We start from the raw sequence: 71,382 nt of genomic DNA on the forward strand, positions 1-71,382 counted from the left end.
TCTCTTCTTACTCATCTCCATGGTTCCTCATTGTCAGGATTAACCTCGTCCTGAAGGTCTCGGTGCTCATTGCTTGGATAGCTTGTCCCACTTGGCATTCATGGGGTTTGAACTGAAGGCCTGGGCACTGTCCCTGAGTACTTCTGCTCAAGGCTAGCACTCTCCACTTGAACCACGGTGCCACTTCCAGCATTTGGCTGGTTAGAGATAAGTCTCTTGAGCCATGCAAAGAGTTTGGCTCTTTGCTGGTTAGTTGGGAGATGGAGTTTTAGAGGGATTTTCTTCTGCCCAGGCTGGCTTCAAACTGCAATCCAAGGAGTCTTTGCTACAAAAAGCCCTTTTTGTTTCCAATTAAACCAACAGGAGAACAATAGGAGTAGAGTTTACCAGTAACTTGTTGAGAATTGACCAACAAATACTTGCCAGAGTTCTGCTGTAACACTTACACTTTAGCTTTTTCATTTGCATTTGAAAAACTGAAGCCAGGAGGTATTTGAAGAAATCTGGAGCCTAGGTGCCACCCACTGCTTCAGGTTTCCAAATTTCTTACCTAGAAATGCATTCTTGATTTCTAAAGCCTTTTACTAATCTCAGCTTTTTTACTAATCTCGCCTCAGCCTTTATTTGCATCCAAAAAACTCTGAAGCTCAGGGGGCACATTGCCTCCTGGCTGCTGGTTTTAAAAGAGCCATTTATTTTTCTTCAGTCCCAGTTACTGCATGAAGACCTTTGAACTCAAATGACAATTTTTACAATTTCTGCAATGACAAAACTCAGTAGATGTTAGGGGTCTTCAATCAACAACTGATTAGTACTTTAGAATTCCTTGGGCTATTTAACCCTTGGCATTGTGCCAAGAATTGTGGCACCTTTTTGATATATATCAAAATGCATCTAACTGCAAAATAGCATTAAAAAAAAAAAAAACATGCAAAGGCCACCAGGTAGGTGCTCACAAGAGTCATCACACTATAGAATAGATGGACATAAAGAATAACACTGGTTTACATCATTGTACTTATACCACATGCTGCATATTTGAACCTTTTGGAGTTTTTGTTGTTTTGCTTTGTTTTTTGCCAGTCCTGGGCCTTGAACTCAGGGCCTGAGCGCCGTCCCTGGCTTCTTTTTGCTCAAGGCTAGCACTCTGCCACTTGAGCCACAGCGCCACTTCTGGCCGTTTTCTATATATGTGGTAATGGGGAATCGAACCCAGGGCTTCATGTATATGAGGCAAGCACTCTTGCCACTAGGCCACATTCCCAGCCCCCTTTTGGAGTTTTTCTTAGACACATTTGCAGACACATGATCAGTTTGGGTTTAAAACCTGGGATTTTTCTTTTGGCTTGGAGTCTGGTGATTGGAGTCAGGATTACCTCCAGGCTGTTCACTGTGATTCCACCCACAGGCCTCAAGGATCAGTTTAACACAAGTCTTAAAGTAAGTTAAAATAGTAGTCAAAAGCAAGTAATTTTGAAAGCATGATGCCAGTTTTTGTTTTGTTTTGTGTTTTTACATATTTTACTGACAGACACACAGACAGACACTTGTGCACAAGCTTTGGGGCATGCTTAGAATTTTTTTTTAATTGGCCATTTAAGTTTTCTGGAATTCCAGTGGCAAAATGACATTATTTTGCCCATATTTTAGAACCACGTGGTCAGTTAGAAAACAAACAAAAATTTTCCAGCAAACAAAAATTTTCACAGACTATATATATGGCAAGGAAACAGAGAAGCCACATTTTGAGAAAGCAATTCAGCTCCAATGGGGAGGATGCTATGACCAGAGAAGCTCCAGGAAACAGAGACAGGAGACAGGACAGGAACAAAACACAGACACGTGGCATGGCATAATGGCGGAGGCGGAGCTGGTTAGAACCTTAGCAGGCTTACAGCAAGACACCTTCACCTTAGAGCATTTGAATTGCAAGGCGGCAGTTACAGAGTTCAGGGCGGGTGCAGGGTTACCAGGAGCTTGAGTCTCCACACCCCTGTCCTGCCTTGAGGAATTTGGCATGCTCATTACCTGCGGGGGTGGGAGGGGGACACTCCACCTCCAAGAGTTTTTGGAACCTTGATGGAACCAAGATCACACTTGCTAAAACCAATTCTATTTTCCACCACATGGTCAATGCTAGAGAAAATTTAGGATTTAGCCAACAACAAGCAGAATTTAACCGAATATCCAAGCTTAACAAACATCAATAACAAGAACAGAAAACCTTTCTTTGTGTCTTTCAAAGCAGATGTTAATTGTTTGCCAAATGTAAACCAATGCTTATTGGTACCTTTGGAAGCTAGTACCAGCCCATCCTATATCACAGGAAGGCAGGCAGAGTTTGGAGAAAGAGGCAGAGAGAGAGAGAAAGAAAGAGAGCGTTCCACCTGCCCGAGCACTCATAGAAGTTATGTAAGTCCTGTAAAATATCAGAGGTCCTATGTCCCATAAAGGGGCCAATGGAATTCCACATTTGTAAGATTGGGCTCAAACTTGAGCAGCTTTCCTGACACATTTTAGACTGGCCCCCACTTGATGAGTGACCAGGGGAGCTGAACTAGAGATAACCTACCAGCATACCAGTGGGGCTCTGTTCAGTTGACTCCAAGTCAACTGTGAGGGAATAGACAGCAATGGAGCCAATTGCTGATTCCCTTGAATTACCTAGCCTGCTGACGTAAGGTCTCTGGGAGTGGAGCTCAGAACTTGGCGCCAAGACCATATTGCCCAAATTGTTATACAAATTCAATGCAATCCCCATCAAGATCCCAGCTACATTCTTCACTGAAATAGAGAAAGCAACCCATAAATTCATATGGAACAGCAAAAAACCTAGAATACCCAAAGCAAATCTAGGCAAAAAAAGCAGTGCAGGAGGTATCACAATACCAGACTTCAAGCTCTACTACAAGGCCATCATAACAAAAACAGCATGGTATTGGTACAAAAACAGATCGGAAGACCAATGGATTAGAATTGAAGATCCAGAAATAAAACCACACTCTTACAGCCAGCTGATATTCGACAAAGGAGCTAAAGACATACAATGGAATAAACATAGCCTCTTCAACTACTGGTGCTGGGAAAACTGGGCAGCCATATGCAGAAAACTCAAAGTAGACCCAAGCCTATCACCATGCACCAAGATCAACTCAAAATGGTTCAAGGACCTCAACATCAGACCTGAATCCTTGAAACTACTAAAGGACAGAGTAGGAAAGATACTAGAACTTATAGGCACAGGAAGGAACTTCCTGAATATAGTCCCAGGGGCACAACAAATAGGGGAAAGACTTGACAAATGGGACTACTACAAATTAAAAAGTTTCTGCACAGCTAAGGACATAGCCACCAAAGTAGAAAGAGAGCCAACGATATGGGAAAGGATATTTACCAGCACAGCAACAGACAAAGGCCTGATATCTGTCATCTACAGAGAACTCAAAAAACTAAGCCCCTCCAAGCCCAATAAACCTATTAGGAAATGGACAAAGGAGCTAAAGAGAGACTTCACAAGAGAAGATATAAAAATGGCAAAGAAACACATGAGGAAATGCTCAACATCCCTGGTAGTAAAGGAAATGCAAATAAAAACAACCCTGAGATACCACCTCACCCCAGTTAGAATGGCCTATACTTTGAACTCAGGAAACAACAAATGCTGGAGGGGCTGTGGGGAAAGAGGAACCCTTCTCCATTGTTGGTGGGAGTGCAAATTAGTACAACCACTTTGGAGAACAGTATGGAGGTTTCTCAAAAAGCTCAATATAGACCTACCCTATGACCCAGCCATACCACTCCTAGGCATCTATCCTAAACAGCAAACCCCAAGATATCAAAAAGACATTTGTACTTCCATGTTTATCGCGGCACAATTCACAATAGCCAAAATATGGAAACTACCCAGATGCCTCTCCTCAGACGAGTGGATCCAAAAACTATGGTACTTATACACAATGGAATACTACATAGCAATTAGGAATGGTGAAATATTGTTATTCGCAGGGAAATGGTCAGAACTCGAACAAATAATGTTGAGCGAGACAAGCCTAGAACACAGAAAACAAAGGGGCATGATCTCCCTGACATATGACTGCTTTTTTTTTTTTTTTTTTTTTTTGCCAGTCCTGGGGCTTGGACTCAGGGCCTGAGCACTGTCCCTGGCTTCCTTTTGCTCAAGGCTAGCACTCTGCCACTTGAACCACAGCGCCACTTCTGCCCATTTTCTGTATATGTGGTGCTGGGGAATCGAACCCAGGGCTTCAGGTATACGAGGCAAGCGCTCTTGCCACTAGGCCATATCCCCAGCCCCTGATATATGACTGTTAACAAAGGGAGATGGAGAGACAGTAGAGACCAAGTCTGTGAAACCAAAAACTGCTTGTCAAATAGGATTCCCCACAGGATTGGGCCAGCGACCCAACAGTATGTAACTAAAACCAAACAATTACTCAACATATAAAGGTCAAAAATTGACCTCTCAGGGGAATACAATAACTCAAAAGCTAGGTATGTACGTTCAAATAAGACTACTGTCGACATATTGTCTAATATCGACATTACATTTAAAGCCCTAGGCGAACTTTCTTGGGCGTGGCCACGTGGCTACTGTATATGTTCTCGATACATTGTATATTGTATATATGTCTACCTGACCTAGAGAAGGGAAAGAAAAACAGGGCGTAAGATATCACAAGAAATGTACACACTGCCCTACTATGTAACTGTACCCTTTTTGCACAACACCTTGTCAAAAAATTTGTGTTCAATTAATAAATAAATTTAATTTAAAAAACCCTAAAAAAAAAAAAAAAAGAAAAAGAACTTGGCGCCAAGAGTTTTTCCTCTGTGTGGCTCTGAATTCTCAGCCCTGTGATCCTATGGAACTTTGTGTGGCTCTGAAACCTCGGCCCTGTGACCCTACGGAAAATCAGATCAGAGCCCCGGGTTAAATTCACTCACTCTGGTTGGAGGTTCAAATCTGTCGTTGTGGTGGATGGAAGTAGAGTGCTCGGTCAGGAGAAGTTACCTCAGTGGTCCTCTGGTTGGACAGAACAGGTCCCAGGGGCAGCTTGGACCCCCCCAGGAATAGGGGGGCAAATCCACTGAGGAACGTATCCGGGGTTTCAGCACCAATGAAAGGATATGTCCCAGCCATCCCAGGGGACCATGTGGAAATAATCATAGACAGGAGAAGAAGGTTCATAAGGAGGTTTATTAGTGGGGCCATAGCTCCCATGGGAAAGGGAGCTACATGGCATCTGCACCCAATCCAGGTGGCAGCTTCTCTCTCTGGGGGTAAGTAGGGGAAGTAGGTAGGTCTTAATAGTGAGTAGGAGTGGCTCATTAGGTATGGGTGGATCTGGGAGCTAATGGGAGGAGCTGAGGATGTGAGGTTAGGGAGATGCTAACAGTTGTAACAGGCATGCATTCTCTTTCCTACTGTTTTGGATGTTGAAAAATCCAGTGTCAAGGGGTCAGTAGGTTTTTCTCTCTTTTCTTTTTTAATTTATTTACTTTTTTGTGCCAGTACTAGGGCTTGAACTCAGGGCATGAGTACTGTCCCTTACCTTTTTCACTCAAGGCTAGCACTCGATCATTTGACTCACAACTCCTCTTATTGCTTCACTGCTGGTTAATTGGAGATTAGAGTCTCATGGATTTTCCTGCCTGGCTTTGATCCTCAGATCTCAGCCTCCTGAGTAGCTAGGAATATAGGCATAAGCCACTGGTACCTGACAGTTTCCTTCCTTCCTTCCTTCCTTCCTTCCTTCCTTCCTTCCTTCCTTCCTTCCTTCCTTCCTTCCTTCCTGCCTGCCTGCCTGCCTGCCTGTCTTGCATTCATTTATTCTTTCATGCCTATATTGGGGCTTGAACTCAGGGTCAGTTTTCCTGGAGCATTTCTGCTTAAGGCTGGGTCCTCTATGAATTGAGCGACACCTCCACATCTGGCTTTTTGGTTTGTTAGTTGGAGAGAAGTCTCCTGGACTTTCCTGCTTATAGCTTCAAACTGCAATTCTCAAACCTGAGTCTCCTGAGTAGCTAGGATTACAAGTATGAGCTATCAACACCTGGCCTGGTTCACTTTCTTTTAAGACTGACTTCTCAACTTGGCTTTCAGAGGTCATTTTCCCATGCTTATGAAGCATTTTCTCTGTGTGAACTTCTGTGTGAAGTTCTTCTGTGTGAACTTCTAACAGCACTGCTCCTATTAGCTAATCACCTCACCCTTGTGGCCTTATTTAACCTTTATTACTTTGTTAAAGTAATTTATTACTTTATTATTATTATTATTTTTTGGCCAGTCCTGGGCCTTGGACTCAGGGCCTGAGCACTGTCCCTGGCTTCCTTGGCTTCCTTTTGCTCAAGGCTAGCACTCTGCCACTTGAGCCACAGCGCCACTTCTGGCTGTTTTCTGTATATGTGGTGCTGGGGAATCGAACCCAGGGCCTCATGAATACAAGGCAAGCTCTCTTGCCACTAGGCCATATCCCCAGCCCACTTTATTACTTAAAGACTTTATCCAGGGGCTGGGAATGTGGCTTAGTGGTAGAGTGCTTGCTTAGCACGCATGAGGCCCTGGTTTCAATTCCTCAGTACCATATAAACAGAAAAAGCTGAACGTGACACTGTGGCTCAAATGGTAGAGTGCTAACTTTGAGCAAAGAGAAGCCAGGGACAGTGCTCAGGCCCTGAGTTCAAGCCCCAGGGCTAGAAAAAACCCAAACCAAAACAAGAACAAAAAAATCCTTATCCACAAATATAGTCATATTGGGGGTTGTTTTCAACACAACAGAGGACAATTCAGTCCATAACAGGCAAGTGTAAGAAAAACTTCAATGACTAGTACACAGCCTGCCTGTGTGAATGCAATGAAGAGCACATGTCTAAATTCTATGGCCTAAATTGAAGTGCCAGACTTTGAAGTCAGGCCCCACTTTACCACGCGAACCCTACTTTACCACGGGAACCTGAGATAAGCAGGCCCTGTGAGCAAACCCAGGACAAGCTTATTAGGGCCCAGTCGGTCAAGAACTCTAGCCACTGGGAATGCTTAACTCTAACTGCCCCCAGAATGCCTCAAGCCCTGAGCCAATCAGATTTGTACCTGTGTCCTAATCTTGCTTGCTTGAACACCTGATTGTTGTAACTTTGTTTTTGCCTTTATAAGCTCTGTGTAATCGCAGCTCGTGGCTTCCTCCTAACCTCCGCTGTGTCAGTGGGTAGGACAAGGCCCAAGTTGCAGCTCGCTTGAATAAAGCCTTGCCTTGCTTTTGCATTTCAGAATGTCTGAGTCTTGGTGGCCTTCTTGGTGGTCGTCTTGCGACTTGGCATAACAAAATGTCCCAATTTTCATTCTATCTTTTCATTTTGCTCTCCCTCTCCTTTTCTCTTTCTTCCCATTCTAAGGCTTAAACTTGGGCCCTGAACTCTTGCTTGGTTTTTTTTTTTTTATCCTCTCAAAATTGATACTTTATCTCTTCACACCTCTACTTCCAGCTTTTTTTTTTCCAGTTTTGGGGCTTGGGACTTAGGGCCTGGGCACTGTCCCTGGCTTGGCTTTGCTCAAGGTTAACACCCTGCCTCTTGAGCCACAGCACCACTTCTGGCTTTTTTTCTGTGTATGTGATGCTGAAGAATCAAACCCAGGGCTTCATGCATGCTAGGCAAGCACCCTACCACTAAGCCACATTTCCAGCCCTACTTCCAGCTTTCTGTTGGTTAATTAAACTGAACAGTCTCATGAACTTCCCTGCCAAGGCTGGCTTTGAACCACAATAATCAGTTCTCAGCCTCCTGAGGAGCTCGGATTATAGGTGTAAGCCACCAGCACTCTTTTTTTCACCTTTCCATAAATTGGTAGTTTACTAATCTAAAAACAAGACAGTCCTTCTTTTTCATCCATTTCCTGAGTAAAGACTATTTCTAGTAACATTCAGGATGAGCTAGTCACAATGGGGGATGAGATGGATAGGATGGAAAGAATGTGGGATTAATTTATGTTAATTACACTGGGCTTTTATACTTTCCTGGGTTCTTTCACTCACCTTTGGAGAATATAGTCATCCTGTATCTCCAAGAGCCAAGTCTGAAATGAGAGATCGTAGGACATTTCTTCCTAGAACTCCAGTATCTTGTTCTAGCCACTGAATGAATCACAGATGAGAGACATAAAAGTGAAACAAAAGGGGGGCTGGGAATATAGCCTAGTGGCAAGAGTGCTTGCCTCATATACATGAAGCCTTCAGCACCACATATATAGAAAATGGCCAGAAGTGGTGCTGTGGCTCAAGTGGCACAGTGCTAGCCTTGAACAAAAAGAAGCCAGGGACAGTGCTCAGGCCCTGAGTTCAAGGCCCAGGACTGGCAAAAAAAAAGGTGAGACAAACAGGAAAGTGATTCTTTAACAGATAAAGACAACTTACACTAAAGCATTGTGTGTGTGTGTGTGTGTGTGTGTGTGTGTGTGTGTGTGTGTGTGTGCCAATACTGGGCCTTGAACTTAAGGCCAAGGAGCCGTTGCTTAGCTTTTTCACTCAAAGCTGGCACTCTACCCTTGAGCTTCTGGGTTTTAATTTTTATTTTAATCTTTATGTATGTATATGTGTTGGTACTAGGGTTTGAACTCAGGGCCTGGGCTTTTCCCCTTAGCTTTTTTGCTTAAGGCTTGAGTTCTACCACTTGAGCTATAGCTTCGCTTCTGGCATTTTGCTGGCTAATTTGAGATAAGAGTCTCAAGGACTTTCTTTTTTGCTAGTCCTGGGGCTTGAACTCAGGGACTGGGCACTGTCCCTGGGCTTATTTTGCTCAAGGCTAGCACTCTACCACTTGAGGCACAGTGCTACTTCTGGATTTTTCTGTGTGTGCGGTGCTGAAGAACCAAACGCAGAGCTTCATACACGCTAGGCAAGCACTCTACCACTAGGTCACATTACTACATTCTCTGCCATTTTTTTTTTTCCTGATGCTTATCCTGGGGTTTGAACTCAAGGCCTTGTACTAGTAGACAAATACTTTTACCATTTGAGCCCTGTCTCCAGTCCTTATTGATTTATTTGGGGGATGGATTCGTGAGGTTTTCCCTGGGCTGGCCTTGGACTGCATCCACCCAATCTCTGCCTGTAAGTTACTAGCATTGTAGTCATGAATCACCACTCTGCCTTCCCCCACCCAAATGGTTACTGAATTGTTGGGAACCAGCAACTGCAAAAGCAAAGCTAGAGATTAAAAAACAAAACAAAACACACACACACACAAAACAGCAAAAAGGCTGTTAGGTATCTCTGTTGATCTAGAAGTAGTATGAAGGGTTGTTGAGATAATATGTACACTGTGAACTGAGAAACTGGAACTCTGGACTCAAGTGTTGAAAACAGATCAAAGTCATCATTTTTGGCTTGTGTATATTTATGTTAGGCAGAGTCCATTAAAATGAGCTGATTGTTTGAATGTCCTTAGATAAAATAATGTTGTAATCTTGTCTTGTGTAAACTGGATTAGATTTGTTAGTTTTTTTTAACTCTTTAAATATTTTAGTTTTCTGAATTAAAGTTTAATTTCTGGGCCTTCTTCTTGTCCTACCACTTGAGCCATGCCCCAGACTTATTTTGTGTTTTTATCTGGGCAGGCCTATGATCTTCATACCTACAACCTCCAGAGTAACTTGAACCACATCTGTGACCCTACGTACTGGTTTGTTTACTTTTTATTTATATATTTGTATTTTGGTACTGGTCCTGGGGCTTAAACTCAGGAGCTGGCTGCTCTCTTATCTCTTTGCTCAAGGTTAGTGCCATGGCTTCATTTTCTTTTTCTTTTTCTTTTTGTGGTTAATTGGAGATAAGAGTCTCCTGGACTTTGTTGACTGGTCTGGCTTCAAACCACAACCCTCAGACCTCAGCCTCCTGAGTAACTAGAATTACAGGTGTCCACTGGCATCAGCTTGGGTCTAATCCTTTACATCATAATTTTTTGCTTTACAGCTATTATTTCACTCTTTTCTCCACAATATAACAGTCTGATCCATAACTGATGTTCAGGAAACATTTGCTAAATGAAATCAAGCAAGAAGGCTGGAGAATTGGCTCTACCCAAAATGGTGAGTAAAGTGCTATGCAGTGTTGAGTTTAATACAAGGAACAGGTAGAGGATTGGAAAAGCTAAACAACGACCCCTGGGATGATATAGGAATAGATTTGTAAGTGGTGTGGGAATAGAAAGAGCTAAATTTCTTCAAAGATGTTACATTGTATAATTCTAGAAAAAAAGTGCGTAATTCTGTTTCAGTAACTTTTGCCTTGGCAGGACTCTTTCTCCAATTATCAGAATTCCTTGTGTTCAGTACTGTGCACCTAGCCAACCTGTCCCCATCCTGTCTATATCTAGGTCCCTAAGAATTCTTTTACCTCCCCATCTGGATCCCCAAACCCTGCAGTCTCCAAGTCATCACTATTGCCAGTGCTTCCTTTGTCCAGAACTAGCAACACAGATACTGGCTCAATTCATTTTTTTAAAAAAACGAACTATATATTTTTTGGCTAGTCATGAGGCTTGAACTCTGGGCCTGGGCCCTGTCCCTGAGCTCTTCAGCTCAAGGCTAGCACTGTACCTGAACCACAGCCCACAGCGCCACTTCTGGTTTTCTGGTGGTTAATTGGAGATAAGTCTCACTGCCTTTCTTGTCCGGGCTATCTTTGAACAGCAAACCTCAGATATCAGCCTCCTGAGTAGCTAGGATTACAGATGTGAGCCACCAGGCGCCCGGTTTAAACTATGCTAATTGTATCAAGGGGTTTCAACGTGGCATTTCCATATTCATATATTTATTGTACTTTGCTTAGGTTAACACCCCTATTGTGACTCATTCCATTTCATCCTGGGGTTTCATGATCTAAAGTTTGAAAATTTCTCTTTTCAAATTTCTTAGGGTTTGGGGGAGACACCGCCCAGAATTGGTGTTGCTGATTAGATGGTTCGTAGGTTCTCCACCCTTCTCCTGGCCCCTTCAGCGCAGGGTGAAAACCCCAGCCCTGAGAGCAGGAGCCCTAGCAGAATGAATGCTGGGTTGCCAGGGTGGGAGGCCGGTGCCGAGGGCCAGGCCCCAGGGACAAGCCGGGCGCGTCTCCATGGAGACGGGGCCGGCCCCCGAGCTCCGCGGCCATTGGCTGGCGGGTCCTTGACGGGGACTATAAACCTGCGCCCGGAGGTCGGAACCCGAACTGTGGACCAGCCCCAGCAGCCTTACGGCTAGTCCCCGCGCAGCCTATCCCTGCGCAGCGATAGGCACTCGAGCGAGCCGCTTCTGCCCGGACATGGAGAATCGGTGAGGCGGGCGCCGGGCCAGGGACCCCCGAGGACCCTGGGGAGGGGAAGTGACTGTCGCTGAGACCTGGGGACTTGGCCTCCTGGGCTCCGATGGCCTCGGGAGGAAGCCTTAGCCTTGGCGATACTGGGAGGCCTGGTACAGAGCCTGGTGCAGGTCAGAGCGGCAGGATGGCCGGGCAGCCAGCGCGCGGGAGTCGAGCCGGGCTGGCGCCGCCCAAGCAGGAAGGGGACTGGTTGTGTGGTGTGAACCATTCCTAAAAGTAGCTTTGTGTCCGTGTGTGGAGGGGCTCGAGGGTGCTGAGGACAGCCGGCTAACCCCCAAGGAAGACTTTCGTCTCGAACCCCAGCCAGGAGGCTCTTCAGGGGCTCACATTCCAAATGCTTCCTTCACTCCAAACTACTGGCTTCTTTTGGAAGCTCTTCCCTCCCCTCCAGACTGGAAGTGCGATTAAGTTGCAAATGGAAAAAAGTTTTCTTTGGGCAGGTATTTGTGAAGCCAATGAAAAGGCTAGACATGCACTTTTTATTTACCTTCCCCTCTTGGCGATGTTATTCTCCTCCTCTCCCTTCTCTGCCCTTCCCTGCTCTTCTTCTCCCTCTCCCTCTTTCTTTGGCTTGAACTCAGGGTCGGGCTACTTTGCCACTTGAGCTACAGCTCTGCTTCCAGCTTTTTGGTGGTTAGTTGGAAATAAGACTCTCAGAGAATTTTTTGACCAGGAGGGCTTCAAACCTCCATCTTCAGATCTCAACTTCCTGAGTATCTAGGATTACAGGCTCCCGTCTTCATTTATTTCCTTAAGGTTTATCACGCTTTCCCCCACCTCATGGCTGTATTCTCCCCCCTCCCATCACCTAGCTCATTTGCTGAGGGTGGCCTGGTGTATTGTGAGTTTTGTCTGTTTTTGTCTACATTTAGCCTCAGGAGTTCTAGTGAGTGGCTGGGACTATAGGTGAGCCCCACCCCAAGCTTCTTGAAAACACGTCTTCTGGAGGCCTCCTTAGTTCAGTTCTATTACATCTCTATTCCACCTTGGAGATATCAATCTTAATCTTTTCAGAAGGGGGAGATGGAATTTACTTGGAATTGTGAGGAAGGTTTCTGGGTTTATTCTTGCTAATGGTGTAGAGTTTCTGGGTAAGTGTACAGGCACTGTTAGCTTCCTGGAGGGCAAAGAGAGAAAGGAAGACAGGAGTAGGCAGGGAAGGAAGGGAGAAACAGGAAATGAGGAAAGTAGGAGACAAGGTCAAGTTCCACATGTAACAGAGCCATAGGTCTTTGGAGCTCCTTCAAAAGTATTTTAAAACTTTTTTTTTGTTTCATTTTGCTGTGATGCAATTTCCTAGGACTTGCTATGTGCTAGGCAAGTGTTACATGGAGTTACACCTCTAGCAGCATTTTTTTTTTATCTGTAGGAGTAAATCTAGAATTTTGTTTTTAATTTTCTGATACAGCTAGCTGGCACTATGCTATTTGGCACCAGTCTTGCTGTTTTGCTGGATAATTGGAGATGTACTCTTCTGTCTGGGTTGTTTTTAACTCTTGATCCTTCAAGTTTCAGCCTCCAGAGTAGCAAGGAGTATAAATTACAGGCCACCAAACCTGTAACAAAAACAATAATATAAATAATATATAGTAATTATATATAATAATAATTGTTATTATTATTTTGGTGTTGGTCCTAGGGCTTGAACTCAGGGTTTGGGCACTTTTCCTGAGCTTCTTTTGTTCAAGGCTAGTGCTCTACCACTTGAGGCACAGCTCTTTAGGTAATTAATTGGAGATACGTGTCTCTTAGATTTTCCTGCTCAAGCTGGCTTCAAACCTTGATTCTCAGATCTCAGTCTCCTGAGTAGCTAGGGTTACAAGTGTAAGCCACCTGTGGCAGCTTAATTTGTATTTTTAACAAGTCTGATGATTATCTATGCAATCAGTCCTAATTTAACCTTTGATAACTAGTGCAGATTTGGCCAGCTTTTCCTGCAACAGTTCAGTCTCTGGTCTTGAGTGTCTCTGTGATACCATGTGATAAGGGTCTGTGTGAACCTGGGAATCCCAGAAGTAGGGATCTAGGAGAGTTCCCATAGTCTTTTCCTTTTCTTTTTAATTTTTTCTTTTTTTCTCCTTCCTGATTCCTCACCCCCTTTTGTGTCAGTACTGGGGGCTTGAACTTAGGACCTTGCTTGGCTTGACTTCTGTGCTCAAGGCTGGTGGGCTACTGCTTGCCACACCTCCACTCCTAGCTTTTTGCTGATTAGAGATAAGTGTCTCATGGACCTCTATACCAGGTGTAGCAGTAATCCTCGATTCTCAGATCTCAGCCTCTTGGGTAGTAAGGATTATAGACCTGAGCAACCAACACCTGGCACACGTTCCCCCCTCTCCCTCCCCCCCTCCCCCCTCCCCCCCTCTTCCCTCTCTCCCCTCTCTTCCTTCCTGCCTTCCTTTCTCTTTTTTCTTTCTCTTTTTTTGAGGCAGTAATCTGCCCAGGCTGAGCTGGAACTCCATATGCAGCCCAAGCTGACTTCAAACTTGTGATTCTCAGGCTGTGGTGTCCTATTGCTTTTCTTGTTAACTAAAAAAATCTAGCATGAAATTCTTCATAATATCCAAGCTAGGAGGATCACTTGAGTCCAGAAATTCAAGACCAGCATGGAGAACATAGAGAAATTCTGCTTCAAACAAAAAACAATATATAAGTAAAGAAAAGCTGGGGCTGGGGCTGTGGTGAGTGTTTACCTAATCTAGGAGGACCTGCATTTGATCTTCAGCACTACCAAAAGAAAGGAAAGGAGAAAATTTAGCTCTGTTAATATTTCCTTAAGTATGGAGCTGTACGATGAGGACCCAAAAGAGAATTGGGTTTATTCCTGCCTTCAGTCTTAGCTGTATTTTTGAATGTCTTTAGGGAACTGGTAGCTAAGGAAGCTTGTATCTCTGCTCTCAGTAAGGTTTTCATTCTGTTTTCCTTAGATTTACTCTCGTTGACTTGATTATTTCATTGTACTCCTCCAGAATCTGTAGGCCTCTCCTTAAATCTTCTTTTTTTCATTTTTTTTTGTTGTCAAAGTGAAGTACAGAGGGGTTACAGTTTCATACATAAGGCAGTGAGTACATTTCTTATCCAACTTGTCACCTCCTCCCTCATTTTTCCCCGGCTTCCCCTTCCCCATTTCCCTCAAACCCCCATGAGTTGTACAGTTGGTTTATACCATATAGTTTTGTAAATATTGCTGTTGCATTGATTTGTCTTTTTATCTTTTGTCTCTCGATTTTGGTATTCCCTTTCCCTTCCCTGGTTCCAATACACATACATACAATATCCAGGGTACTAAAATCAGTTACAGTGATATTGGGGTAAAACCACGGGAAAGAAATACAAAAAAAAAAAGAGTGTGATTTCACATGGCGTGTTGAAAATAACAATGACATACCACTTGTTTCCATAACTTGGCGTTCATTTTGCTTAGCATCATCTTATGTGTTCATATAGACATAGCTATTGAGCTATTGTGATCATCTGCTAGGACTATCCTAGACTTGTACTAATTATTCCCAATGAGGGAATCTTTAAATCTTTTACATAAAGAATATTAACCTAGCTGGGCACTGGTGGCTCACGCCTGTAATCCTAGGTACTCAAGAGGCTGAGATCTGAGGTTCATAGACTTTCCTGTCAGGGCTGGCTTCAAACCATGAGACTCTTATCTCCAGTTAACCACCAGAAAACCAGAAGTGGTGCTATGGCTCAAGTGGTAGTAGAGTGCTAGCCTTGAGCAAAAAAACCTTGGGACAGTGCCCAAGCCCAGAGTTCAAGCCCCAGGATGGACCCCCCCAAAAAAAGAATATTAACCTCCCAGTGCTGAGGGTGTGTTACAGTGGTGAAACACTTGCCCATAGCATTTGGGAGGCTGAGTTCCATCTCTAGTCTCATAAAGCAAGACGTGCCAATGTTAACAGTACACATTTTTTTGTGTGTGTGTGTGCCAATCCTGGAGCATGGGACTCAGGGCCTGAGCACTGTTCCTGACTTCTTTTTGCTCAAGGCTAGCAGTCTTCCTCTTGAGCCATAATGCCACCTTCTGCTTTTTCTGTTTATGTAGTGCTGAGGAATTGAACCCAGGGCCTCATGGATGCTAGGCAAACTCCCAGCCCCAACAGTATGCATTTTGAGGCTGTTAGTGGAAACACATTCTATTCACTTTTGCCAAGCTTTAGAATGGAGGGAGTTTCCCGTCAGACTTTCAGTGAGCATGGGAAAGTGAAAGTGGGAATGAATGGGTTGGTTAACAGACTCCCTGCTCCTTCTGAGTGCCATGATGACCCATGATGCTTCAACCTTTCTGCACTGAAGGTATTCTTGTCTGTATTGTTCTTGGAATGGTAGTGAAATTATTTGTGTTTCTTTTTTTCCCCTAGATTCACATATGAAGATTATCAGAACACTGCAGAATGGCTTCTCTCTCATACCAAGCACCGACCTCAAGTGGCAGTGATCTGTGGCTCTGGGTTAGGAGGTCTGACTGATAAACTAACTGAGGCTCAGACTTTTGAGTACACTGAGATACCCAACTTTCCCCAAAGCACAGGTACTTGGGTGTAGGGGATGGTATTGAGGGACTTTGGAATTCTATCAAATCCAACCAGGAAAGACAAAAGGCTGGGAGCCAGTGTCTCACCCCTATATTCCTAGCAACTCAGGAGGCTGAGAGATCTGAAGATCTGAAGATCACAGTTCAAAGCCAGCCTGAGTGGGAAAAGTCCATGAGACTCTTATCGCCAATTAACTAGCAAGAAAAGCTAGAAGGAGTGGGTCTAGTGTTCTATATCACTAGCCTTGGGTGAAAAAGCTTAGGGATAGTGTCTAGACCCTGCGTTCAAGCCCCAGTTCTGGCAGAGAGAGAGAGAGAGAGAGAGAGAGAGAGAGAGAGAGAAATCACATGACTTCAGAAGGAGCTTACTCTAGTAGGAATCCTATAATAGCCTGGGCTTGTGTGTCAGACTGTGATGACCCTTTCATGTGCTTTACTGATTTAGAGCTCTTTGAAGCTGTATAATAGCTCTCCTCACATGATGTCTCTTCCCATCTACCAGCACCATCTACCTATACATCCCTCATTTCCTCTAGCCTGTAGCTTAAATGAAAAAAGCAGTGTCTGTGGCACCAAGTCCCAGGACTGACAAAAAAATAAAAGAATATTAGCCTCCCGATCCTGAGAGTGCATTATGATGGTAGATCACTTGCCCATAGCATTTGGGAAACTCTTGAGTTCTACCCCTAGTACCACAAAAATAAGAAAAGCCAGGCGTCTTTCCAACCAATGTGTTTCTGCCACTCACTGTCCACATAACTCTAGCACCAGGTGTAGGCATATGTCAATGCACAGCAACAGCACACAGATCAACATTGTGTGTGTGTGTGTGTGTGCGTGCGTGTGTGTGCGTGTGCGTGTGTGTGCGCGTGCGCGCGCGTGCGCGTGCATGTGGTATGCCAGTACTTAGGCTAGAACTCAGGGCCTTGCACTCTTCCTTAGCTTTTTTCACTTAAGGTTGGCAGTCTCCTACTTGAATCATAGCTTGTTAGTTAAGAGCTAGGAATCAGGGATTTTTTTTTTTCTGTCCAGGCTGGCCTCAAACCTTGATCTTCAGATCTCAGTCTCCTGAGTATATAGGATTACAGGTGAGATCTATCATCAAGCATCTGGCTAAATCACACACATTAATACAATATCTGATTCACATCTTCAGGAAAGAGAGAAGGGTAGATTCCTGGCACAGTTGTTTTCAGCAGGATCTGAAGATGGACTGTCTAGAATTCTAACAGCAGCCAGAAAGTGCCTATGCCAAAACTTAGAAAGGGGCCGGGAGAAACAGGGTCAAGTACAAGGCAAGTTGGTTTGACTTACTTTCAAATAACTTTTGCCTTGGTTTATTTATTAATTTTTAGATTCCTTTCTAACTCTTTCCCCGGTGAGCTAATACTTTTAATGAATATCTAAAACCTCTTTGGAGCAATTCTGGGAGACAGAGAAGGGGGGGGGGGTTGGAACAGGAGTTAGAAGAAATGAAAAGGAGGGGAAGGGAAGGCATAGTTCTCTAAGGAAGATAGTAGTGACATTGGCTGCAGTGCCACTGCCTACAGTGAGGAGGGCACTGCACTAAGTGATAAGAAAGTTAGTTTTGCTTTCTTTTGTTTTTTGGCCAGTCCTGGGGCTTGGGACTCAGGGCCTGGGCACTGTCCCTAGCTTCTTTTTGCTCAAGTCTAGCACTCTATCACTTGAGCCACAGTGCCACTTCCAGCTTTTTCTGTTTATGTGATGCTGAAGAATAGAACCCAGGGCTTCATGCGTGCTAGGCAAGCACTCTACCACTAAGCCACATTCCCAGCCCTGATAAGCATGTTAGTTTTATGCTATCGACTTGTTTACTTTTTATATTCCAGTTAGGTTTTTCAGTGTCAACTTTGCTCTATTGCTAGGATTTTATTTATTTGAACTTATTTTAGGGGCTCCTCTATTTCTGAGTATCTAGCCATCAACATTTTATCTTGGTTCTGGTCCCTCTCCTAGGCCTTGTATTCCCTGAGAGGCATAGGTTTGCTATCTGTTAGGAGAGAAAAGGAATAGATGTAAGGACTCCTGTGCTCCTCATCTTCCTCATGTGCCTGTGTTGGCATTCATTCCCTCAGGGCTGTTTGAGGAGTCATGGAAGGAACTTAGATGATTCTTGTTTGCTAGCATTTGAGAAACAGAGCTTACTTACTGGGGTGAGGAGACACACAGTTTAGTTAAGGTAATATAGAATTTAGAAAATTTTGTAATTAAAAAAGTACATATAGAGATTTTGAACTATGAAAAATAATTGACACATCTTGGAAGACACCTATAATTATCAAATTTATTATAGCCAACTTCTTTTTTGTTTGTTTTCATGCCAGTACTGTGGCTTGAAATTGAGGCTTGTACATTCATTTGGCTTTTTCACTGAAGGATGGTTCTATACCACTTGATCCACAGCTTCATTTTTGGCTTTTTTTCTGCCAGTTCTGGGGCTTAAACTGAGGGCCTGAGCACCATCTCTGGCTTCCTTTTGCTCAAGGCTAGCAGTCTACCACAAGCCACAGTGCCACTTCCAGCTTTTCTGTTTATATGGTACTGAGGAATTGAACCCAGGTCTTCATGCATGCTAGGCAAGCACTCTACCACTAAGCCCCGTTCCCAGCCCATCATTTTTGGCTCTGCCTAGGCTGGCTTTGAATGGCGATCCTCAGATTTCAGCCTCCTGAGTAGCTAGGACTGCAGGTGTGAGACACCAGCACCTAGCTTATTTATTTTATTTTATTGTTTTGTTATTGACTGGGCTTGAACTTAGGACCTCTTGGTCTCATTTAGCTTTTTCCATCAGGGCAAGCCACTCTACCCCTTAAGCCATGCCTCTGGTTTGGCTTTTTCCTGGTTAATTGTAGAGTCTCAGATGGCTGCTTGGTCTGGTTTTGAACTGAGAACCTCCAATCTTAGCTTCTAGCTTAGATCTACACTTCCTGGATTACAGGTATGAGCCACCTGTACCTCACTCCAACTTGAACATATTTATACTCTCACAGTATGGCTTTCTCAATTTCTTTGGAATTTTCTACTAAAGCACTCTCTCCCCAGAGTTTTAGCTTCAAATTGGATTGTATGATTGTGATTGTTGACTCACCACTAAATTGGTATTTATTATTTATTTAGGTATCAATAGTCCTGGGGCTTGAACTCAAGGCTACAATTTGCTAGGCAGTTGCTATACTGCTGAGTCGTCTTTAGTCCTCCACCAGTTTTTAAGATGTATTTTGTTTAATGATGTCCTTACATGCTACACACAGTAACTAGTCCCTCTTAAGCAAGCACTTAATGGATGTATATTATGTAAAAGCATAATTTCAGCTGTGTGCCAGTGATTCACATCTGTAATCCTAGCTACTCAGAAAGCTGACATCTGAAAATCAGAGTTCAGAGCCAGCCTAGGCAGGAATGTCCACAAAAATCTTATCTTCAATTAAATAGCCAAGAGCTGGAAGTGGAGCTGTGGCTTACATGGTAGAGGGAGAGGGCCTTGAGTTTACCTGCGGGGTGGGGGTGGTGGTGGAGGGGAAAGTATAATCCCTTTCATTTTTCTTTTTTGCATGTAGTGCCAGGTCATGCTGGCCGACTGGTGTTTGGAATCCTGAATGGCAGAACTTGCGTGATGATGAAGGGCAGGTTTCACATGTATGAAGGCTATCCACTCTGGAAGGTAAATCAGGGTCATAGGCCTTGTTTAATCTGAAAAAAGGGGGAGAACTTATCCTATTTGTGTGAAATAGTGTTTTGGTCCCCTTTTCCTTTTTCAGGATATATAATCCTTGTATTTCTAGGTAAATTGGTGAAATTTGAGTTTTTTCTTAGTTTTGTTTTGTGCTAGGATTTGAACTCAGGACCCTGCACTTGCTGGGTTGGCACTCAACTTTGACCAAACTAATCTTTTGCTTTTAAGGTGACATTCCCAATAAGGGTTTTCCGGCTCCTGGGTGTGGATACCTTGGTGGTCACAAATGCAGCTGGAGGGCTCAACCCCAAGTTTGAGGTTGGAGATATCATGCTGATCCGTGATCACATCAACTTTCCTGGTTTCTGTGGTCAGAACCCCCTCCAAGGGCCTAATGATGAACGGTGTGTACCTTTGTTTCTAGATGTGTGGGGTTTAAGGGTGTATCTAGCAGATGAGAGAGCTCACCTAAATCCATTTATCTGAGGTTATCCAACTTTTGCTCTAGGTTTGGAGTTCGTTTCCCTGCCATGTCTGATGCTTATGACCGGGATATGAGGCAAAAGGCTCTGAGTGCCTGGAAACAAATGGGGGAGCAGCGAGAGCTCCAGGAAGGGACCTATGTGATGTTGGCAGGCCCCAGCTTTGAGACCATTGCCGAGTGTCGCCTGCTGCAGAGCCTGGGGGCAGATGCTGTTGGTGAGAAGGAATTTGGCTGGTGTTTTGGGTGAGGGATCTGGTAAAGTGCATATGATGGGAGTAGATAACAAAGTTGGATTCCAAGAGGATCTCAGCCAGGCATTGGAGGCTCGTGTCTATAATCCTAGCTACTCTGAAGGCTGAGATCTGGAGAACCACAGTTCAAAGCCATATGAAGCTTGATTCATGGAGACTCCATCTTTAAACAAAGCTGGAGGTGTGGCTCAGGTGGTGAAGTTCCAGTCGTGAGCAAGCCAAATGAGAGGCTCTGAGTTCAAGCCCCAATACTGTACCAGCACACATACACACATAAAGAATTAGGGAAAAGGGCTGGGAATGTGGCCTAGTGCTTTCCTAGAATGCATGAAGCCCTGGCTTCGATTTCTTAGCACCACATATATAGAAAAAGCCAGAAGTGGTGCCGTGGCTCAAGTGGTAGAGTGCTAGCCTTGAGCAAAAAGAAGCCAGGGACAGTGCTCAGGCCCTGAGTTCAAGCCCCAGGACTGGCAAAAAAAAAAGAAAGAATTAAGGGGAAAAGCAATTCAAGGTTCTCTATAGCAGCTTTCTCTTTCTCCCTGCAGGGATGAGCACAGTGCCAGAAGTCATAGTGGCCCGACACTGTGGACTTCGAGTCTTTGGCTTCTCACTCATCACTAACAAGGTCATCATGGATTATGAAAATCTGGAGAAGGCCAATCACGAGGAAGTGCTGGAGGCTGGGAAACAAGCTGCACAGAAATTGGAGCAGTTTGTCTTCTTACTTATGGCCAGCATTCCTCTTACCAGCTGACAGCTCTGGAGGGGTTTGGTGCTTCCCTCACTGGATCCAAGTAGCTACCACCTGTTCTGGCCCCTTGCTGGGGTTGTGTGCCTCTTCCTTTAGGCAGGAGAGATGAGGACCATAGCCCTGACATTCCCTTCCCCACTTGCCCTCCCTAGTCATTCCAGGACCTCATCCTCTTGCACAGTTGCCTTCTCAGCAGTTTTTGAACCTTTGTCCTGTAACAGCTGAGCCTACCACACCTAGGATCACCCCACAAACTTCTAGCTTTGTGCCCTCTGATCCTGAGTGACTCAATTCTACTCCACTGGACCAAACAAAGATCAGTCCAATGCCTTTTGGACTTTTATTTAGCACTGTCATGTTTTGAATAAAAAGATGAAATGTTTTCATTTTTGTGCAATTTGGGTGAAGCAGAGGCATAAGTCAAGCTTGGCATGAAAAGCTATAAGACCATATGTTGGTTTGTTTGTTCTATGCCAGCACTGAGGCTTGAACTCATAACCTGGGTATTATCCTTTAGCCTTTTCGCTCAAGGCTGGAACTCTTATCACTAGAACTATCTTCCATTTTCATATTTTTGCTAGGACTTTTTACCTAGGCTGGCTTTAAACTGCAGTCCTCAGATCTCAGTCCACTGAGTGGCTAGGAGTTCAGGCATGAGCCACCAGCATCTAGCTGAAATCATGTTTTATGTGTTTACTTCTCAGACTATAAGATGAAAATGGGGATAAGGAGGCCAAAAGCAGTGGAGGAGAGGAAAGGCATTGCATAACAAGGAAAACCTGACTTCTGGCACTCAGTCACTTCTGAAGACGAGTCTTGTTTATGTTCCTTGCTTCTGTTTGTCTCACTTCCTGGCTACTCATGAACTTCAGGAAGCTTAGCATGTACTTCATTGCTACTTCTTTACGAAGGCTCTAGTTATCTTTTCCCTATGCTTTCTCTCCCATTAACTCCTTATACAGTCCTCTCTGTCACTCCCTCCTGAGGGAACAGTGACAAGTAGCTCTTTGTCTGCTGCCAGGCACCCCACTGCTGACAAGATCCCTCCTGCGAGCCTCAGTGAAGTATGAAGCAATTCTTTCCCTTTGAGCAAGTCTTTCTATTCTGCTAGTTTCTGGGCTCCAGTCCTTTCATGTTGGCTTGGCCAAAATCTGCCTGTGATGAAATATTCAGGCTTTGCTCTTTGTTGGCTTATTGCCTTTGCTTTCAGCTTGCATTCAGCTGGCTGGCATCTTTGCAAAGAAGTTTCCCTCCTAGGCTATGCATCTTTTAAGAAAGGACAGAGCTTAGTGAGCCTCCATAGTGATGCCATCTCCTTTCTTAGTAGTATAATATGGAAGAGGTATTTTGGATAGGAAGCTTTTATTTTTCCCTCTCATGTTGGTACTAGTGCTTGAACTTGGCCTGGTGCTGCCCCTCAGCCTTTTTTTCACTCATTTTGGTGGTTAATTGGAGATAAGAGTCTCATGGAGTTTCCTCCCTGGACTGGCTTTGAACCACAATCTCCAGATTCAGTCTTCTGAATAGCTAGGATTACAGACATGAGCCTCTGGTGCCCAGCTTGGAAAGGAAGCTTTTGAGAACTCTTTTAAATATCCTTTGTTGGGTAACTGACCTACTTAGCTGAGCCCAGCCCAAAGAAAAAGCATCCTACATCCTGTAATTGCCAGATGCTATTCTTCCTCTTATCAGTTTCTTCCATTTCGAACTAAAACTGTCCTCTGACCTTTTGGTAATCTGTTGGCACCTGTTATCATTGCTAGCTCATTTAGAGGTAAATGTGTGCATCACTCAAATGCTATTCAGATGTAGCTATAGCTTGTTCATCTGATGAGGTGGCTTATAGAAATTTCTGTCCCATTGCTATTGAATGTTATAGAGCATTTCACAACGCTGAGTTTAAAATATGAAAAATGGTCCTTCTCAAATACCCTATGTCCAGATACACTTAGAAAAAGAAAGATGGAACTCTTAACACGTGAGCCACACCCCCAATTTTTGGCCTTAAAAAATTGCTAGTTGGGTTGGAAAGATGGCTTAGTGGTAGAATGCTTACCTAGCATGCATGAAGCCCTAGGTTCGATTCCTCAGTACCATATAAACAGAAAAAGCCAGAAGTGGTTCTGTGGCTCAAGTGGTAGAAAGCTAGCCTTGAGCAAAAGAAGCTCAAGGACATCACCTAGGCCCTGAGTTCAAGCCCCAGGACTAGGGGGAAAAAATGATAGGCTGGGAATATGGCCTAGTGGCAAGAGTGTTTGCCTAGCACTCATGAAGCCCTAGGTTTGATTCCTCAGCACCACATGTATAGAAAAGGCCAGAAGTGGTGCTGTGGCTCAAGTTGGCAGAGTGGTAGCATTGAGCAAAAAGAAGCCAGGGACAGTGCTCAGACCCTGAGTTCAAGCCCCAGGACTGGCAAAAAAAAAATAGTTAATTGGAGGTAAGAATCTCATGGTTCTGTTTTCTCAGGCTAGCTTTGAACCATAATCCTCAAATATCAGCCTCCTGCATGTTGTGCCAAGTCGCAAGACCACCCCCAAGAAGACCACCGAGATTCAGACACTCTGAAATGCAAAAGCAAGGCAAGGCTTTATTTAACGAGCTGCCAACTCGGGCCTCGTCCTACCCACCGACACAGCGGAGGTTAGGAGGAAGCCCCGAGCTGTGATTACACAGGGTTTATAAAGGCAAAGAACAAGGTTACAACAATCAGCTGTGCAAGCAAGATTAGAACACAGGTACAAATCTGATTGGCTCAGGGTTCGATTCTAAAATGGGGTTCACGTGGTGGGGCCTGACTTCAAAGTCTGGCACCTCATTTCCCCCTTTTTCTTTTTGGTACCTTGGGAGCCAATCATGGCTCCATTCTGTCCATTTCAATGGCTTGCATGTCTAGGGGATGATATAGAGGTAAGGCATGGGCCAGTAGGGCCCAATGTAGTAACCAAAGGGCCTGTCACCATTTCTTACAAGAATAGTCTCTGTACCTCTGTTTTGCATGTCTCTAGTTTATCCTGCCTCATCTTCCCAAAAATAACTCTGGTCCCTTGATTTTAAAGGGGGGCTGATGGGTGAAGATCATCTATCTTCTGTAACTTCTTCAGGCTGACTCAGGGGCGTAGACCTTACCTAGCCAGGAACCTATAACCTTAGTCTCAGTCTAACTTTCTTTTCTTGAGGCGAAGGCAAAGCGGCTGAGTTGGGTGCTTGGAGACCTCCCATGTTCCATCACAGTAGTTGTCATCCAGAGCAAAGGGGTCAGCTGGCCTGGCGTGGAAGCAATGAACCCAAGTGGCGATGCCGTCTAGGGTTCCTTCCACCGTGGTTCTTAGGATTTCAGTCCCCTGGTCTGAATAAATGGGGGCTAGGGACAGAAGCAGAATCATATAATGCCTTAATTTGGGGTCACATTCTTGTACACGAGCTGCAAATAATCGAGTTTACACAAAAATTCAGCATTATCCAAATCAGCAAGCAATTCAGTCTGAAGGCTAGGGATAATGGGTGGGGGGTACCCGTACATTATTTCAAAAGGAGTAAAGCCAAGCTGATAGGGAGAATTTCTTACTCTAAGCAGAGCAAAAGAAAAGCTACGAGTTGGAGATCTCCCAAGCTGGCCCACAACCTCCTACAAGGGTGCAGAAGGAATGGACCCGAATTGGCCCACAACCTCCTGCAAGAAGGAGTGGACCCGAGTTGGCCCACAACCTCCTGACAGATAAGCAGAAGGAGCAGACCCAAGTACAAGGTGGGCGGGTTGAGTCTCGTTTAGGAGGCCCTCCTGGTCAGTTAAGTGCATCTGCTTCGACAACCCCTTCAAGAAATAAGCAAAAGCAAGACAAACAGGCACATTACAGGACAAGACAAATGAACAGGGCTGTTTTCTTACCTTCGGAGTCTGGGGTCTCGGGGGTCTCTGGGGCTATCCCGGACGAGGCCCCAAATGTTGTGCCAAGTCGCAAGACCACCCCCAAGAAGACCACCGAGATTCAGACACTCCGAAATGCAAAAGCAAGGCAAGGCTTTATTTAACGAGCTGCCAACTCGGGCCTCGTCCTACCCACCGACACAGCGGAGGTTAGGAGGAAGCCCCGAGCTGTGATTACACAGGGCTTATAAAGGCAAAGAACAAGGTTACAACAATCAGCTGTGCAAGCAAGATTAGAACACAGGTACAAATCTAATTGGCTCAGGGTTCGATTCTAAAATGGGGTTCACGTGGTGGGGCCTGACTTCAAAGTCTGGCACCTCACTGCATAGCTATGATTACAAGTATGAGGCACTGGTCCCCAGCTTTAGAAATCATCTGTAAGGCTTGTATGATATAAGTATATGCAGGCTAAGCTGAGATATGAGGATGAGGATCTAGATTCAAAGCCTGCCCAGGCAGGAAAGTGAAAATTTTTTTTTTGGTGCCAGTCTTGGGACTTGAACTAAGGGCCAGACCACTGTTCCTGATCTTCTATTTGTCAAGGCTAAAAAATCTACTATTTTGAGCCACAGCTCCAATTTTTTTTTTTTGGTTAATTGGAGATAAGAGTCTTACAGACTTTCCTGACTGGGCTGGCTTTGAACTGTGATCCTCAGATCTCCCCTTCCGAGTAGTTAGGATTATAGGTGTGGGCCACCAAGAACTGAAAGTGGAGCTCTGGCTCAATTGTAGAGAGCCAGCATTGTGTGAATAAAGCGAAGAGACCGAATTCAGGCCTTGAATTCAAGCCCTGGTATGGACACCAAAAAATAAAAAGTTTCCTGTTTTACATGTCTCTTCCTTATTATACCACTAACAACAAGATGTCTTTAAGCTCTATCCTTAAAAGATACATAGGCTGCTGCACGCTATTGGCTCACACCTGTAATCCTAGTTTCTTTTTTTGCCAGTCCTGGGCCTTGGACTCAGGGCCTGAGCACTGTCCCTGGCTTCTTCCCGCTCAAGGCTAGCACTCTGCCACTTGAGCCACAGCGCCGCTTCTGGCCGTTTTCTGTATATGTGGTGCTGGGGAATCGAACCTAGGGCCTCGTGTATCCGAGGCAGGCACTCTTGCCACTAGGCCATATCCCCAGCCCTGTAATCCTAGTTTCTTAGGCGGTTGAGATAGGAGGATTGTGGTTCAAAGCTAGCCCAGGCAGGAAAGTCCATGAGACTTATCTCTAATTAATCACCACAAAAGCTAGAAGTGGAGCTGTGGCTGAAGTAGAAGCATGCTAACCTTGAGCACAAAAGTTCAGGTACAGTGCCCAGGCTCTGAGTTCAAGTCCCAGGACTGGAACGAACACACACACACACGCACACACACACACACACACACACACACACACGGATGCAGAGCCTAGGAGGTTAGTGCAGTTGTGCAGTTCAAACTCTATTAGCACCAGAGAGAGAGAGAGAAGAAATAGGTACAAGTCATGGGACTGCAAAGAGACTCATTTATATTTAGTTTATAACATTGACTAGAAAAAGTTCCATATAAAACGTGTGTGTGTGTGTGTGTGTGTGTGTGTGTGTGTGTGTGTTGCATTGTTGGAGATTGAAACCATGTGCTACACCCCCAGCTCCTAACTTAAGTCTTGAGGGGTTGCAGGAAGAGGATTTCACAAGATAATCCAAAACATAGACATGTGAGAAGCACCAGGCATGCTGTGTGTAATTGTCATAAGCAAAATGAGTAAAATGGGCATCAGATATGGGCAGAAAGCTAGTAGGCTGCTTCTGGTGCTTATCTTTTATACCTCTGATCAGTTGGGAACCCCAATGATGCTACCTGAAAAATACATGCCAGAAATCCTTGGGTGAAATATTTAGAAGCAATTTGTAACACTTTTCAGAATCAGCAGTTTTGTTTTGTTTTTTTTTTTTTTTACAAGTTTTTATGTACTTAACGACCAATTATCTTCAAGTCCTTTTCTTAGAAAGGAATTGTATTATAGCTGGCAGCTGGTGGTTCCACCCATAATCCTATTTAGAAAGCTGAGATTTTGAGGATTACATTTTGAGGCCAGCAGAAGCTCACAAACCAGAGAGACTCCATCTCCAAAATAAACAGCAAAAAAGCAAAGTGTTAGTTGAGCAAGCATGAGGCCAGTATTAAACTCTAGTATTAAGTAAATAAAACCAGGTCAGGGTTGGGAATATGGCCTAGTGGTAAAAGTGCTTACTTCATATACATGAAGCCCTGGTTTTGATTCCTCAGCATCACAAATACACAAGCTGGAAGTGGTGCTGTGGCTCAAGTGTTAGAGTGCTAGCCTTGAGCAAAAAGAAGCCAGGTACAGTGCTTAGGCCCTGAGTTCAAGCCCCAGGACTGGCAAAAAACAAAACAGGGCAAACTGAAAAAAAAAATCTTAGTATAAATTGATTACAACAGATGGGAACCTCCCCCCCCCCCCTGCTGAGGGGGGGGAGCAGGGAGGTGGGGAGAAGAGAGGAGCAGAGCAGGAGAGAGGAGGTGAGTGAAGCTGAGCAGAGCAGAGCCAAACCAGGCCGGCCCGAGGAGCAGAGCAGAAACAAGCAGACCGACCAGAGGAACGTGGTGAAGCTGAACCGGGCCAGAGGAGCGGGGCTGAGGGCTGGCCGAAGCAATGGGGCGGAGTTGTACCAGACCAGCCAGAGGAGCAGGCAGAGCCGACCAGAGCCTGAGGGATAGTGCAGAGCCCTAGGCCTGAGGAAGAACCTGGAGGCCTGAGGAAGGGTCCGAGGCCTGAGGGAGAGTCCGGAGCCCTAGGCTTGAGGAGGAGTCTGAGGCCTGAGGGGGAGTCCGAGGCCTAAGGCCAGCAGAGGCCTAAAGCCTGTGTGTAGGCTTGACTTAAAGCTTGAGGAGAGGCGAGGCCTACAGGAAGGAAGCTGGAGGTTTGGAGATTTGGAAGCCGGGAGGCTGAGGTGGTTAGAAATTAAGGTGGAAGTTTGGAGTTCAGGTCAAGACAGGTCTCAGGTCTGGGTTCTGGGAAACTAACCCAGGATAAGGTGGTTGCAGGCTAGCATTAGGAGGTAGAGGGTGGCTCTGGTTCTGGGTTTTAGATTGTAAATAAAACCCCTTCCCACCTTAAGTTGTGCTTCAATGGATTATTCTTGCTCTCCAAATACAACATAAGGAAGCAGGGGCCACAGGTGAGGAGAAAGAATAAAATAAGAAATATTCCAGGCTCAGGACCTCACTGGGGGCCGGGACTGCCCCTGCCAGTCGTCTGAATTCAGGCAGGCCAGCGTGCTGCCAGGCAACAACACCCCAGTGTCCGTGTCTTATCCCTGACAGCTAACCCTGCCGGAAGCGAGGGCAGAGGGCCCCAACTGAGGTTGGGAATGCGGCTTAGTGGTAGAGTGCTTGCCTCGTATACATGAAGCCCTGTGTTCGATTCCTCAGCACCACATAAACAGAGAAAGCCGGAAGTGGCACTGTGGTTCAAGTGGTAGAGTGCTAGCCTTGAGCAAAAAGAAGCCAGGGATAGTGAGTGCTCAGGCCCTGAGTTCAAGCCCCAGGACTGGCAAAAAAAAAAAAAAAAGTGCAGTGCTGCAGACAGCTAAGGTGACGCAATCTCGCGAAAGGAGTAGGCAGGACCCCACGAGGACCTCTGTCTTGAAGAAAGCCCGGAGGAGCGGAAGCTGGCAGAAGAAGAGCAGCGGAGTCTGGTGAGACTGAGGCCCAAAGAGGGAAATCAATCTATCCAAAGTCACAGAATAAGTGATAAAGCTGGCCAAGAATCAAGCCTGTTACTGCAGAAACTGGAAAACTTTCTATCATACTCTTAGGAAAGATTCTAAGATCCTTGAAAATTACCTTGTTAGGGGAAAATGCCTAAAGTAAAAAGAAGTGGGAAAGCACCCCCAGATGGCTGGGAATTGATTGAGCCAACACTGGATGAATTAGATCAGAAGATGAGAGAAGCTGAGACAGAGCCTCATGAAGGGAAGAGGGAAGTGGAATCTCTCTGGCCCATCTTCAGAATCCACCACCAGAAAACCCGCTATATCTTTGACCTCTTTTACAACGGAAAGCCATCAGCAGAGAACTCCATGAATGCTGCATTAAAGGAGGCTATGCGGACAAGAACCTGATTGCAAAGTGGAAAAAGCAGGGCTATGAAAATTTGTGTTGCCTGCACTGCATTCAGACACAGGACACCAATTTTGGGACAAACTGCATTTGCCAGGTTCCCAAAAGCAAGCTGGAAGTGGGCTGCACCATGGAGTGCACACACTGTGGCTGCCGCAGCTGCTCCGGCTGAGATCCCTGGGTCAGACCCCCTTCTCCATCCTGGACCTTGGACCTCGCAGGTTCCTTCCCCTGTGCCACTCCTTCCTAGGAATGGCTCTTGTCAGAGCAGTGCCTCGGGGCCCCATTTGTGGGTGGCCTCTACAGGTGAAAGCCCTGGCATTCACCAGCTGTGATTTGTAAAAATAAAACCTTTCCACCTCTGGGGAAAAAAAAAGAATCCAGCAATTCCACTAATTAAGGATGTTAACCATGGGTTCCAATTAAAAAGGTTTTCATACCAAAATAAATAAATTGATTACAACAGCATGCTTAGGCCAGGTGCCAGTGGCTCATGCCTGTAATCATAGCTACGAGAGAGGCTAAGATCTGAGGATCGTAGTTCTCTGAGGTTCGTGGTTCAAAGCCAGTTAGAAGCTGTGGAGCTGTGGCTCCAAAGCTCAGAGACAGTGCTCAGACCCTGAATTCACGCCCCAGGACACATCCTTTCCACCCCCGCCCCCACCACCCAAAGATACATATGCAGTAAAGCTGAGTTAGTTGTACCTTCCATGGCTCCTAATTGCTACCACTCTTTCTAATACACCGTGTGTGTGTGTGTGTGTGTGTGTGTGTGTGTGTGTGTGTGTGTGTGTGTGTAGTGGGGCTTGAACTCATTTGGCTTTCCTGCTTTAGGTTGGCACTCTACTACTTGAGCTACAGCTCCACTTCCAGCTTTTGCTGGTTAATTGGAGATAAGAGTCTCATGGATTTTCCTCCTGGAGCTGGCTTTAAACTGCCATCCTCAGATAACAGCCTCCTGGCACAGCTAGGATTCCATGAGTTCTCAGTACTCAGCTTTTATATATTTTATTGTCATTGTTTAGAACTGTCTTCCTCTACTGAATGGAGAGGAAATAGGCCTATTTAAAAGAATACAATGTGTGAAAAGTAGCATATGCTAAGTATTAATAATGGCCTATGCTGCAGGAATTCAAAGGAAAACCAACGATTATGGGAGTAGGGGCTGGAAAAGGATTGGTGAGACTTGAATCAAAAATGATAGGTGAGGGCTGGGGATATAGCCTAGTGGCAAGAGTGCCTGCCTCGGATACACGAGGCCCTAGGTTCGATTCCCCAGCACCACATATACAGAAAACGGCCAGAAGCGGCGCTGTGGCTCAAGTGGCAGAGTGCTAGCCTTGAGCGGGAAGAAGCCAGGGACAGTGCTCAGGCCCTGAGTCCAAGGCCCAGGACTGGCCAAAAAAAAAAAAAAAAAAAAAAATGATAGGTGAAAGGAGTGTGGCAGAAATGTCACCGCCAAACTCAGGAATTCTAATGACTTAGCATATCAAAAATTAGTGTTAGGAATGTGAAACAAGTCCGGTCTGGGATGTGGATACTACTACAAGGTGCAAAGGGGAATATGATCAAAGTAATTTATGTAAATATGTAAAAATGGGGAAATGAAATTTGTTACTGGTTTTGGAAGGGGAGGAGGTATGAGGAAGAGTGCAGGTGGTTTGTCTGACAATGCATGCATATATAGACATATTGAAAATAGGCCCTTTAATCTGGTCACTGGTGGCTCATGCCTGTAACCCTAACTACTCAGGCTGAGATCTGAGGACTGCGGTTCAAAGCCAGCCTAGGCAGGGAAGTCCATGAGACTCTTATCTCCAATTAACCACCAGAAAACGAAGTGGTGCTTGACTCAAATGGTAGAGCTCTAGCCTTGAGCTGAAGTGCCCAGAGTTCAAGCCCAATGACTGATCAAAAAAAAAAAAATTGAGGCCTGTTGGTACAACTAATTGATGATAAAATAAAATAAACTGGGTGCTGGTTGCTCACACCTGTAATCCTAGGAGGCTGTAATCTCAGGAGTCTGAGATCTAAGGATTGTGGTTCAATGTCAGCCTTGGTAGGAAAAGTCCCAGAACCACTAAAAGCAAGAGGTGGGGCTGTGGCTCAAATAGTAGAACACCAGCTTGAGAGGAAAAAACTGCAAGGGACAGTGCCTAGGCCCTGAGTTCAGGCCCCAATATATGACCAAGAATTTTAAAAAACCCAAAAATTTGCCAAGATTCTCGTATCTGTGATCATTCTGTGTCTGAGGGGAAAAAAAAAGAGTTCCTTCTTTTCCAACCAATATTTCTTGTATCAATAACTTTACAATGCCAGTTTTTGCCTGATTCTCTCCTCTCCCCCTTCCTTCCTCCCTCCTCTCCTCCCCCCTCTTCCTCTCCCTCCCCCTTGCTGGCTTTAAACTGCTACTCTCTGATCTCAACCTCCTTTAAGTGTAAGGTTTAGCTGAAAGGAAACTACCACATGGTTCAGGCAGAAAAGAGTTTATTGGGGGTAGAGTACACTGCTGGTGAGATTGGGGTTAATGGAGGGAGAGGGCAGGGAGGAGGAGTGCCACAGTGGATGTGGCTCCCAGGTGGGCCAATTACCTGGATTATGAGTGCTGGGTGGGGGCTTCTAGGGAAGAGGCCATGTGTGCATCCAAGAAGAGTAGTGGGGAAGGAGCCATTTTTGGGGGGCACACCTAGCACTGAGTAGCTAGGATTACAGTCATGAGCCATCAGCTCTTTGCTCTGTTATGCTTTTTTAAAAAACCCAGACTGAGAACATTGAACTAATTTTATTTGATTTTTTTTATTAATTGAACATAAATTTTTTTTACAAGGTGTTGTGCAAAGAGGGTGCAGTTACATAGTAGGGCAGTGTGTAAATTTCTTGTGATATCTTACGAGCTGTTTTTCTATCCCTTGTCTAGGTCAGGTAGACATATATGCAATATACAATGTATCAAGAACATATACAGTATTCACAGACTTGGTCTCTACTGTCCCTCCGTCTCCCTTTGTTAACAGTCATATATCAGGGAGATCATGCCCCTTTGTTTTCTGTGTTCTAGGCTTGTCTCACTCAACATTATTTGTTCGAGTTCTGACCATTTCCCTGCGAATAACAATATTTCACCATTCCTAATCGCTATGTAGTATTCCAATGTGTATAAGTACCATAGTTTTGGATCCATTCGTCTGAGGAGAGGCATCTGGGTTGTTTCCATATTTTGGCTATTGTGAATTGTGCCGCGATAAACATGGAAGTACAAATGTCTTTTTGATATCTTGGGTTTTGCTGTTTAGGATAGATGCCTAGGAGTGGTATGGCTGGGTCATAGGGTAGGTCTATATTGAGCTTTTTGAGAAACCTCCATACTGTTCTCCAAAGTGGTTGTACTAATTTGCACTCCCACCAACAATGGAGAAGGGTTCCTCTTTCCCCACAGCCCCTCCAGCATTTGTTGTTTCCTGAGTTCAGAGTATAGGCCATTCTAACTGGGGTGAGGTGGTATCTCAGGGTTGTTTTTATTTGCATTTCCTTTACTACCAGGGATGTTGAACATTTACTCATGTGTTTCTTTGCCATTTTTATATCTTCTCTTGTGAAGTCTCTCTTTAGCTCTTTTGCCCATTTCCTAATAGGTTTATTGGGCTTGGAGGGGCTTAGTTTTTTGAGTTCTCTGTAGATGACCGATATCAGGCCTTTGTCTGTTGCTGTGCTGGTAAATATCCTTTCCCATATCGTTGGCTGTCTTTCTATTTTGGTGGCTATGACCTTAGCTGTGCAGAAACTTTTTAATTTGTAGTAGTCCCATTTGTCGAGCCTTTCCCCTATTTGTTGTGCCCCTGGGACTCTATTCAGGAAGTTCCTTCCTGTGCCTATAAGTTCTAGTGTCTTTCCTACTCTGTCCTTCAGTAGTTTCAAGGATTCAGGTCTGATGTTGAGGTCCTTGATCCATTTTGAGTTGATCTTGGTGCATGGTGATAGGCTTGGGTCTACTTTGAGTTTTCTGCATATGGCTGCCCAGTTCTCCCAGCACCAGTAGTTGAAGAGGCTATGTTTATTCCATTGTATGTCTTTAGCTCCTTTGTCGAATATCAGTTGGCTGTAAGAGTGCGGTTTTATTTCTCGGTCTTCAATTCTAATCCACTGGTCTTCCGATCTGTTTTTGTACCAATACCATGCTGTTTTTGTTATGATGGCCTTGTAGTAGAGCTTGAAGTCTGGTATTGTGATACCTCCTGCACTATTTTTTTTTGCCTAGAATTGCTTTGGGTATTCTAGGTTTTTTGCTGTTCCATATGAATTGATGGATTGGTTTCTCTATTTCAGTGAAGAATGTGGCTGGGATTTTGATAGGTATTGCATTGAATTTGTATAACAATTTGGGCAATATGGCCATTTTCACTATATTGATTCTGCCTACCCATGAGCATGGGAGGTCTTTCCATCTCCTTGTGTCTTCTTTGATTTCCCTTATTAGATTTTTGTAGTTTTCATTGAATAGGTCCGTCACGTCCTTGGTTAAGTTGATGCCTAGGTACTTTATTCTTTTTTTGGCTACTGTAAATGGAATTGTTTCCATAATTTCCTTTTCTGTTTGTCTATTGCTGGTGTACAGAAAAGCTGCTGATTTTTGTGGATTGATTTTGTATCCTGCTACTTTGCCAAATTGGTTTATTAGGTGTAGGAGTTTGGGGACTGAGTTTTTTGGGTCCTTCAGATATAAGATCATGTCGTCTGCGAATAGGGATAACTTGATTTCTTCCTTGTCGATGTGGATCCCTTTGATGTCCTCCTCTTGCCTTATTGCTATGGCTAGGGATTCCAGCACTATGTTGAACAGAAGTGGGGAGAGTGGGCATCCTTGTCTTGTTCCTGAGTTTAGGGGGAATGATTTAAGTTTCTCTCCATTTAATATGATATTAGCAGTTGGTCTGTTGTATATGGCTTTTATTGTTTTGAGGAATGTTCCATCTATTCCTGTTCTCTCCAAAGCTTTTAATAGGTATGGATGTTGTATTTTGTCAAAGGCTTTTTGGGCATTGACTGAGATAACAATGTAATTCTTAATTTTAGATCTGTTTATGTGGTGAATTACGTTGATTGATGTACAGATGTTGAACCATCCTTGTGACTGAGGGATGAAGCCTACTTGGTCATGATGTATGATTTTCTTGATCAGTTTCTGGATCCTGTTAGCTAATATTTTATTGAGGAGCTTTGCGTCTGTGTTCATTAGTGATATTGGTCTGTAGTTCTCTTTTTTTGTTGGGTCTTTGCCTGGTTTGGGAATGAGTATGATATTAGCTTCGTAGAATGAGTTTGGGATTTCTCCCTCTGTTTCTATTTCGTGGAAGAGTTTGAGGAGTATTGGTATTAGCTCCTCACTAAAGGTTTTGTAGAATTCGTTGGTGAATCCATCTGGGCCTGGGCTTTTCTTAGTAGGGAGGTTCTTGATTACCTCCTGTATCTCCCCGTAAGTTATTGGTTTATTTAGTTGATTTATTTCTTCTTGGTTCAGTTTGGGCAGTTTGTACTTCTCTAAGAATTGATCCATTTCTGTAAAATTCTTGTTTTTTGCTGAGTAGAGGTTTTGGAAATAGCTCCTTATGATTGTTTGAATATTGTGTGTACTTGTTGTAATTTTTCCGGGGGAGTCCCTGATTTTACGTATATGAGTCTCTTCTCTTCTTTTTTTTTGTAAGTCTTGCAAGGGGTCTGTCAATTTTGTTTATTTTCTCAAAGAACCAGCTTTTAGTCTTATTTATTTGTTGAATGTTCTTTCTATTTTCAATCAGATTTATCTCTTCTTTAATCTTTGTGATCTCTCCCCTCCTAGTCGTTTTAGATTCTGTCATTTCTTGTTTCTGCAGTTGCTTTAGTTTCGTCGTGAGGGTATTCACCTGCTCTGCTTCCATTCTTTTAATGTGAGTGCTGAGTTCAATGATCTTGCCCCTCAGTACTGCCTTAGCTGTGTCCCATAGGTTTCTTTGTGATGTGTTTTCTTTGTCATTGTGGCTTATAAATTCGTTGATTTCATCTTTAATTTGGTCTGTGGCCCAAGTGTTGGATAGCAGCGTGGCATTTAGCCTCCAAGAGTGTGTATAGCCTCTGTGGTATCCTTTATTGTTGAGGGTTACCTTTAATCCACTGTGATCAGGTATAATACATGGGATGATGTCAATACTTTTGTATTTGCTGAGGTTCTTTGTGTGGGCTATGACGTGGTCTATTTTGGAATATGATCCATGGGCTGCTGAAAAGAAGGTGTATTGGGTCTCTGTAGGGTGGAAGGTTCTATATAGGTCTGTTAGATCCATTTGGGAAATGGTGTTATTTAGGTCCTCAGCTCCCTTACTAATCCTCTGGGTGTTGGACATGTCTCTTGGAGAGAGAGGAGTATTAAAGTCACCCACTATGATTGTGTTTGCGTCTATCTTGCTCTGTAATTCTGTGAGAATTTGCTTGATATATGTAGGGCCTCTTTTGTTCAGTGAGTATACATTTAGCACCGTGATTTCTTTTTTTTTTTTTTCGGGGGGGGGGTACGGGAGGTCTGCAGCCGTAAGGTTGAAACTCAAGACTGCAGCCAAGTTTATTCTTTTTTTTTTTTTTTTATTAATTGGACATAAATTTTTTTACAAGGTGTTGTGCAAAGAGGGTGCAGTTACATAGTAGGGCAGTGTGTACATTTCTTGTGATATCTTACGTCCTGTTTTTCTATCTCTTCTCTAGGTCAGGTAGACATATATACAATATACAATGTATCAAGAACATATACAGTAGTCATGTGGCCACGCCCAAGAAAGTTCGCCTAGGGCTTTAAATGTAATGTCAATATTAGACCATATGTCGACAGTAGTCTTATATGAACGTATATACCTAGCTTTTGAGCTATTGTATTCCCCTGAGAGGTCAATTTTTGACCTTTATATGTTGAGTAATTGGTTGGTTTTAGTTACATACTGTTGGGTCGCTGCCCCAGTCCGGTGGGAAATCCTATTTGACAAGCAGTTTTTGTGTCACAGACTTGGTCTCTACTGTCTCTCCGTCTCCCTTTGTTAACAGTCATATATCAGGGAGATCATGCCCCTTTGTTTTCTGTGTTCTAGGCTTGTCTCACTCAACATTATTTGTTCGAGTTCTGACCATTTCCCTGCAAATAACAATATTTCACATTCCTAATCGCTATGTAGTATTCCATTGTGTATAAGTACCATATTTTTTGGATCCATTCGTCTGTGCAGGGGCATCTGGGTTGTTTCCATATTTTGGCTATTGTGAATTGTGCCACGATAAACATGGAAGTACAAATGTCTTTTTGATATCTTGGGGTTTGCTGTTTAGGATAGATGCCTAGGAGTGGTATGGCTGGGTCATAGGGTAGGTCTATATTGAGGTTTTTGAGAAACATTCATATTGTTCTCCAAAGTGGTTGTACTAATTTGCACTCCCACCAACAATGGAGAAGGGTTCCTCTTTCCCCACACCCCCTCCAGCATTTGTTGTTGGCTGAGTTCAGAGTATAGGCCCTTCTAACTGGGGTGAGGTGGTATCTCAAGGTTGTTTTTATTTGCATTTCCTTTACTACCAGGGATGGTGAACATTTCCTTATATGTTTCTTTGCCATTTTTATTTCTTCTCTTGTGAAGCCTCTCTTTAGCTCCTTTGCCCATTTCCTAATTGGTTTATTGGGCTTGGAGGGGCTTAGTTTTTTTGAGTTCTCTGTAGATGACAGATATTAGGCCTTTGTCTGTTGCTGTGCTGGTAAATATCCTTTCCCATATCGCTGGCTGTCTTTCTGTTTGGGTGGCTATGTCCTTAGCTGTGCAGAAACTTTTTAATTTGTAGTTGTCCCATTTGTCGAGTCTCTCCCCTACTTGTTGTGCCCCTGGGCCTCTATTCAGGAAGTTCCTTCCTATGCCTGTAAGTTCTAGCGTCTTTCCTACTCTGTCCTTCAGTAGTTTCAAGGATTCAGGTCTGATGTTGAGGTCCTTGATCCATTTTGAGTTGATCTTGGTGCATGGTGATAGGCTTGGGTCTACTTTGAGTTTTCTGCATATGGCTGCCCAGTTCTCCCAGCACCAGTAGTTGAAGAGGCTATGTTTATTCCATTGTATGTCTTTAGCTCCTTTGTCGAATATCAGTTGGCTGCAAGAATGCAGTTTTATTTCTGAGTCTTCAGTTCTAATCCATTGGTCTTCCGATCTGTTTTTATACCAATACCATGCTGTTTTTGTTATGATGGCCTTGTAGTAGAGCTTGAAGTCTGGTTTTGTGATACCTCCTGCACTGCTTTTTTTGCCTAGATTTGCTTTGGCTATTCTAGGTTTTTTGCTGTTCCATATGAATTGATGGATTGGTTTCTCTATTTCAGTGAAGAATGTGGCTGGGATTTTGATAGGTATTGCATTGAATTTGTATAACAATTTGGGCAATATGGCCATTTTCACTATATTGATTCTACCTACCCATGAGCATGGGAGGTCTTTCCATCTCCTTGTGTCTTCTTTGATTTCCCTTATTAGATTTTTATAGTTTTCACTAAATAGGTCTGTCACGTCCTTGGTTAAGTTGATCCCTGGTACTTTATTCTTTTTTTGGCTACTGTAAATGGAATTGTTTCCATAATTTCCTTTTCTGTTTGTCTATTGCTGGTGTACAGAAAAGCTACTGACTTTTGTGGATTGATTTTGTATCCTGCTACTTTGCCAAATTGGTTTATTAGGTGTAGGAGTTTGGGGACTGAGTTTTTTGGGTCCTTCAGAAATAAGATCATGTCGTCTGCGAATAGGGATAACTTGATTTCTTCCTTGCCGATGTGGATCCTTTTGATGTCCTTCTCTTGCCTTATTGCTATGGCTAGGGATTCCAGCACTATGTTGAAAAGAAGTTGGGAGAGTGGGCATCCTTGTCTTGTTCCTGAGTTTAGGGGGAATGATTTAAGTTTCTCTCCATTTAATATGATATTAGCAGCTGGTCTGTTTTATATGGCTTTTATTGTTTTGAGGAATGTTCCATTTATTCCTGTTCTCTCCAAAGCTTTTAATAGGTATGGATGTTGTATTTTGTCAAAGGCTTTTTGGGCATTGACTGAGATAACAATGTAATTCTTAATTTTAGATCTGTTTATGTGGTGAATTACGTTGATTGATGTGCGGATGTTGAACCATCCTTGTGACTGTGGGATGAAGCCTACTTGGTCATGATGTATGATTTTCTTGATCAGTTTCTGGATCCTGTTAGCTAATATTTTATTGAGGAGCTTTGCGTCTGTGTTCATTAGTGATATTGGTCTGTAGTTCTCTTTTTTTGTTGGGTCTTTGCCTGGTTTGGGAATGAGTATGATATTAGCTTTGTAGTATGAGTTTGGAATTTCTCCCTCTGTTTCTATTTCACGGAAGAGTTTGAGGAGTATTGGTATTAGCTCATCACTAAAGATTTTGTAGAATTCGTTGGTGAATCCATCTGGGCCTGGGCTTTTCTTTGTTGGGAGGTTCTTGATTTCCTCCTGTATCTCACTGTAAGTTATTGGTTTATTTAGTTGATTTATTTCTTCTTGGTTCAGTTTGGGCAGTTTGTACTTCTCTAAGAATTGATCCATTTCTGTAAAATTATTGTTTTTTGCTGAGTAGAGGTTTTGGAAATAGCTTCTTATGATTATTTGAATATCGTGTGTACTTGTTGTAATTTTTCCAGTGGATTCCTTGATTTTACGTATATGAGTCTCTTCTTTTTTTTGTAAGTCTTGCAAGGGGTCTGTCAATTTTGTTTATTTCCTCAAAGAACCAGCTTTTAGTCTTATTTATTTGTTGAATGGTCTTTCTATTTTCAATCAGATTTATCTCTTCTTTAATCTTTGTTATCTCTCCCCTCCTAGTCATTTTAGAGTCTGTCATTTCTTGTTTCTCCAGTTGTTTTAGTTTCATCGTGAGGTTCTTCACCTGCTCTGCTTCCATTCTTTTAATGTGAGTGCTGAGCACAATGATCTTGCCCCTCAGTACTGCCTTAGCTGTGTCCCATAGGTTTCTTTGTGATGTATTTTCATTGTCATTGTGGCTTATGAATTCATTGATTTCATCTTTAATTTGGTCTGTGGCCCTAGTGTTGGATAGCAGTGTGGGGTTTAGCCTCCAAGAGTGTGTATAGCCTCTGTGGTATCCTTTGTTGTTGAGGGTTACCTTTAATCCACTGTGATCAGATATAATACATGGGATGACGTCAATACTTTTGTATTTGCTGAGGTTCTTTGTGTGGGCTATGAAGTGGTCTATTTTGGAATATGATCCATGGGCTGCTGAAAAGAAGGTGTATTGGGTCTCTGTAGGGTGGAAGATTCTATATAGGTCTGTCATATCCATTTGGGAAATGGTGTTTCGTAGGTCTTCAGCTCCCTTGTTAATCCTCTGGGTGTTGGATCTGTCTCTTGGAGAGAGTGGACTATTAAAGTCTAAACACTATGATTGTGTTTGCATCTATTTTGTTCTGTAATTCTGTGAGAATTTGCTTGACATATGTAGGGCCTCTTTTGTTCGGTGAGTATACATTTATCACCGTGATGTCTTGATTCTGGATTTTTCCTTGTATTAATATGTAGTGTCCTTCTTTGTCTTTTTGAGTGGATTTTAATGAGAAGTCCAGCTTGTCTGAGATCAGAATGGCTACACCTGCCGTTTTGGTGGGTGCATTTGCTTGGTAGATCTTGCTCCATCCTTTCATTCGAAGCCTGTTTTTGTCCCTTGCTGTAAGGTGGGTCTCTTGTAGACAGCAGATGTCACCTTTTTGTTTGCGAATCCATTCTGCCAGTCTGCTCCTCTTTATCGGGGAGTTTAAACCATTTATATTTAAAGAGATCAAGGATAAGGGTGTTTTTTCTCCTTCCATTTTCTTGTTGGGCTGTTTTTTCCTCTTTTTTTTTTTCCCTGTCTTTAGTGAGCTGGTCTTTCTGCTGGACTTTGGCTATTGAAGTTTCTTTCTGATTCTGTCTGTGTGTCTTTTACGATCTCTGTTGGGTGGGGCTCCCCTCTTAATATTCGCTGTAGGGCTGTTTTTTTATTCACATACTCCTTTAGCTCCTCTTTGGTGTGGAAAGATCTGGTTCTCCCTTCGAATGTGAACTCCAATTTCGCTGGATATTTGATCCGAGGTTGTAAATTGTTATTCTGAAGTACTTGGATGGTGTTCTTCCACTCACTTCGAGCTTGGTTAGTTTGTGTGGATAAGTCGGATGTTATTCGAATCCTCTTCCCACTGAAAAAAGTTTCCTTCTTCGCTTTGGCTGAGTTCAGAATTTGCTCTTTAATCTTGAGGTCTGTAGTCTTGAATATTATGTGCCTTGGGGTGGCTTTCCTGGGGTCTGGCCTGCCCGTTGTCCTATAGGCTTCGGTTACCTGGATGGGGTCCCCTGTGAGATTGGGGAAGTTTTCTGCAATAACTTTATTGAGAACATGATTAAGCCCTCTGTTCTGGTATTCGGCTCCTTCTTCTATTCCAATTATGCGCAGAGTATATCTCTATCTCTTGTCTTTGTCCATTAGTTCCTGGATTAGTCTTCCCTGAAGCTTCACCTTTTCTTGGAGTGTGGTCATTTTCTGGTTGTTGTCAGCTGCTTCATCGTCCAGGCGATAGATTCTGGATTCTATATGGTCCACTCTTTGTGTTATGGTTTCAATTGCGGAGCTTATGGATGTCAGAGAGCTACTTATGGTTGTCATATCAGCTCTGATCGTGGAAATTTCTTCCTTTAAAGAGTTGTATTTTAAATCTATTTTTTCATGCATTTCAATTCTCAGGATGTGGAGATTTTCTTTAAAGGCGGCTTGCATTGTATCCACTTTTGCTTCCATTTCTTTAATTGAGGCTTTCATTGTATCCATTTTTGCTTCCATTTCTTTCTTGGCTTCCTGTGTGTCCTTCCAGATTTCTGCTCTAAACTCCTGGAATTGTTTTCTGATTTCATTTCTGATGCTTTCGATCATTCCTGTTAACATGGCCTCATTTGCTTTTTTAGTTTCCATCTCCTCTTCAGTCGTGCTGCTTTTTGGAGCTGGCGAGTTGGCTTGCCCTTTGATGAACTGAGTTATGTTTCTTTGTGATTTGCGCATCTGGAGGTCTGTGTAGGTCTTCCCTCCCTTCTGTGTAGGCGTGTCTATGGCAGCAGGTGCGGTCGCTGTGGCCCCGCCCACCAGTGCAGGGTACGCCTACCAGAGCTGGCGCTGTCGCCAGGGGCCCCGCCCTCCTGTGCGCTGTGCGTCCACTACAACAGGCACTTTAGTGGGATCTGCCTCCCAGAGCGAGCCCCGGCTTGTTGGGTTGTGCTTGCACCCCCCTGCGAGTCCATTGGTGGGGGCAGTATGTGTGGGGCCCAGTGGGATCGACTGTCCGGGTGTGGCTTGGCACCCTCAGACCTCGCCTTTGCTGCGAGGGGGGGGACGTGATCAGGCTCAGGTGACCCTGCTGGGCTGGTATTGCCCACCAGCGCCTGTGATTTTAGTTGTAAGAGCCTGCTACGTCCAGGCGCCTCGGGTGGGGCTGGCACTGCCCGCCGTCCCCCGGCCCCTGTTGGGAAGGGGGTGGGGCCAGTTCTGCCAGTTCAGGAACCTGTGGGGCCTTGGGGCTGCTCTGCTCTTTCCCTGCTAAACTGACTTCCCAGCACCTGATGGGGGCTCCCCGCCTGATTTGGGGATTCTTTGTTCCCTCGGGGTGGGGAGGGGGAGGGAGGGAGATCTAGCTTCTTTGTTGGGCTTGGGTCTCTGATAGCTGATCTCCCGTTGGGGGAGGGGATAATGGGGGCACTCACAGTTGCTGCTTTGTGTGTGTGTCCCGCGCAGCCATTGGCCCTTCAGGGGTTAGCGAAGTGTTGTGGTGCCTTTCCCGGTTCCCTCTTTCTGTCACGCTGTGTTCCCTTGTCCGAACCCGGTGTGGACCCGAACTTCTCGTCGCTGCCAGTGTGTGTCTTGGTCCGCACCCTGCCTTGTGTCCGTGGGGTCTCCCGCTATATGAATTCTGCGCTCCTGGCAGCCTGTCTGCCGATCGCCAGGTTCCCCTTTCCCAGCCTGGCCCTGTTTGGGCCAGGGTTGGCTGGTGGGGGGAGGGTGCCCGGAGATTCTCCGGCTCCATGTAGGTTTTTGGTTCTTCTTTTTTGCTCCTTTTTGTTTTCCTGCGTTTCCCCACTGCTTCTGGCTGCTGGTTTTGCTGGCTTCTTGATGGGGTGTTGGGTGTTGGAGTTCCCAGCTCGCTATTCAGTTGGAGCGAGTCGGGGTGCCTCCCTATTCTGTCGGCGCCATCTTTCTCTCTGAACTAATTTTTTAGTATTTAAAATATAATGTCAGGGGTTGAGAATATGGCCTAGTGGTAGATTGCTTGCCTAGCATGCTTGAAGCCCTGGGTTCCATTCCTCAGTACTACATAAACAGAAAAAGCTGGAAGTGACACTGTGGCTCAAGTGGTAGAATGCTAGCCTTGAGCAAAAACTCAGGGACAGTGCCTAGGCTCTGAGTTCAAGCCCCAAGACAGGCAAAAAAATAAATAAATAAATAAAATATATTGTCTAAGGAAGTCAGAGGAAGTTGGGCACCAGTGACTCAGACCTGTAATTCTAGCTACCCAGGACTCTGGTCCTTCCCCAGCAGAAAGGCCTATGGGATTCTGATCTCCAATGTAATCAGCAAACCAGTCAGAAGTGAATCTGTGGTTAAGTTGTAGAGCTCTAGCCTTGAGTGGGGAAAACCAAGAGAGTGCAAGGCCTCATGTTCAAGCCTCTGTACCAGTACAAACAACATACATAAAAACAAAATGTGTATAGGGGCTACGAGAGTAGAAAGCTTGCCTAGGATGCAAAAAGCCCAAACTTTGGAGGGCACTTGAGAACTACCATACTCATTTTTCTGTTGAGATGGTATCTTGAACTTGTGTCCTTGAATTCTTCCTATTACTGTCTCTAGACTAGTTAGAATTAAAGGAATGAGCCACTGGCACCAGACTTTTCTTTCATTTTTTTTTGTTTGTTTTGTTTTTGTTTCTAGTCCCGGGGCTTGAACTTGGGGCCTGGGCATTGTCCTTGAGCTCTTTTTGCCCAAGACTAGCACTCTACCACTTGAGCCACAGCACCACTTTCAGCCTTTTCTTTGTATGTGGAAACCAAGGGCATGAGCACTATCCCTGGCTTCCTTTTGCTCAAAGCTAGCACTCTATGTAGTTTATTGGGGGAAAAACAAACTGCCAGCCCACACAAAATGGAGGCATGGGGACACAGAGGGGAAGGAAAAAGAGAGAAAAGAACAAGAGAGTAAGAGAGAAAAGGAGAGCGAGGACTGCGTTGAGCCAGATTATATAAGAAAAGGTGGGAGATATGGCCAGATGGATTGGACGTGACCTCAGAGAAGGAGGAGGTAACTGCTTCCAGGTGAGTTACTTAGGTAACTCAGGTACTGGGTCTAGACAAAAAGGTGGGGAGCATCTGCACACAGCCCTCCTGGGGGTGGACCTTACATTCTGGCCTTTTAATAATTATGAAAAAGGGGGCTGGAAATATGGCCTAATGGCAAGATTGCTTGCCTCGTATACATGAAGTCCTGAGTTCAATTCCTCAGCACCACATATATAGTAGAGGCCAGAAGTGGTCCTGTGGCTTGGCAGAGTGCTAGCTAGCCTTGAGCAAAAAGAAGCCAGGGACAGTGCTCAGGCCCTGAGTCCAGTCCCCAGGACTGACAAAAAAAAATAATTATTATGAAAAAGGGCACTGATTCTCTCTGGCTACTTCTTGCTGGCAAGGGACATCAACATTAGGTGTAAAAGGTGGAGATGTGGCCCCTCTGGGAGAAGGCAAGCAGCAGCTATCCCTTGGTGGTCCTTGAATGAAACCTGGAAGAAGTCTCATGAGGCAGGGGCTATAACTTATTAGGAATTGACCACAAATACTTGTCAGAGTTATTTCTCTAAAATGTCCCACTTTTTCCTTTGGCCTGTGAAGTAGATCAAACCCAGAATGGCTAGCCTTTGAGAGATAACCTAGAGGCGGCGGTCCCTGGAACCCAGCCTGAGTCACACTCCCGAGGGCACAGCCAAAAGGACTACTGAGACTGATTTTCTAGCCTAGGAGGAGTTTTGACTTTATGGAGTAGTCTGGTGAGAACATAGGAGTCTATAAGTGTTGGGACCCCTTTCACCCTCGCGTGTTTCCTGCCCTATCCCGCCGGGCGGAAAGCTGGAGTGCAGCCCAACGTGCAAACCTTGGCAGTGCGTAGTCGCGAGATGCCCCTCCTCCCCTCACACACTTAAAGAATGACATGGGAGTCACACGGGCTGTCTCGGTGTAAGCTTCTGGAACTTCCACCAGTTTTACTCAGGGGAGGGGTTTATATAACAGTAATGGTGGCAGGAAGGGGAGGGACTAACTACATACTAGCGATAGGCTGATAAGCTGCCCATCATAGTGATGTCACAGAACTTCCTCTATGGGCGGTCATCACATCTCATAGGACCGCCCCTTGGGCCTGGCCTGGTGCCATTTTCATACACACGTGGCCGAGGCGGAAGGCGGGGCTGGTTTGCTACCTCTTCCTGTTCTGGACCCGGAAGGGGGTAAGAGTGGCTAACAGTCAAGCAGCCCCAGGGCGGGAGAAGAGGCAGGCCTCTCGGGACTGCCCCTTAAAGGTATAGCCAGAGCCCAACATATAAGGACATAAATGGGGGTCCACAGGACATAGACAGGGAGTCTGTAAGGACATAGAGTCAAATTCGCAGTTCAGGCATCTCTGAAATGAGAACAGACTGGCCAGAAAGGCATAAGGGGTCCCTATGGTGTGGTCAGACAAACAGGGGACCTGTAGTCGGGAGTCACACCAGACGCAGAGAAGAGATGGTATAGTAGATGCATAGGCCACAATGGTAAGGGTAAGAAGTCCGAAGTTAGGATCCTCTGGCTTTTGGCAGTTTGGTCGGAGGAGGAGTAGTCAAGGAGGCAGATTGACCCTCAGAAGAGAAGAGGGAGGAGGGGATCCAGCGACTCCTGACTTTGTCCCCTCCAGAGTCATGGCACCAGATGTAAGGTTCACCAGAAAGGAAACCTGCCATATGGTTCAGGCAGAAAGGAGTTTACTGGGGGGATAGCAAACTTCTAGCCCACACAAGATGGAGGTATGGAGAGACAGAGAGGAAGGAGGAAGAGAAAGAGAGAGAAGAGCAAGGGAGAGTAAGAGAGAAAAGGAAAAAGAGAATGGGGACTGTGCTGAGCTGGGTTATATAGGAAACAGTGGGAGATATGGCCAGGTGGATTGGATGTGACCTCAGAGAAGGAGGAGGTAACTGTCTCCAGGTGTGCCAATTATTTAGGTAACTCAGGTTCTGGGTGCAGACTTAAACAGGTAGAGGGCATCTTCATAGAGCCCTCCGGGGAGTGGACCTTACAACCACATGGGCCACAGTGCCATTTCAGCTTTTTATGATGTATTGCTGGTAAATATCTTTTCCTAATTGGTTAGCTGAATCCATCTGGGCCTGGGCTTTTCCTTGTTGTAAGACTTCAGATTATTTTCTTTATCTAATTGTATGTAATTGGTTTATTTAATTGATTTATATCTTTTTAGTTCAGTTTGGGCAATTTGTATTTCTCTGGAAATCCATCCATTTCTGCTAGGTTTTCCTTCTTTAGTGAGTATAGATTTTGGAAATAGTTCTTTATTATTTGAATATCTTGGATATTTGTTGTATTTTTTCCTGTGGCATCCCTGATGTTAATGATTTGAATCTCTTCTATTTTTCAATTATTTTGCAATCTGTCAATTTTACTAATTAAAAAACCCAGCCTTTTGTTTCATTAATGTTATATATAGTTTTAAATTTTTCTATCTCATTGATTTCTGCCCTAATCTTTGTTATCTATCTCTCTCTGTCTCTCTCTCGTAGCTTTAGATTTAATTTCTTCTTGCTTTTCTAAACTTTTAATTGCATCATAAGATTATTTACTTGAGCAGATTCTGTTTTCTAGAACTCATGCTTTTCAAGGTTCTTCTGTGAAGGAATCCTAATTCCCCAGGGTCAAGTGAAGCATCAGGTACATGCTTGCATGCGTGTCCATGGGAAGGTCATTCTGATCTTAGCTCCCAGGGGACCATAGGCAGAACATTGTACTCTGGGCCTGGCCAAGAACACTGCCCTTGGTCCCAAAGAGACCATAGCCCATTTTTTATTTTCTGCTTCCTTGTTAAGTCCCATATAAACCCTGCCCGGAATCCAGTTCCTCACACAACCTCCATAACCATGAGAAGGTCTGTGCCCCTCGCTGGCAATAAGCAGTCCTGGCCTGTTGACAATCAAGTCTGGTCTATTCCTTTTCCATTCTCCTCCATTTTCCCAACACTCTGCCTTTGCTCTCTTGTTTTCAGGCCAGAACCTGGACTCCTGTTCTGATTTCACTTTCACTTTCCACTGTTCTTGGGAGTTTACTTGTTTATTCTATGAAGGTTGCTTTAATTCTCTTCCTTTTTATGTCTTGTTATCTTTTTTCTCTGTTCATATGTGTGTAGGTGCATGTGTGAACATGGGCTTGTGTGTATGCTATTTTGCTTAAAAGCCATTTGATTTTGATCTTAGTTTTTTTCTTTTCCTATTTTGTTCTAAACTGTTTCTACCTGAGCTTCTTCTGTGATCTATGTCAAAAGACCAGTTGAAGCTAGATGCTAGTGCTCATGTCTGCAATTCTCCCTGAAATCTGAAGGATTCTGATTTGAAGCCAGCATGGACAGAAAAGTCTTCAAAACTCCATCTCCAAAATTAGCCAGCAACAATCCAGGCTGGAGGTATGACTCAAGTACTAGACTACCAGCTGAGCAAGTGTGAAGTGAGGCCCTAAATTCAAATCCTAGCACAGGCAATAAATTAATAAAGATTTGAAGGACTTGACTTTGTGTGCACTCTGATCTAGTTCTATCCAATGTTCTTAGCATTAAATGTTGCTTAAGGTCAGTTTCAGCTCACCTTAACACCATTGTAACAATGCCTAGCTACTCCCAAACAAAGTATGAAAATCATTTAACAGCAATTGTGAACAATAAAGATGGCATTTTGTTCAGTGGTTGTTTTTTATGTCATTAGTATTATTTGTGTGTGTGTCAGTCCTGGGCCTGGAATACAGGGCCTACCCACTGTCCCTGAGCTTTCTTGCTCAAAGTTAGCACTCTACCACTTGAGTCACAGTTCTATTTCTGACTTTTTGGAGGCTCCTCAAAGATAAGTCTCATGGGTTGTCCTGCCTGTGCTGGCTTCAAACCACAAACCTCAGATCTCAGTCTCCTGAGTAGCTAGGATTACAGGTGAGCCTCTGGTGCCTGACATATACACATATACACATACATAAATGTGTATATATATATATATCACATATATGTATTTTGAATCTACCTGTCTATCTATCTATCTTGAAAGACATCATAGATAAGATGTTAGGGAGCCCATGAAACCCCTCAAATGCAACATTGTAAGTATGAGTGTATGACATTTTTAGGCCTGTCGAAGATCATTTAGTTTCCTTGGATGCCAACTTCTCTCCTTCCTCACAAATAGACAGGTACCACTAGTAGTATAAAAAATACAACTTGTACTAAAAAACAAACAGAGCTGGTGGACTGGCACCTGCATGCATACACATACACGTACACAGGCACAAGAACTGCTAGGAAATGTGTGTGCACACATACATACACATACATATACAAACACTACAATTCATGACATATAAAATGTTGTCTCCCATAAAACCTTGGGGAAGTGTCAAGCTTTCCAATGCCCCAGAGAGCCCTCTCCATTTCCCACCCTGCATCTTTCTAGGCTACCCAGTAGGTGAAGTGAGCACTCGAAGAGGCAGTTTATACATTTACCCTAATGGATTGGGGTTATGGATACGGAGAATAAGAGTGTTCTTGCAGTCATGGAGTTTACTTTAGGGAAGTCAGACTACAAACAAATGCAGATGTAAATAAATAGAAGGTAGTGATAAGTGTTAGGAAAAATAGTCAAAGTATGGGGATAGAGAGGCAAGCTGAGCTGCTGGGATGGGTGGAACCCTGTTCTAGAACTGGGGAGTTGGAGAGGCAGCTCCAGGCCTGATTGTTGGTATCAGGTGAAGGAACTTGGAACTGGCAGATTGTCAAGGAGTCCCTTGCTGGAGGGGGCACTCCCCTCCCAAGCAGTTGGACTCTCAGAAGCAACAGCCCTGCATGGGGAAGTCTGCCCAGCATGCTCTCCAGAGGCAAGCATTGCCCAGGCTGGCATCATCCATGGAGGTTCCCCATTCCCTATTTGGGTATGTGCTGCCAACAGGTGAGCCCAAAGCCCACCTGGTGACTTTGTGCCCAAATGACCTGTGCACTATCCTGTGAGATTCATCTTCTAAAACACCCATTTGGCTTGCCTGGACACGTGTGTGTGTGTGTGTGTGTGTGTGTGTGTGTGTGTGTGTGTGTGTGTGTGTGTTTGCTCGCATGTGCATGCATGCCAAGTTGAACTCAGGAACTCACACTCTGGCTTGCTTAGCCTTTTCACTCACAGCTGGTGTTCTGTCACTTGAGCCGCCACAGCTTCATTTCATTTCATTTCATTTTGAGGAGGTGGTTAATCAGAGGTAAGAGTATCATAGATTTTCTTGCCCTGGCTGGCTTACCCTGGCTGATTCTCAGATCTCAGCCTCCTGAGCAGCCAGGATTACAAGTTCCTTGGGCTCAGCCCTTATAGAGTTGCCATTGCAACATCTTAAGTGTAAAATTGGAGAAGGAGCACACTGCTTCAGTTTATTGGACCCCTCCTTGCCAGCTAAGATGGTGTTGGTCATATCTGCTTACTGCCTTGGGAAAATCACTTTTATAGAGTTGACTTTCCAAGTGTTTTAAAATTTTTTCCTTCAATTAAAGTATTTAGGCCAATTATATGTTTTTCTAATTAAAACAAATAAATAAGAGGGGCTGAGAATATGGCCTGCTGGTAAAGTTCTCACCTCATGTATATGAAGCCCTGGGTTCGATTCCTGAGCACCACACACACACACACACACACACACACACACACACACACACACATAAATCCGAAAATGGTGCTAGCCTTGAGCAAAAAGAAGCCAGGGACGGTGCTCAGGCCTTGAGTCCCAAGCCCCTGACTGGCAAAAAACAAAACAAACAAACAAAAACAAATAATAAAAAACTACAATGAGTTACTACTTCACATTCACTACAATAGCTATAAGAAATAATACCAACATTACTAAATGCTGGCAAGGATGTCAGGAAATAAACATTTTCTGGGCTCTTGTGGCTCATACCTGTAATCTTAGCTTCTCAGGAGGCTGAGATCATGGTTCAGAGCCAGCCTGGGAAGACTCCACAAGCCTCTTATCTCCAATTAACCATAAAAAGAAAAGCCAGAAGTGGAGCTATGGCTCTAGTGGTAGAGTGCTAACCTTGAGGAATGAAGTTCAAGGATAGCCCCTAGGCCTTGAGTTCAAACCTCAGGAACAACATAAAAATCTTGTTTCTAGGGGCTGGGAATATGGCCTAGTGGCAAGAGTGCTTGCCTCGTATACATGAAGCCCTGGGTTTGATTCCCAAGCACCACATATATAGAAAATGGCCAGAAGTGGCACTGTGGCTCAAGTGGCAGAGTGCTAGCTTTGAGCAAAAAGAAGCCAGGGACAGTGCTCAGGTCCTGAATCCAAGGCCCAGGACTGGCCAAAAAAAAAAAAAAAATTGTTTCTAGGTATTTACTCAAGCAAAATAAAAACATCCATTTAAACACATAACTATTTACAATATTATCCATAATTAATAAAGCCCAGAAATGAATATGAAGGTTCACCAACTGATAAATGGATAGACAAACTACACATCTACACAATGGAATACTATTCAGCAGTAAAAAGGAGTGAAATATTGATACATGTTGCATAATGAATCAACTCAACTCACTAACTAAAAGAATATATGGATTATATAGTTCTATTTATATATCAAATGCTCAGAAACGACACATGTATAGAGCTAGAAAGCAGATCAGTTTCCTGATGGAGTAGAAATAGTAATTAATGTAAATGAACATAGTGATCTTATTCCAGATGTCAAAATATTGCAAAGGTGATACATTGTACACTTGAACTAGGTGAATTTGTATGTGCAATAGCCTCAATATGGTCTATTTAAACAAAGAAAAGGTAACAGAGGATAGATAATTTCAAACAACCTGGTTCAGGGAAATTCTCTCCTGTAGAACAGAGGCCTGAATAGAAAGAATGAACAGTGTAATGACTGGAGGAGACTGCTCAAGCAGAAGTTACAACTAAGGAGTTCTGAAGGAATTTAACACCTTAGTAACAATATAAAGGTCAGGGCATATTGCAGTAAGGCTGGAAATGGAGACTAGCCATACAGGTCATGGTAAGAAGTCTGGGCTTTATTTTAAATATAAAGAATTTTTTTTTGCCAGTCCTGGGGCTTGGACTCCAGGCCTGAGCACTGTCCTGTCTTCTTTTTGTTCAAAGCCAGCACTCTACCACTTGAGCCACAGTGCCACTCCTATCTTGTTCTATATATGTGGTGCTGAGGAATCAAACCCAGGGCTTCATGCATGCAAGGCAAGCACTCTACCATTAGGCCATATTCCCAGCCCTGAAGAAATTTTAAACATGTAAGCCTTAAAAAAAAAATCTTACTGGGAAGCCAAGAGCTGGTGGCTCATGCCTGTAATCCTAAGAACTCAATGTAAAAGCCAAGTTGAGAGCACAAGACCCCAAGTTCAAGGCCTAGTACCAGTAAAATACAATGGATAGGTAGACAGAGAGACAGACAGACAGACAGGCAGACAGATCTCACTGGGTGCTTTGTAGAATCTCAATATGAGTGGCCAAATTTAACCAAAAAAGCCAAGTAGACAAAGTCCTAATTTATGATAGAAAGCAGGCCACTGAGATTATGTTCCTGTTGTGAATAACCATATAATGGGACTATATTAAGAAGTGCTTTACAGTTTACAGGAGATATATATTTGGTGCCAGTCCTAGGGCTTTTGTGCCTGGGCCTGGGCACTGTCCCTGGCTCCCTTTTGCTTAAGGTTATCACTCTACCACTTGAGTCACAGTACCACTTCTGGCCTTTTCTGTTTATGTGGTGCTGAAGAATCAAACCCAGGACTTCATGCATGCAAGGCAAACACTCTACCACTAAGCCACATTTCCAGCCCCAGGAGTTATATTTTTGTCCTTTTTAGTTTTGATCATTATGGAGACCCCTGAGTAAGTATCACTGCTGTTCTCATTTTTTACTTTTCAAATGAATAAAGAGGGCTGGGAATATGGCCTAGTGGCAAGAGTGCTTGCCTCAAATGAATAAAGAGAGATGTAGGGAAAGGAATCTGACTTTCCCAATATCATAGCAATGAAGGAGCTAATTAGGATTTTCCATATAGTTAGGAGCAGCAGCATTGTATGGAACGGCCTACATACCTACATATGTAGGCTGAATATAGAAGGTTGGAGGGGAGTTTAGCCTGTGGCACTTCCATTTCTATTGGTTTCTGGGTGGGATTTGAAGAGTGGTGGTTCTAATGTAGAAAGATAAGGACTGTGCTAAGTGTAGGTGGTTTACACTTATAATCCTAGCTACTCAGGAGGCTGAGATCTGAGGATTGTGGTTCAAAGTCAGCAGGAGAGAAAAGTCCATGAGACTATTATATCCAATTAACTATCAGAATGCCAGAAGTGGACCTGCAGCTCAAGTGGTAGAGTGCTAGCTTTGAGCAAAAAAGCTAAGGTACAGTGCCCAGGTCCTGAGTTCAAGCCCTAATACTTGCACAGATAGGGAAGGAAGAGGAAGGGAGGGTGGGAGGGAGGGAGGAAAAAAAGGCACCAATGAATTCCAGACAACTATAGAAGAGTCTTACTGTTTGATCAATGAGGAAATAACATTTTAGCCTAACAACTGAGAAATTTTAAACCTCAAACCAGGAGGAATTTAATTTGCAGGCAGGTGAACCTCAGAGGACAAAAACAGTCATTCAGATGGTAGGTGTGAGTACCTTAAGAGGAGCTTTGGTTTGTGGGTAGAAAGCCAGGCATGTAGGGGCATTCAGAACTAAAGGAAGCCATTTGTTCCAGGAGAGCAGTTTAAAATGGTGTGTGCTTTGTGTGGGTAATAGTTCATGAGGAAAAGTGTGTATGTGTGTGGAGGGGAGGTTATGAAACTAGCCATGCATGGCGACACTACCTGAGAAATGGAGTTTAGAGGAGGCTGAGGCCAGAAGCACAGGATGTGGTTCAGTGAGGGATACCAGAGCACAACCAGTGGGTGAGACCAAGTCAAAAAAGATGTGCTTAAAACTTCCCTGCCCACACACCGAATATGTTACCAGGAAGTTAGGGCAACTCAACAGTCTCAGCCCTTGTGTCTGCAGGAGAAAATTTCGGGCAAGACACAGACATAGTAAAGGAAAGGGAAATATGGCAGAGAGAGAGCACATGGTATAGGCTGGCTGTGGGGAAGATGGCAAGTTAGCCCATGTCAATTATATTGTACTAGAAAGAGACTGAAAGAGAGGAACCTGGCACCAGGGCATATTTCAGAGGAGTTCAGGAGTTTTCGTTCTCCCTGAGCTCATTTTAACTGTTCTTCTCTAGGCATTGCTCTAGGCATTGCTCTATGCTTGCTATGTCTTCTTTACTATTTCCTCCTTCCTTCCCTTCTCCATTTCCTTTACCAAATTTTTAATCTGGTATCTCTCCTGTGCCAGTGTCTGCCAACCAAGTAAGGTCTCTGATCTAAAACAAAAAGGCCCAGAAAAGGCAACTTCTCAACCCTTTCCTTTCCTTTCCTTTCCTTTCCTTTCCTTTCCTTTCCTTTCCTTTCCTTTCCTTTCCTTTCCTTTCCTTTCCTTTCCTTTCCTTTCCTTTCCTTTCCTTCCCTTCCCTTCCCTTCCCTTCCCTTCCCTTTCCCCTTTCCTTTCCTTTCCTTCCCTTTCATTTCCTTTCCCCTTTTCCCTTTCCCCTCTCTTTCTCTCTTTCTTTTGTGCTAGTACTGAAATTGAATTCAGGCCTTTACCTTTTTTTTCTGGCCAAGGCTGGTGTTTTATCATGTGAGCTACACTTTCATTTCTGGCATTTCGGTGATTAATTAGAGATAAGAGTTTCACAGACTTTTCTGCCTGGACTGACTTTGAGCTGTGATCCTCAGATCACAGACTCCTGAGTAGCTAGGATTACAAGTGTGAGCCACTGGGGCCCTCCTGAAGTTTCTTTCCTAGTGACTGCCTTTTTGGTGCACCTTGCTAATAGGAGTGTTTTTAAATTATTTTTCTTCTTTTCCTTTTCGAGATACTGAGGGTTGAACCCAGGGCCTCATACATGCTAGATGAGCTTGTTACCACTTCAGCCATGCCCCAATGGGCCAACAAGAAGTGGCTTGTTACCTTGTGCCCTTACCAGGGTATCACGGGCTTCACAAGGAAAAAGCCTGTTTTCTGGAGCAGTCTTAACTTGACTGTCCTCTTTACCTGAGCCAAGGTTCAGACAAAGGCCATGCAAAGAAAGCAGGTCTCCTTTTCTGAAACTCTGGCTTTAGTTGTTCTTCCCACAGGGTGAGTCTGTGCTAGGAGTCTGTGCTCTCTTTGTGCCTGCCATTTTGATCCAGGTGGTTTTTGTTTGTTTTTTGCATATGTGGCTGGCAGTCCTTTCAACAATGGTCTTAGGTGTCAAAATGGAGAACTGTAAGCTAATTTTAACACTTCAAAGATATTTAGGAAAGCACATATTTATTCTGAATGTTCCCATGTGCTACCTAAAATGAAGCCTATTTGAGTTATTCAGCCAACTGTGGCTTTTTTCCTTTGGTGTTCAAGGCTTGTGCTCTTACCACTTACCCTCAGATAATTAAATGGAGATAAAAGTCTCTCAGACTTTCTCACTCATGCTGGCTTTGAACCTTGATCCTCAGATGTCAGCCTTCTGAGTAGCTAACAGGCATAATACATCAGCACCTGATGCCTATCTCCTCCTTATCCAAAACTTCTTTTACTTTATTAATAATAATGGGAAAGTCGGGCTGGGAATATGGCGTAGCGTCAAGAGTGCTTGCCTCGTTTACATGAAGCCCTAGGTTCAATTCCTTAGCACCACATATATAGAAAATGGCCAGAAGTGGCGCTGTGGCTCAAGTGGCAGAGTGCTAGCCTTGCGCAAAAAGAAGCCAGGGACAGTGCTCAGGCCTGAGTTCAAGCCCCAGGACTGGCAAAAAAAAAAAAAAGGGAAAGTCAAGTAATCTAATCGTTCATTAGTATAGCCTCAAATTTCTATAAAGTTTGAAATTGGTACTGTCAGAATTAAATCAAGTGAAATCAGCACTGAATAAATGATCAGCTGTTATTCATAATATTGAACCATCTAATGTTTGAACAACTGCATCCTGCCTGTTTTTTTTTTTCTTACTTAAATTTATTTGTTATTTATTGTAGAGGTTGTGCAAGTTGATAGGTGTGTGTGTATGTTTGTGTGTGTGTGTGTGTGTGTGTGTGTGTGAATACTGTGACTTGAACTTAGAGGCTTGAGTACTTGTTTGGCTTTTTCTCTCAGGACTGGTGCTGTACCACGTGGGCTACAACTCTACTCTGGCATTTTGATTGTTATTTGGAGATAAGAGTATCTCAGTAATATAGTAGTGATGACGAGGATTGAGCATGAGCTGGCGATAGGCTGGGGAGCTTGTCCATCCAAGAGCAGCTCCCAAGGACCTCCCTCATGGGCTAACGTCACTTCCCATAGTACTGCTCTCTGGGCAAAGCCCTCGAAAAGGGAGCACATGTGCTCACTGGCGCAAGGTGGGGGATGGTCTCAAAGCCATCCCTTCTGGTTCCGGACCCAGAAGGAGATAGGTGTGCCTCACTTCCACACTGTCCCAGGGCTGGAGGAAGGGCGGCATCTCGGGAGCGCTCTCATCACCCTTCCCCCCTTAAGGCCAAGATGAATCCCCAACACACCACCATGTGCCTTAGTGGATGGTGATCCTCACTTCAGGGTCCTCTGATATTCTGTCTACCTCTCCCAGTCCCTGTCCCTGCTTCTCTGCCTCTCTCTTGTATCAGAACATGGAGTTTGAGTCCAATAGATCTGAGTACAAATGAGGACTCTGTTATTCTAGCTGTGTACTCTTGGGTATTTTCCTTAAGATTCCTGATGCTCTATGTCCACATTTATAAAACGAAGATACAGAAGCACCTCACAGTATTAGCACTAGATAAAATAATGCAAATGAAGTGCTTAAGCCCAGTTCCTTGGCAACTAGTCAGCACTTCATAAATACTAATTACTTCTTTGCTTCTTCCAGGACAAAAAAATCTGTTATTTGAAGTCATACTAAACTGATCTTCACTATAAGCCCAATTAAGTATGTCTATCTTTCAGGAGTAATTTTGTTTAAGAAACAAAACAAAAACAAAAACAAAGTGGGGGCAAGAAGAAAAATCTTAGCTTGGTACCGGAGGTTGATGCCAGCTAACATTTTGATGCAGTTCAAAGCCAGACAGAGTAGAAAATAAAGGTTCTTGAGACTCCATCTCCAAAATAACCAGCTGGAAAAGTAAGACTGAGCTGGAAGCATGGGTCAAGTGGTAAAGCGCTTAAGAGCAATATGAGCAGCCAGCTGAAGAGCAGGTATGAATAGCATTAAAAAAAAAGACATTAATGAAATATTGTTCAAATGATCAATCCCATATACCCTGATTAAAGCACAAGATCAACAGGCTCAACAAGATCAACTTCTCCTGGGCCAGTGGGGCATGGCTCAAATGTAAAGAATTTGTCTAGCATATATGAGGCCCCGGGTAGCTTACATCCAGTAGCTTACAAAGGAAAAAAAGCAAATGTTTTAGTTCTTGGACAGATTTTTTTTTTGCCACTACCATAGCTTAAACACAGGGCCCCTAACTCTTGAAATCTCAAAGATGTTATGTTACCCAGTAATTTTTCATGTTTGTGTATGTCTGTGTGAACATATAACCCACATACAACCCTGATCTTGTTGCTTCGGGCTCCCTAGTGCTGGGATTGCAAGTGTACACCACCATGCCCAGCTATGTGGTGATTTTATCTTGTGCTTGTAATAAGGCTGTCCCTGTGTTCAGTTATGGAGATAGAAGGGTGATTCAAAGGTACATTGTAGTCCAACACAAATGAGCATAGCCAGTCTCTATGCTTCTTCTCTCTGAAGGTCAGGCTGACTTACTTGTCCTTATTCCCCATCGGAGTCACTGTTAGAGTAGAAGATACCAAAGAGTGCCTAGTGTTCCCTACAGTCCTGGCATTTCTCTGGTGATCTCTGTCCAGTGCTTATCCCCTGATTCCTACTCTCTGTCTCTCTTCCATTGTTACCTACTCATGGCAAACTCTGGCTGCTGCATGATTGTCTCAGACCCAAAAGGGCTCAGTGGAAGGTCTACACAGTGAGAGAATACAAACAAGAAGCTAAGTGAACTCCAATAGATGGCAAAGGAGTCCAATGAAAGAGCAGCCACCCAGTTAAAGGAGATTAAGCAAAATATAAAAAAAAATCAGAGGTTCTTAGAAATCCTAAAATAAGACTTCAAAAAAGAGGTAGAAGATTTTTTTTTACCAGCTATTCATCAGCTAAAGACCTCATTTCTAATATATACTTAGAACTCAAAATATTAAGCCTCCCAAAAACAAGCCTTCAAAAAATCAACAACCTAATTAATAAATGGGCCAAAGACTTAGAGAGACTTCTCAGAGGAAGAATTAAGAATGGCCAATAGACACATGAAGAAAAGTTCAATATCTCTGATCACAAAGGACAAGCAAATCAAAACAACATTGAGTTTCCACCTCACCCAAGTTAGAATGGCCATTATCAAGAAAACTAACAATAACAGATGCTTGGCAGGAATATGGCCAAAAGGGAACACAACCACTCTGAAAGCAATATGGAGGTTCCTCAAAAGACTAAACATAGAGCTTCTCTATGACTCAGCAATTTTATTTACACATAACACATTTCACATAACACAAACAAGGCCACACTAAAGTGACCAGCACAACCATGTCATTGTAGTATTGTTTACCATAGTCAAGATGTGGAATCAACCCAGATGCCCCTCAGTGGATGAATGGATCCAGAAAATGTGGTATATATACACAGTGGGTAGCTGGGAATATGGCAATATAGGAATATGGAATATGGCAAGAGTGCTTGCCTTGTATACATGAAGCTCTGGGTTTGATTCCCCAGCATCACATATATAGTAAATGACCAGAAGTGGCACTGTGGCTCAAGTGGTAGAGTGCTAGCCTTGAGCAAAAAGAAGCCAGGGACAGTGGTCAGGCCCTGAGTCCAAGGCCCAGGACTGGCAAAATAAATAAATAAATAAAATATATATTGTTTCTACGCTTCCATCAGAAGGAAGGATATTACACTATTCCTAAGGAAATGAAAAGGCTTGGAAAATATTATATTAAGCAAAGTAAGCCAGATCCAAACATAGGATGTTCCTCTTTCCCTGCATCCCCTCCAGCATTTGTGGTTGCCTGAGTTCAGAGTATAGGCCATTCTAACTGGAGTGAGGTGGTATCTCAGGGTTGTTTTTATTTGCATTTCCTTTACTGCCAGGGATGTTGAACATTTACTCATATTTTTCCTTTGTCATTTTTATCACTTCTCCTATGAAGTCTTTCTTTAGCTCCTTTGCCCATTTAATAATTGGTTTACTAGGTTTGGAGGGGGTTAGTGTTTTGAGTTCTCGGTAGATGATGGATATTAGGCCTTTGTCTGCTGCTGTGCTGGCGAAGATCCTTTCCCATATGGTTGGCTGTCTTTCTAGTTTAGTGGCTATGTCTTTAGCTGTGCAGAAACTTTTTATTTTGTAGTAGTCCCATTTGTCGAGTCTTTCCCCTATCTATTGTGTCCCTGGGACTCTATTCAGGAAGTTCCTTCCTGTGCCTATAAGTTCTAGCGTCTTTCCTACTCTGTCCTTCAGTAGTTTCAAGGATTCAGGTCTGATATTGAGGTCCTTGATCAATTTTGAGTTGATCTTGGTACATGGTGATAGGCTAGGGTCTACTTTGAGTTTTCTGCATATGGCTGCCCAGTTTTCCCAGCACCAGTAGTTGAGGAGGCTATTTTTTTCCCCATTGTATGTCTTTAGCTCCTTTTTCAAATATCAGCTGATTGTAAGAATGCAGCTTTATTTCTGGGTCTTGTTTTCTATCCATTGGTCTTCAGGCCTGTTTTTATACCAATACCAGGCTGTTTTTGTTATGATGGCTCTATAATAGAGCTTGAAATCTGGTATTGTGATACCTCCTGCATAGCTTCTTTTGCCTAGAATTGCTTTGGCTATTCTAGGTCTTTTGCTGTTCCATATGAACTTATGGGTTGCTTTCTCTATTTCAGTGAAGAATGTACCTGGGACCTTGATGGGGATTGCATTGAATTTATATAACATTTTGGGCAATATGGCCATTTACACTATATTGATTCTGCCTACCCATGAGCATGGGGGGTCTTTCCATTTCCTTGTGTCCTCTCTGATTTCCCTTTTTAGATTTTTATAGTTCTCATTAAATAGGTCATTCACGTCTTTAGTGAGGTTAGTCCCTAGGTAATTTATTCTTTTTTTTTTAAGCTATTGTAAATGGTATTATTTCCATAATTTCCTTTTCTGCTTGTACATTGCTGGTGTACAGAAAAGCTGCTGTCTTTTGTGGGTTGATTTTGGAAGCAAGCTTCCACTATTTTTTTTTTTTTTTGACCAGTCCTGGGGCTTGGACTCAGGGCCTGAGCACTGTCCCTGGCTTCTTTTTGCTCAAGGCTAGCACTTTGCCACTTGAGCCACAGCGCCACTTCTGGCCATTTTCTGTATATCTGCTGCTAGGGAATCAAACCCAGGGCTTCATGTATAGGAGGCAAGCACTCTTGCCACTAGGCCATATCCCCAGCCCCTGTGGGTTGATTTTGTATCCTACTACTTTGCCAAAATGGTTTATTAGGTCTAGGAGTTTAGGGACTGAGTTTTTTGGGTCCTTCAGATATGAGATCATGTCATCTGTGAATAGGGATAGTTTGATTTCTTTGCCAATGTGGATCCCTTTGATGCCCTCCTCTTGCCTTATTGCTATGGCTAGGGATTCCAGAACTGTGTTGAAAAGAAGTGGGGAGAGTGGGCATCCTTGTCTTGTTCCTGAGTTTAGGGGAAATGGTTTTAGTGTCTCCCCATTTAATATGATATTAGCAGTTGGTCTGTTGTATATGGCTTTTATTGTTTTAAGGAATGTTCCATCTATTCCTGTTCTCTCCAGGGCTTTTAACATGTATGGGTGTTGTATTTTGTCAAAGGCTTTTTGGGTATTGGCTGAGATGATGATATGGTTCTTGGTCTTAGCTCTGTTGATATGGTGAATTATGTTTATTGATTTACAGATGTTGAACCAATCTTGTGTCTGTGGGATGAAGCCTACTCGATCATGATGTATAATTTTCTTGATCACTTTCTGGATCCTGTTAGCTAATATTTTGTTGAGGAGCTTTGCATCTGTGTTTATTAGTGATATTGGTCTGTAATTCCCTTTTTTTGTTGGGCCTTTGCCTCTTTTGAGGATGAGTATAATATTGGCTTCATAGAATGAATTTGGGATTTCTCCCTCTGTTTCTATTTCACAGAAGAGTTTGAGGAGTACTGGTATTAGCTCCTCACTAAAGTTTTCATAGAATTCATTGGTGAATCCATCCGGGCCTGGGCTTTTCTTTGTTGGGAGGCTCTTGATTACCCCCTGTATCTCGCTGTAAGTTATTGGTTTATTTAGTTGATTTATTTCTTCTTGATTCAGTTTGGGCAGTTTATACTTCTGTAAGAATTGATCCATTTCTGTAAAATTATCATTCTTTAGTGAGTAGAGGTTCTGAAAATAGTTCCTTATGATTGTTTGAATATCCTGTGTATTTGTGGTAATTTTTCCCGTGGACTTCCTGATCTTACAGATATGAGTCTCTTCTCTTATATTTTTGGAAGTCTTGCAAGGGGTCTGTCATTTTTATTTATTCTCTAAAAGAACCAGCTTTTACTTTTATTTATTTGTTGAATGGTCTTTCTATTTTCAATAAGACTTATCTCTTCTTTAATCTTTGTGATCTCTCTCCTCCTAGTCATTTTAGATTCAATTTTTTCTTGTTTCTCCAGACATTTTAGCTGCATCATGAGGTGATTTACCTGTTCCGATTCCATTCTTTTAATGTGTGCACTGAGGGAAATGATCTTGCCCCTCAGCATTTCCTTAGCTATGTCCTATAGGTTTCTTTGTAATGTATTTTCATTGTCGTTGTGGCTTATGAATTCGTTAATTTCACACTTAATTTGCTCTGTGACCCAAGTGGTAGATAACAGTGAGGAGTTTATCGTCCAAGTATTTGTGTAGCCTCTGTGGTATCCTTTGTAATTGAGGGTTACCTTGATTCCACTGTGATCAGATAAAATACATGGGATAACGTCAACACGCTTGTATTTGCTGAGGTTCTTTGTGTGGACAATGACATGATCTATTTTGGAGTATGTTCCATGGGCTGCTGAGAAGAATGTGTATTGGGTCTCTGTAGGGTGAAAAACTCTGTACAGATCTGCCGGATCCATGTGGGATATGGTGTTACTTAGGGCTTTGGCTCCCTTGCAAATCCTCTGTGTGTTGGATCTGTCTCTTGGAGAGAGTGGAGTATTAAACTCTCCCACTATGATTGTATTTGGGTCTCTCTTGTTCTGTAGTTTTGAGAGAATTTGTTTGACGTATTTAGGGCCTCTTTTGTTTGGTGAGTATAAATTCATCACCGTGATGTCTTGATTCTGGATTTTTCCTTGTATTAAAATGTAGTTCTCTTGGGCTGGGAATATGGCCTACAGGCAAGAGTGCTCACCTCGTATACATGAAGCCCTTGGTTTGATTCCTCAACACCACATATATAGAAAACAGCCAGAAGTGGCAATGTAACTCAAGTGGTAGACTGTTAGCCTTGAGCAAAAAGAAGCCAGGGACAGTGCTCAGGCCCTGAGTCCAAGGCCCAGGACTGGCAACAAAAACAAAACAAAACAATAAAATGTATTGCCCTTCCTTATCTTTTTGAACTGATTTTTGTCATTCATTCATTCATTTATTTATTTATTTATTTATTTATTTATTTATGGCCAGTCCTGGGCCTTGGACTCAGGGCCTGAGCACTGTCCCTGGCTTCCTTTTGCTCAAGGCTAGCACTCTGCCAGTTGAGCCACAGCGCCACTTCTGGCCGTTTTCTGTATATGTGGTGCTGGGGAATCGAACCCAGGGCCTCATGTATACGAGGCAAGCTCTCTTGCCACTAGGCCATATCCCCAGCCCTCATTTATTTATTTATTATAAGTATTTACATTAAGAATAGGCAGGTAATCTCAAATCACATGAAAAAACTTTGCCACATAAAATCACAGGTATGATTTCTGAAGGGGTTATTATTTTCAATATGTTTTCCACCTGACAAATATTTCTTGCAGATGTTGGACTGGCTCATAAAGTGGAAGAACTAAATCAGGTGAGAGTGAGAACCACTTAAATGTTTAATTTCACAATTACAAGGCAATTTTTGACACTGAATAAAAATACCATTAATAATCCAAGTAAAAGTTTCAGTGTTGGTAAAGAAAAAACAATTTGCTAAGAAAAAATTAAATTATACTTAACAAATTAAAACAAAACCAAACTATGCTTGATGTGTAATTGCCCAGCAAGGAGATCTTGGTCAACCTAAAGTTCTCTGAAAATCTTATTGGTGCTTTTTGGAATTCTTTTTTTTTTTTTAACAATCTTTTTTTATTGTCAAAGTGATGTACAGAGAGGTTACAGTTTCATATGTTAGGCATTGGATACATTTCTTGTACTGTTTGTTACCTCTTCCCTTGTGGGGCACAGCTGGAAGTCAACTAGCTGGTCCCGCCTGTTTCTCAGTCTTGGGGCCACCTGTACCTAAGATGGCGGTACCTAACAACAACGCGCAGCTGCTACAAGTGTCTTTGGTTATAACCTGGAGGCGGTCTGTGGGCTGTGATGCCCTGACTCTTCCGCCCTTGATGGACAGCTCATCCCTCCCCTTCCTGCCAATCTTAGACCTGATTGGTTCCTGTGCCTTATATTAGTGGCACGTACTTCCCCAATAAACAAGCTCTTGTACCTACTTGACTCCCAGGCTGTCTGATTGTCCTCCGGTGAGGGAGGACTGGGTGTGGGCGGCCTGCCGACCCTTTCCTTTCTTGGCTTGTCCGTTCGGGGCATGCTTTTCCCGTCTCTCCTGTGGGTCAGGGGAGTGCGGGGGGCCAAAGACCCTGACACTCCCTCATTCCCCTCTCCCCCCTTGAACTGATTTTAATGAGAATTCCAGCTTGTCTGAGATCAGGATGGCTACCCCTGGCCTTTTGGTAGGTGCGTTTGCTTGGAAGATCTTGCTCCATCATTGCCGGGATAGATTTACCTCCCCCGGTGCGGGGATGCTAAGCTTACTCCCTTATCAGTGCTCCCCTTTTCACCCTCTCCCCTGGGCACCTGACCAGCAGGCGGCCAAGGTGGAGTGAAGGGACACAGGCTAGCCTAAGGTGCACATGGCCATATGAGATCCCTTTTCCTCCCTCCTTACCCATGAAGGAAGCCAGGCACACGGAATCTCAGAGACAGCTTCAGGAGCAAATCTGATTTAATAAGAGAGTGGCTAACAGTTGATATAGTAGGGGTGATGAGAAAAGGGGTGATAGACCAGGAGCTGGCGATAGGCTGGCGAGCTTGTCATAAGACCCCCTCATGAGCTAATGTCACCTGCATAGCACCACCCCATGGGCAAAGCCCGCGAAAATGGGGAGCACATGGGCTGGCGAGAAAGTTGGGGGGGCTGGTCGCAAAGCCAGTTCTTCTGGTTCCAGACCTAGAGAATTGTGGCCTGCTTCCGCATTACCCCAGGGCTGGGGAAAGGGCGGCGTCTCGAGAGCGCTCTCCTCTGCCCTTCCCCCTCAAGGCCAAAGCTGAACCCCAACATCTGCCCCTTTTACTTTTATTTTTTATTTTTTCTTTGAACAGCAGGAGGCTCCCTACTCGAGGGCACGCCATGTCTTAGGTTGCCCCCCCCCCCCATGGGGAGTCATACCCGTCCTGGGCTAACGCACTTGCGCTTCAGGCTAACCTGCCTGCCGGGCTGGCCAGCCCAATGAGAGGACTTGGGGAGAGTGGGATTGGCACTTGAAAGAAAGCCCTGATAATTTTTCTCTCATGCCAGCAGTGAGCAGCAGGTCCTAATGATTGTGTGACGAGCCTCATGGGGTTCCTAGATGGCTAAAAGGCCAAAGGCCACTTGTTATCTAGACAGCTCTGGCCTATCGCTTACAATATAAGAGACCCATGTGTCTAGCACAGGGAAATGTAAACATAACGTAAATGGGAGCATAAAACAGACATGAGCATAAGCAATCGTAATACAAGGCAAATGCAAACAGAGCAACTGTAACACATGAGCAATTACAACACCGGCACAAAGCAATGGAGGGTCTCTTATCTGGCTCAGTCCATAGGAAATAGAGGAATCCTGGTCCAGTCTGGTGTCGCTCAAGGTAGCGTAGATGGATCTCCCTTCCCTCGATGGTGAGGTAGAGGTGGGTTCAGGTCCTGGTGATGTGGCAGCCAGGGTGCTGGTAACTTAACAACTGAGGTTAGTAAACACTTCATAGTAAACATTGCAGCAAGGTGCCAATCCCTTGCTTATTGTAAACATTTATCATAAAACATTAAAGTGTCCAAGTCCTTTAGCTCCTATTTCCCTCCAATGGGGACCCCTGAGATAAGCAGCAAAAGGGAGGAGTGAAGGGAGGAACAACAGCATGCAAGATTTCCCTTTGGTCCTTGTGCAAGGCTGTGGGCCACGCTGCCACAGCAAACGTTACTCCAAAGGGCATCAGGCAGGGTCCAGGGAAGAAACAGGGCCGACACTGGGTCCATCACTGGTACAGGCAGGCTTTCCCGTTTCTCCATAGAAAATTCCACCACGGTCTTTGCTTTCCTGAGAGGAAACAAGGGGAGACATCCCTCAAGGGCAGGTGCCCTTGGGTGGTCATTCTGATGGACAATATTTTACGTCTCTAGCAGGTATCCAGATTGGATTCGGTTCCCCAGTGGGGAAAACACAAGCGAAGCCCCTTCCGGCACTGATAAGTGGATCTGGACCTCGCCATGCCCCTGTAAGGGGATCCTTCCACCGGACCTCCACTTTTAAGTAGGGTGTTTGGCTTGACCAGTGTCTCTGGAAAGCTGACAGAGGTTGGTCCTTAGAGAAATTTAAAATATTTAATGTAAACATCGCTGTCCTCAGCTGGTCATGGGGGCTTCCCCCGCCTTTTTGTTTTAATAAATGATCCTTCAGGGTCTTATTATGCCTCTCAATTATGGCTTGACCCTTTGGGTTATAAGGTATTCCAGTGGTATGTTTAATATTCCACATTTGGAAAAATGCCTGTAAAGGCTTACTGGTGAAGCAAGGTCCATTATCTGTTTTAACCTGTAAAGGCAGCCCTAGGATAGCAAAACATTGTAAGAAGTGGCTTTCAGCATGCTGTGCTCTTTCCCCGGTATGGAGAGAGGCTCAACACGCGCCAGAGCATGTGTCAATAGACATAAATATATATTTTAACCTTTCAAAAGGAGCGTAGTGGGTTACATCAGTCTGCCAAATTAGGTTAGGTTTCAAGCCTCTTGGGTTCACCCCTGGAGATTGCAGAGGAGGGACTTGCACGAAGGGCATACATAATTTGCAAGTCCTTATAATCTTTTTTAAGTCTTTTATAGGAATTGAAGGAAATCTCTGATGTAACCCTCTCCAATTTAAGTGAGTACGCTCATGGAGTCCTTTGGCCATTTGGAGGTTTTGAGGTTGTACAATGGCCAGAGCTATGATGGTTCCATTAGTGGCCAGCTGGTCAGCCATATGATTACCTTGTGCCAGGTCCCCAGGCAGTCCTTGGTGTCCACGAAGGTGCTGTAAAAATATAGGCTCACTCTGCTCTTTTAACAGAGACCTAACTTGGATCATCAGAGGAGTGATTGGGTTTTTTATCTAATCTAATGTATGAACATACCAGGTTGGGTAGCAAATTACCAAGTCAGCTAGCTGGTCTAGCTGGGAATAAACTCTGGGAGCTCCTTCCACTGATGCGTGCACCCATTGAAGGGGCTCACCTGATTGCGTAATTGCAGCTGAGGAAAGTTCAGACCCGGGGAGGATCCAAAGGCAAAGTGGGCACTCAGGCTTGTAGCGTGCCAGCTGTGCCTTATTTAGGGCCAATTGGATTTTCTGGAAGGCTGTTTGAAGTGATGGAGTTATTGTAATAACATCAGTGGGCACTTTGCCCTTCAAAGAGTCATGGAGCGGAAGCAGCTCCTCTGTAGGCAGTTGAAGCCAGGGTCTTAGCCAATTAATTTCCCCTAACAGTCTAGAAGGTGAATTCTAGTTTTGCTGTATATCTAATTCTGGGTTGGCAATTGTTGGCCTCGAGGACTTGGATTGTGTTCTTCCAGGCTCTTCGTGCATTGTAAGTTTGTGTGGAGGGGTCTGCTGTGATCTTTTTGCCATTGTAATATATTTCTTTCTTCATTTTAGTTGTGTTCAAACTTTGCCCCTTATTCTTGAGATCTTAGGCCTTGATAATTATGTGTCTAGGGAAGGATTTTCTAGGGTCTGGTCTGCCAGGTGACCTATATGCTTCTGTTATTTGCTTGAGGTTATCCCTTGTGAGATTGGGGAAGTTCTCTGCAATAATTCTATTGAATATGTGTTGTATACTTCTGCTCTGGTACTCCTCCCCTTCATCTATTCTGATTATATGCAGATTATATCTCTTCTCCCTGTCCACTATCTCCTGGATTAGTCTACCCTGGAGTTTGACAGTTTCTTGGAGTGTGATAATCTTCTGGTCCTTATCAGCTGAATCGTCATCCAAAGGAGAGATTCAAGATTCAATTCTTCGTGATGTGGCTTCAAGTGTGGTTTGCATCGAGGTGAGTGAGCTGTTTATGGTTGCCAGATCAGCTCTCATTGTGGTAATTTCTTCTTTTAATGAGTTGTGTTTTAAATCTATTTTTTCGTTTCTCAGGATGTTAAGGTCTTTAACAGAGGAGTAGACTGCATCTATTTTTTCTTCCATTTCTTTCTTGACTTCCTGAAGGTCCTTTGAGACTTCCATTCCAATGTCCTGGAATTGTCTTCTGAATTCATTCCTGAGGCTTTCGATCATTTCTGCTATCTTAGCCTTAGTTGTTTTTTAATTCTCCATCTCCTCCTTGGCCATACTATTTTTTGGAGCTGGCGAGTTGGCTTGACCTTTCATAAAATTTATTTTGTTGTGATTTACACATCTGGAGTTTTTGCACTTTCAGGAGTCTGTAGGTGGCGGCCTTGGCTTGGCTTTGTGCTGGTTCCCATTGGTCTGTAAGCAGGGACTTGTTTGTATCCTGGCTCCGGGTTTGAGTTTGGCTGTTGAACCTTACTGCCCTATGGATGAGTGTGACTGCCTCAGTTGTTGCCAAGGTGGTTACCCTCACCGCAGTTAGGGGTGGTAGGTTCTGCGGCTTTCTCTGCAGGATTGTGCTCTGCTGCTGTATTGTGCTGACCCTTGTGGGCCCCTTTTGGGGGTTCGTGGGTCACTGATTCAGCGTGGCATGGAGACTTTTCTCTTCTTTGGTTCTTTCCCCTCTAGTTGCTGTGGGTCAAGAGAGCTCACCTCTCAGATTGAGTATTGTCGCTGAGGGGCTGCTCACCTACCTGTGCGGAGTGTTCCTGTCAGAGCAGGTGTTGCTTTTGAGGGAGGGCCCGCCCAGAGCCCGCCCAGAGCCTGCCCACCTGTGTGGAGTGCACCTATCAGAGCAGGCATTGCTGCTGAGGGTCAGCTTGCCCACTTGTGCACTCCTGCAGCGTGGGGGGTGGGCACAAGACCCTCCTGCTGGAGGTCTAGCACGCTGACCCACGCTGGTCTTCTGGGGGACGTGTGTGTGCGCGCTTGTGCTTCTATTGGGGGCATGCTGCCCTGGATTGTTGGAGGATGCTTGTGCCCTCTCACAAATCTACTGTGGGAGTGGTATGTGTGGTCCCCAGCAGGTTCAAGTGTCTGGGCGTGGGTTGGTGCCCACAGACTCTCTGTGCCTCTGCTGTGTGTGGGGGGCAGCATGTGCTCAGGCCCAGGTTACCCTGCTGGGCTGGTATTGCACACCAGCAAGCCTGTGACTGTTGTTCAAAAAGTCCGTGCATGGGGCTGGGGATATAGCCTAGCGGCAAGAGTGCCTGCCTCGGATACACGAGGCCCTAGGTTCGATTCCCCAGCACCACATATACAGAAAACGGCCAGAAGCGGCGCTGTGGCTCAAGTGGCAGAGTGCTAGCCTTGAGCGGGAAGAAGCCAGGGACAGTGCTCAGGCCCTGAGTCCAAGGCCCAGGACTGGCAAAAAAAAAAAAAAAAAAAAAAAAAAGTCCGCGCAGACCAGGGCACCTCAGGTGGCGTTCAAATGCCTACCAGCCCCCAGGTCCCTGCTGGGGGGGCTGGTGCAGACAGATTCAGGCTCCCCAGCTGGGGCTTTGCAGGATGCTGGCCTAAGGTGTCTCATGACCACTTTGTTGGGTGCTGCTCTGCCTCTGCTAGCTCCTGTGTCCTCCCAGGAGTTGTAGGGTCCTGGAGCCGCCAGATATGGGGCTCTTTTGTTCCCTCAGGGTAGGGATGGGGAGGGAGGGAGCTCTAGCTTCTTTGTTCCCTTGTGATGAGCTCTACATCAGGTTTTGGGTCTCTGCCAGAGCTGATCTCCCATTTGGGAGAGGGGTGGGGGCAATGCGGAACTTACTGGTCCTGGATTGTGTGTGTGTCCTGAGCTGCTGTGGGCTTTTCTTGGTTGGGGTGTGGCAATCAATTGTTTATCAGCAGCAGTCCGGCTCTCCCTGTCCACCGTGCTTGGTTCCCCTGCTGTTGTCTGGTCCCGGCTGCTCAGTCCCGCACTGCCAGTCCCGAGCCACCATCCGTTTCAGTCTGCATGCAGTCTGGGGCCCATGGAGCTCCTGCTGTCTGGTCTCTGCCCTTGTGGCAGGACTTTTCTGCTTTTGCTTCTGTGGTCGCTGATGGTCTGTGGTCCCGTTTACCGGCGCCGGGGCTGCTTTCCCAGCCTGGCCCTGTTTGGGCCGGGGTGGGGAGGGTACCCTGGAGATTTTCTGGCTCTGTGCAGGTTTTAGGCTTCTCTTTCTTTTTTTTTTGGCCAGTCCTGGGCCTTGGACTCAGGGCCTGAGCACTGTCCCTGGCTTCTTCCCGCTCAAGGCTAGCACTCTGCCACTTGAGCCACAGCGCCGCTTCTGGCCGTTTTCTGTATATGTGGTGCTGGGGAATCGAACCTAGGGCCTCGTGTATCCGAGGCAGGCACTCTTGCCACTAGGCTATATCCCCAGCCCAGGCTTCTCTTTCTTTGCTCTTTTTCATTTCCTGTGTTTCTCTGTTTGTTCTGGTTGTTGGGTTTGCTGGTCTCTTGATGGGGCATTGGGTGTTGGAGTTCCCAGCTCACTATTTGGTTGGAGCAAGTTGGGGTGCCTCCCTATTGTGATGGCACCATCTTCTCTTCCCCTATTCTACTTTAATAGTTACAAATAATCTATTGAATTTTTTTTTGGTAGTACTGGGGGTTTTGAAGTCGGGGCCTTCCTTGTGCTGCTAAGGCAAGTGCTTTACCACTTGTGCCATATTCCCAGTCTACCTCTGTAATGTCCTTTATAGATTCATCTGTATCTGACTTCTACCATTGTAACCATTGGTAACACAATCAATATTATACAAATGCAATCACCTAGTATATTACCATTTGATTTGTTTCCACTCAGGTCTATGCAAGTTGTTGCATGTATTAATGTTCATTCCTTTTGATTGCTGCAACAGTATTCTGTGGCACACATGTACTATAGTTTGTTTATTCCCTCCCTTACTAAAGGTGTTTTCATTGTTTCCAGTTGTTGGCTATTCTGCATAAAAATTACAATTTCATTTTTGTACAAGTATTTGTGTAGGCATATATTTTCATTTCACTGGGTTGAATACCTAAGAATGCAACTTGTAGGTTGCATGATAAATATAAAGTTAGTGTTTTGAGAGCCTACCAAACTACTTTAAATGAATGTGATGTTTATGTTGCCCCTAACTCCAGTTTTTTTTTTTTATCTTTACCAGCCTCTGGCATTTTGTTATAGCCACTCTGACAGATGTGCAGCAGCGTCTCACTCCAGATCTCAGAAGTCCTCCACTCTGACAGATGTGCAGTGGTATCTCACACTCCAGATCTCAGAAGTCCTCCACTCTGACAGATGTGCAGCAGTGTCTCACACTCCAGATGTGCAGTGGTGTATCACACTCCAGATCTCAGAAGTCCTCTCTGCCATTCTATCCTCACTGGTACTTTGTTTCTCTCTCCTCTGCTCAGGAAGTTTGACAGACTCTATCTGGGTTCTCCTCTGAGCCAAAGCTTGATAGTCCTCTCCAGGGAATACATTGGATGAATCTCAGTTTTTTCCAATCTATTAATCTTCACTACCCATTAGTTTTAATGAATAATAGCATTTACCTTAAAAATATCTAAAGCTTACCTCAGCAGGAAGAAAAGTGCTGGAATAATATCATCACCAAACTTCAAACTCTATTACAAAGCTATAGTAATTAAAACAGCTTGGTATTGGCACAAGAACAGGCCTGAGGACCAATGGAACAGAACTGAAGATCCAGAAAGAAAGCAGGAGACCTATGGCTACTTAGTCTTTGATAAAGGAGCTAAAAAAAAAATAGGATGGAGGCTCTTCAACAAATGGTGCTGGCAAAATTGGTTGAACATCTGTAACAAACTAAAACTAGATCCTTATATATCACTCTGCACCTGAATCAATTACAAATGGATCAAAACCTCAAGACCCTGAAAACACTGCAGGAAGGACTAGGAGAAATACTTGGGCTCCTTGGCTCAGAAACACAGCAAATCAAAGAAAGATTGGACAATGTAGGGAGCCGACAGCAAAGTTCATCCTGACATCTGGCTATGTTGTTATCTCAAGGAACGTGCAAGGACATGGCTTACTTGAAAGATAGCACTAATCGGAGATGTTTTACTATATCCACAAGAGTCTGTTTTATGTTAACCAACCTTATCTTGTCTTTACTGCCACCTGGTATTGCCGACTTCAAAGCTTTCTTGTTTTCTTGAACTTTAGTAACCCTATGCTATTCCCTCGTTCCTAAACTGCATATAAGCTGGAAGTTTAAGAATAAATGGGGCGGCAGTCTTGAGCTGCAGACCTCCCGAACCCCATCTTTTGTCTTTGGTCTTTTGTCTCTTGTCTTGTGCTTTTCTTTTTCTTTTATCCTCACCCCCTCAATCAGGATTCCTTTTCATTGCTGGCTGGCTCCAGCAGGACAATGGGATTGTATCAAACTGCAGAGCTTCTGCACAGCAAAGGACATAGCTTCCAAGATAAATAGAAAGCCCTCAGATTGGGAGAAGATCTTCACTGACCATACAACAGACAAGGCCTCATATCTAAAATATACATAGAACTCAAAAAATTAAATCCCCCCAAAACAAATCATCAAAGAATCAATTGCTGCCTTAACAAATGGGCTAAAGACCTCAAAAGAGACTTCTCTGAAGAGGAAATAAGAATGGCCAAGAGACTCATGAAGAAGTGCTCAACATCACTGGCCATAAAAGAAATGCAAATCAAAACAACACTGAGATTCCACCTCACCCCCGTAAGAATGGCCATTATCAAGAAAACTAATAACAACAGATGCTGGGGGTGAAGGGGGGGATGTGGCCAAAAGGGAACCACTGTTGGTGGGAGTGTAAACTTGTTCAAGCACTCTAGAAAACAGTATGGAGATTCCTCAAAAGGCTAAACATAGAGCTCCCCTATGACCCAACAACCCTGCTTTTGGGCATCTACCCAAAAGATTATAAGCAAGACCACATTAAAGCCACCAGCACAACTAGGTTCATTGCAGCACAATTTGCCATTGACGAAATATGGAACCAACCCAGATGCCCTTCAGTAGATGAGTGGATTGAGAAAATGTGGTAAGCCTGGGAAGGTGGCTTAGTGGTAGAGTTCTTGCCTAGCATACATGAAGCCCTAGGTTCAATACCTCAGTACCACATATACAGAAAA

The 71,382-nt window shown here is 44.1% G+C and overlaps 1 protein-coding gene and 1 pseudogene across 1 annotated transcript; both read left to right on the plus strand.

The window, feature by feature from the left end:
• The first annotated feature begins 11,183 nt into the window (after window positions 1-11,183).
• LOC125358522 (purine nucleoside phosphorylase) lies at window positions 11,184-21,477 on the plus strand. The gene is made up of 6 exons (XM_048355706.1): window positions 11,184-11,323; window positions 15,743-15,912; window positions 19,494-19,597; window positions 19,838-20,013; window positions 20,118-20,308; window positions 20,890-21,477. Exons 1-6 carry the CDS (start codon window positions 11,313-11,315, stop codon window positions 21,096-21,098), a joined length of 861 nt encoding a protein of 286 aa, XP_048211663.1. The 5' UTR covers window positions 11,184-11,312; the 3' UTR covers window positions 21,099-21,477.
• Window positions 21,478-28,713: 7,236 nt separating this feature from the next.
• Window positions 28,714-29,329, plus strand: LOC125358531 (annotated as a pseudogene).
• Window positions 29,330-71,382: the final 42,053 nt, after the last annotated feature.

This window comes from Perognathus longimembris, chromosome 10 (assembly GCF_023159225.1).
Source record: "Perognathus longimembris pacificus isolate PPM17 chromosome 10, ASM2315922v1, whole genome shotgun sequence".
Classification (NCBI taxonomy): domain Eukaryota; kingdom Metazoa; phylum Chordata; class Mammalia; order Rodentia; family Heteromyidae; genus Perognathus; species Perognathus longimembris.

Coding starts and splice junctions, on each gene's coding strand:
- LOC125358522 (XM_048355706.1), top strand. Junction 15,913..19,493: donor CAACTTTCCCCAAAGCACAG/GTACTTGGGTGT, acceptor TTTTGCATGTAG/TGCCAGGTCATGCTGGCCGA. Junction 20,309..20,889: donor CCTGGGGGCAGATGCTGTTG/GTGAGAAGGAAT, acceptor TTCTCCCTGCAG/GGATGAGCACAGTGCCAGAA.